At 36.3% G+C, this 72,089-nt stretch overlaps 1 protein-coding gene across 2 annotated transcripts; it reads right to left on the bottom strand.

The window, feature by feature from the left end:
* Positions 1-38,900: 38,900 nt before the first annotated feature.
* LOC131166046 (protein NRT1/ PTR FAMILY 4.6-like) lies at positions 38,901-44,164 on the bottom strand. Of its 2 annotated transcripts, XM_058124273.1 has the most exons (6): positions 44,081-44,161; positions 43,792-43,903; positions 43,272-43,489; positions 40,432-40,872; positions 39,933-40,187; positions 38,901-39,839 (listed from the first exon to the last, which is right to left on the bottom strand). In XM_058124273.1, exons 1-6 carry the CDS (start codon positions 44,087-44,089, stop codon positions 39,195-39,197), a joined length of 1,680 nt encoding a protein of 559 aa, XP_057980256.1. In that variant the 5' UTR covers positions 44,090-44,161; the 3' UTR covers positions 38,901-39,194. The 2 variants fall into 2 exon arrangements, with proteins under 2 accessions (XP_057980256.1, XP_057980255.1); XM_058124272.1 differs by having other exon boundaries at positions 38,901-40,187; positions 44,081-44,164.
* Between the last annotated feature and the right edge of the window lie 27,925 nt (positions 44,165-72,089).

Genomic DNA, 72,089 nt, shown 5'->3' with positions numbered 1-72,089 from the left:
GGGAGCACAGTCCGATGCGTCCAGATGACCCATACTTCACTTGGTATAGGTCTATCACACGCCGCTTCGTGGACAGGACCGCAGCTGTATATTTGAGCCTCGTAAGAAGATTAATGCCACAACTCATTTTATTATATATACGTTCCAATTTGAATGCGTTAATAAAATATGTTCATATCCTGCAGGCTGACATAGTCATTGAGGCAGAGCAGATCTCGTCGGATCCTGCGATCCACCGATTGATGCGTGCTGCACTGGACCTCGTCCACGAGGACGGTCGACGGATCCCAGAACGAGGAGGTCGACCTAATGTACCAGCACGAGGAGGTCGACCAGTTCCAGTACGCGGAGGACGACATGCTTCCTCTAGTCGTCCAGGGACTCCCATGTCCTCCCCACCAGTCGTACAGGCCGAGTACTTGTTTGGCCCGTCAGCGCCTTATGCGCCTTCCACTGCAGCTCATATTGCCGGACCATCGAGCAGACCGACTGATGCCCCATCCGACTCTGCTGCTACCCCATCCATGTCATTTTTATTGGACGATCTTTTCGATGGGGTCGAGGTCGATGCACCCTCTAGGCCGCCTCGTTCTCGTCCCGAGACATCGTATCATTTCTCACCGCGTGCGCTACGCATGACTGATGATGATGATGCAGCACCTCTTGGGGGAGAGGATTCACATCCAGCACGACAGGCCAGGACACCTGATGATGTTGACGAGCAGGGAGAGGGTAGACGCAGACGGCAGCCAGCACGACCCCGGAGACGACCTCGCTGCGGCACGGAGTAGTTTAGCATTACTTTAATTGCATTTTTTTTGTATGTATATCATTGATTGTTTTGATTTCATTTGTATATAATTGATTAGTTTTTTCTTTCTTTTGTATATATCATTTAATAATTCGTATCTCTAAAGAATTCAATACTGCCAAATCTAAAAAATGACACATAATTCGTATCGTCTAAATTTGCATGTCTAGTTAAGTTAATTCCTGAAATTCAGTTGTCTTTTACTACAAAATTCGTATTGCTAAAAATTGTATGTCTGCATGCATTTACGTGCGTCGTCAGATGCAAACGTGTTTCAGCACTCTAAACGCTTGCATGTGTAATAATTCCATATTATAAGCGTTGATGTCCAATCAATCAAAATAGTGAAAGCAATTGGCATCAAAAATAGAATTTCCAAGGGAATAATATTTCGTTGAACCTTACCAAAGGATGATGCTCAAGGGAGGAATGTAATTAAGGCAGGCATTGAACTATTTTTGGAATGCAATTACTGCATTTGATTACTAACATGGAGTAAGTAATTCAAATTTTGATTTCTTTCCAACATTTGGTATTATTCAAATGTTTTTATAATGGTATAAAAAATAAGTTTTTTTTTTTTTAATAAATACCCCTAAAGCATAATCAAATAATTTTATAATTATTATTTTTTATTTTTAATAGTGATTATTAATAGTTTTATTATAAATTTTTAGTGCTGTTATTGATTTTTAATGAATTGATATTAAATATTATCCTTAAAATAATAATAATTTATTAGTTTCACTGAGATTTTAAAAATTCTAAGGACCTTTCCCGAGCTTTCAAGAATTATGAGGACCTCCCTTGCGGTTTATTAAAAAAACATGTACCTCTTCTCGTGTTTTGTAAAAAAATAAGTCTTTTAACGAAGATTTATCTCTTTTTAGTAAATCTCAAGGGAGGTCTAACAAATTTGAAACCTTTAGGGCAAATAAATAGGATTTTGGAAACTTAGGGGAGCTCCTATCGTTTTGCCAAACCTCAAGGTAGGTTAGTTTCTTTTACCGTAATTGTTATTATAATTATTATGGTTAAAGGTATAAAAATTAGTATTTATCCTTTTATATTACTATTATTATTATTATTATTGTTGTTGTTGTTGTTGTTATTAATATTAGTGTAGGGCATGAGCATATGCACGTGCTAGTTCATTTTATTTCGACAACTTGAGCATAGCATATGCACGTGCTACTTCATTTTATTTCAACAACTTGAGCATGCTTTGGATACGTTCACATTTAGACATTATATTTCTAAAGAAAAAATATGTCATCAATAAGATACTATAAGAGATACATCATAACTCATGAAGAGTGTAGGGAAAATAAAAACAAATGTTCTATCCCATTTCTAAGCATTAAAATTGTATTCAAAATTCATTTCTCTTACAATTTATTGTGTGCATGAAATCCATTAAGTGTTTCCGCACATGGAGCACATTTTGTGAAAAAAATGCTATTATTTTGTATGTATTTCAAATTTTCACAAATTTTTAAATTTTGTAGCAAATTGTGTTATTTTATTGTAATTCATAATCACTACAAAAAACTTGATTTTTAGTGACGAAAGTATTAGTGACGGTTCTAAATTTGTTACTACAAGCGCATATTAGTCACGGTTTTTAAAAACCATAACTAGTAATGCACTTTTGGTGAAGATTTTCAAACTGTCACTAATACTGTCGTAACTAAAAACCAGTTTTCCTCCTCAATCCATTATGGGAAACCACTTTTTGCCCGGAAATTATCCCGCAAAAATATTGGCGACGTTTCTTGGTATATTAGTGACGGTTTATTAACCGTCACTAATAGCATCATATTAATAACGATTGCCTAAGCTGTTACTAATCATAATAGTTGACTAAGAAAAAGTCAACACTATTAGTATCGGTTCTAAGAAATCGTCACTAATACTACAATATTAGTCACAATTCTTCTAAACCGTCCCTATTAGTCTTGTACTAGTAACGGTTTATAAAACTGTCACTAATAATGCATTTGTTGACCCTAAAAAAGTCAAATCTATTAGTGACGATTTATGCAAACCGTCGCTTTTAGTCTATTACTATCGACGAATTTATTAAACTGTTACTAATAGAGTTTTTTATTTAAAAAATATACAGAATTTATTAACTATATTACTAACGTTTTAGAAAGACCGTCACTAATAGTCTCTTATTAGTGACGATTTATTGAAATTGTGACTAATAGTCTATTATTAGCGATGAATTTACTAAACTATCACTACTAGTGTTTTTTATTTTAAAAAAAAAAAAAATGTTAACTATATTAATCACAATTAATTAAGAGAATCTTGGCAAAATACTTGGCAGAATATTTACGATGCAACGAGGACAAGTTACCCCTGTTCAGAGTATTATTTTATATTTTATTTATTTTTAATTATAAAACAGGAAAAAACTCCAAGTTCATTCCTTAGGATCTCCGTACGGTCGCTTCTTAAATCTCGCAGGTCCAACCTGGGAGATTCACCACGTGTCACGATCGCTTACCAGCCACGCGTCGCTTCTGTACGTTGCCTTCTTAAAACTCGCAGGTCCAACCTGCGAGATTCACCACGTGTCACGATCGCATACCAGCCACGCGTCGTCTCCGTACGTTGCCTTCTTAAATCTCGCAGGTTGGACCTGCGAGATTTACCACGTGTCGCCTCATCATTCGCTCGCATCTGAAATCTCGCAGGTTGGACCTGCGAGATTTCTTCACCCGTCGCCACGCGTCACGTTACCCCTGCTTCGTTCTTTGCCACGCGTCGATGGCAGAGTGGCCACCAGTTTAAATCTCGCAGCATGAAGCTGCGAGATTACGTGAGCATTATTTTGGGAAAAAATTCCCTGTTCAGAGTATTATTTTATATTTTATTTACTTTTAATTATAAAACGGGAAAAAACTCGCAAGAGATGAGAGAAAAAGCTTCAATTTTTTTTTCTTTTTCGAATGACCCCCTCCAGCCGTCCCCCTTTATTAAGCCCCCTAAAGATCTAAATTAAACCCTAGTGTGCCGCCCCTCCTCTCATTTGTATGGGCTTTTAATTTACAATGGCCCATGAAATTAAATGTTTAATAGCTGAGAGGCCCGGTAAAGAAAGTGAACATTAATTCCTGAAAACAAACGGATCTAGACTCGATTTAATAAAAATGACTTAATAAAATACTTAATTTGAAAATCTCACTCTAAAAATTAAAAGACTTGATTCAAAAATTGAAAGATTCAATTTAAAAATTAAAAGACTCGGTTTAAAAATTAAAAGACTCAATTTAAAAATTGAAAGACTCAATCTGAAAATTAAAAGACTCAAATTTAAAAATCAAACTAGCCTAAACTTAAATTTTAATATGACCAGAAACCATTTTTTTTTAAACACCCGAGACTCGAAATTAAGAACTAGGACTCATTTTAAAATAAACAGACTCAACTAAAACACTCAAATTCAATGTAAAAATAATCCGAGATTCTTTTAGAATACGCCGGGACTCAATTAGATCCTCCCATTCCCGGGAACACGAGGTCAACTTTTTAGTACGCCGGGTCTTCCCAGAACAACCTGGTTAAAATTGGGGTGTCTACAACTGCTCCTCTTTATAGGCTTTGTTGTTTCAATATAATAGTAGGAAATCTCTTACGTTATTTGTAGCAACAAAATTGCAAAGATAAAAGACACATATTTTAACAAGATCAAACAACTGCCTAAAGCTTTCAGATCAACCAGATGTAGTTTGCTTCTGCCAACCAGGGATGAGAAAATTTAAACTGGGCAAAATGGAAATGTGGCACAATTCTCTAGGAAGTTAGTGGTTAGTGGATTTTTAGTTAGAAGTTAGCAGGTGTTAGTGGTTAATAGCTATTATAGAATCTCTGAAAAATAGTTACTCCATTGGGGATGATCAATTAGGTGTAAGATCCCGAGATCCTTTGGACAATGAGTATTCAGGTGTAGGTTCATGAGTCTTTGAAAAACGGTTACTCCATTGGGGATGATCAATCAGGTGTAGGGTCCCGCGATCCTTTGGCCGCTCGAGTACTCAGGTATAGGATCCTGAGTCTTTGAAAAAAATAGTTACTTTGCTGGGGATGATCAATTAGGTCTAGGGTCCCGAGATCCTTTGGATGTTCGACTACTCAGGTGTAAGATCCCGAGTCTCTATTGATTGCTCGAGGGTAGGATCTCAAGAATTTATAAGATGTAGGATTGAGAGAGTGTGCTAATTGCTCGAGTGTAGGATCTTGAGGACTTCCCAGATGTGGGATTCTGAGAGTCTACTGGTTGCTCGAGTGTAGGATCTCAAGGACTTCTCAAATGTAGGATTTTGAGAGTCTGCTAATTGCTCGAGTGTAAGATCTCGAGGACTTCTCAAATGTAGGATTTCGAGAGTTTGCTGATTGCTTGAGTGTAAGATCTCGAGGACTTCTCTGATGTAGGATTTTGAGAGTTTGTTGATTGCTTGAATGTAGGATCTCAAGGACTTCTCAGATGTAGGATTTTGAGAGTCTGCTAATTGCTCAAGTGTAGGATCTCGAGGACTCCTCAGATGTAGGAATCCAAGAGTCTATTAATTGCTCGAGTGTAGGATCTCGAGGACTCCTCAGATGTAGGATTTTGAGAGTTTGCTGATTACTTAAGTATAGGATCTCGAGGACTCCTCAGATGTAGGATTCTGAGAGTTTGCTGATTGATCGAGTGTAGGATCTCGAGGACTCCTCAGATGTAGGATTATGAGAGTCTGTTGATTGCTTAAGTGTAGGATCTCGAGGACTCCTCAGATATAAGATTCCGAGAGCCTATTGATTGCTTGAGTGTAGGATCTCAAGAGCTTCTCAAATGTAGGATTCTGAGAGTCTGATGACTATTCGATAGGAATTATGGACCAATGGTTAATGATGGCTTAGGTGTAGAATCTCGGTTAGCAAGGCTTTTGAGGAGGACTTCTGCCGGGTGTAGGATCCTGATGACTTAGGAAGTGACTACTCAGGTGTAGGATCCTAAGAGTCTAACGACTACTCGAGTGTAGGATTTTGAGAGCCTGATGAATTGTCTAATTGAAGATGAATGCTCAAGTATAGGATCCCGAGAGCCAGATGAATTTTCGAATTGACAATGAATGCTTGGGTATAGGATCCCAATAGCCAGATGAATTTTTGAATTGACAATGAATGCTCGGGTATAGGATCCTGAGAGCCAGATGAATTGTTGAATTGAAGATAAATGTTCGGGTGTAGAATCTCGAAAGCTAGATGACTGCTTAGGTGTAGGATCCCGAGAGCCTGATGAATTGTCGAATTGAATATGAATGCTTGAGTGTAGGATCCCGAGAGCCAAATGACTTAATTTGGTCCTAAAGATTGATGCCCTAGTTTCAAAGTGGATGATAAAATTTGTACTAGGGTCAATTGCCCTAGTTTCAGAGTTGATGACTTGACTAAGACCTAGGCTAGTTGCCCCAGTCTCAGAGTAGATGGATCGATTTGTACCAGGGGTCAGTTGCCCCACTCTTAGAGTAGATGGATCGGTTTGTACTTGGTTCAGTTGCCCAAATTTCGAAGAAGATAGATCAATTCGGACCTAGGTCAGTTGCCCCAGTATTCAAACATTAGTGAAACATGGATTGCTTAGACAAGGATGAAAAGAGATGTACAAAAACCTATACAACAAGACAAGTGTGAATGAATGATGTTCTACGATGTATGCATGCTGCTACTTATGATGCTAGAATACGGCGGAGATGTATGCATGCTGCATGTTGCAGATGCATGTTGTGTGACACAAGGATATGTAATGCACGTAGCATGATATGTATGTATATTGCATGACAATGTTGCATGTTGCATGATATATATGTATGCTATTACTTATGTTGCTAGATCATGGGGATATGTATGCATTTTTCTTTTTCTTTTTTTCTTCTTTTTTCTTAGTTTTTTTTTTTTTTTTAGTGTAGTGCATGAAGTATGTGATGATGCATGAAAATTCTTTCTCCACGTGCCTGTAATAAACAAACTACTTTGATCTTGGCCATATTTTTGAAATCCAATCTGACATGGATGCACCTGAATTGGTTCCCTTGAAACTTGGCATGACATCTACCCCAGTAAATTCATTTTTGACTGATCTTGTCCATCTTGCGTTTTCTTAACAAGGATCTTCTTTGGATTGCATCCTTAATGCTTTAAAATCAATTTGAAATCTAAATAAATAAATGTGCAATCAGATAACTCAATCTCATTAAAGATGTGAATGGAATGCGCAAACTTTCTTGTTTTTGCTTGACTTTCTGTGCTTGTTTAATAGGAAACAATTTTGCTAGTACTTTGACACTGATGTAACTTTGCTGCTGGCTTAGAGAATCATATCAATGGGCAAACCTTCCCCTTTTTTTTGTTTTTTTTTGTTTTTGCTTTTGTTCCTCTTTTTTATTTTTTATTTTTTTATATTAGACTTCTAACCATAACTCCTCCACTGTATCACCATTCATAGATTATTTTTTGCGTTATGTTTCATAACTTATGTTAAGATTCCTATCTTGGATTAGAACTAGTGTCTCATTAAGTAGTCTGGTCAATATTCCAATCTTAGGGTGGACTTTAAGACGTGAGACGAAATGCAGACTAAGAATTCAGGTTTCAACAAGAATAAGGAAACTAAGGCTCAAAAATCCCTTCCTCGAATGATATCTTTTGCCCTAGTTTGTGGCAAAGCATTTGCAAAGTATTAATCGAACTTGTCATTTGAACAAGCTACCTACGTACCTTATTAGGATCAGGTCATTACGTAGTTTTGACTTAACATTGAGTCTGACAAATCATATGAGACAACAATGTATACCAACCTGGCTAGAACTTTCATTTGGACCGTAATGTAGGCTAGCAGTATGGGTTAAAGAAAGAAAGATTTAAATAGGGCTCAAAATTTATCAATCTCATCACATGTATTCGCTAGTCAAAAATCACATATGAATCATGTCCCTTATTTTTCTTTCTTCATCCTTTTTTTTTTCTTTCTTTTTTTTTTCTCTTTTGCTTTTTCATCTTCTTTTTCTTCTTTTACCACAACTTTTGTTTTTCTTTTTATGAAGGATTCTTAACTTCATTTTCATTTTAATTCTATTTGGGATTGAATTTTTTTTTTTTTTGAAACTATCCCAGTGTGGGGTGTGATCCTTTAATGGGTTAATTAAGAATTGAACTTTTCAGGTTCAGAAAGGGCTTGCAAGGGATTTTTTCTTTGACTTTCTTTTGGGCAGTAGAAAAATGGTCTGCCATCATTTTGGTAGTGACCATTGCCTCAAATGATTTGTCAAATACTAGGAGACCCAAACTCAGTTTGAATTTTTGATGAACTGACTTTTAATAAAAGATTGGTTTAACATTCAGGCTTAACTTGGTCAATAAATGGTAAATCATTGTTTGGTCCATTTTTTTTTATAGGAATACTAGTCGGCTAAAGATGACCACCCCTCATTTGATCAGAATATAATCATTATACTCTTAAGACACCAATTATAACTCTGATAACAAAGACAAGAGACTTTGTTCATCGATTTCATCAAACAAATGTATGACAAAGCTTGATAAGTCATTTCTATATATTTCTCCTACGACTCTTCATCATTTTCGAATTCACATCCCAACGAGGCTCCTTGACAACGTCTTGAAGTGGGGGTCTTCTAGCTCAAAGGCTTTTCTTTCATCATCTTTTTTTTTTGTTGCCCCATTGAATAAACTCCAAAAACCAACTAAAGGCTCCAAGTCCTTTGTACTGACAAAACTATTTCCTACGTTACTTACACAAAATGCAAGCAAAAATAGGTAAAATTTGGCACAAGGTGATGATTCAAGGAAGATAGGATGAGATGATACTGAAATACATTCTTATTTCATTCAATTTCAAAATGATTTAAATGAAAAACATGGTTGCATTCCTCTTGTTATTGCCCTTAGGTGATCAAGCACATCTTTTTTTGTATCATGTGAGCTCACTTCTGAAGTTGAATACCAATCAATCCTTCAACCTGATGGCATTTGCGACATTTCAATTGTGATCGGGAAACTGGTTCCCATGATTCTAACCTTTCGCCTAGAATAGAGAGATCATTTTTCTTCTACTCAATAATGGAGCCCCAAATCTTTAACTTTGCCACCTCGGCACACCGGTTTTACAGAAAATTGGGATGTGATTACCGACTTATTGGAAATGATTACACATGCATGATTATGAATTTGAGCATGAGATGCATGATTATGTTGTGCAATGGGTGTTTATGCACGAGTGTAACTAGTGCAAACATACATATAAACAGAGATAAGAACATGCATGAAGCCTATCGTGTATGGCTATGTGTGAAATTATGCATGAATGCATGAGTGTAATGCAACCTAAACAACCATTTTGCCAGAATTCTGAGAAAAGTCTTATCAACAAATGAAAGACTCCAAAATTAAACCAATCCTTGATGGACATTTACTTTCTTTGATGACCCCCGAAAAGTTGACCTTATCTGCTGAGTAATCAGTTCTTTCCTTAATTATTCACTTCCCTAGTGATGGCCCATGTAGTTGGGTTTGTTTAAAAGGAGTTAGGACTGGTTTTTATCTAAAAATGGGTTCAGACACAGGTTTTGAAATTTGGGTTTGACTTTTTGAAAGTTAGGCTTGGGCCCAGTTTTTTGATTAGGAAAAAGGTTAAGCCCAGGTTTGTTTTAAAAAGAGTTGGGTCCAAGTTATTTGAAAATGATTGGACCGACCCATTTTGAAAATACTTAGGTTAAATGTTTTATTTTGTGAAAAAATGAGTCGGGGTCTCACTTCGGGCTTTCCCAGAATATTGGATATATACATGTATAAAATGAATGCAAAGTGCATGACACAACACAAATTATTTCAAAAATGTATGTACAAAGGACTGGATTGAATCACATGGAGAAGGATGTGGTTCCTGTCTCAACCCAAGGTAGATGTACCTATTTTATAGGGTTTGTTCATGACTCTATCCTAGTTAGGGAAGACTGTAGACAAGTATGTGTGGGTAGGCTCTAACCCTATTGACAGTAGGTTCCCAACATGAACCCTATCTTCACCTAATGGGTTTGGACAGAGTTTAAACTGGGCGGAGTGGTTCACGAGCCCCCAAGGACCTTGTCCCATGAGGGCTAACAGTACTGTGCTCCTTTCTAATCCTAAAGGGTGAAACCCGAGTCGAAGGCTAGTGAAAGTGTGTGAATTTATAAGCTTAGCCTAATCCAATTATGCCTCACATTTATTCACATGCTATTTCAAATTTATATGGAAACAAATATTTACAATTTAATCAACTATACCCAAGTATCTATTCAAACCTACATACAATCAAATCTTCAAAGCTATACAAGCAGATATAGAAACAAATTGATCTTCACATGCTTATTCAGACAAAGATGGAAATAATTATTCACAACCAATAAAAGATATTTACTTGTTTATATAAACAAATATTCATAATTAATGAAATATATTCACATGTTTTATTCAAACAAATAAGGAAACATACATTCTCATTAAATCAGGGATATTTTCAAATATGGGAACTAAATATTTACATTAAATCTAGAATATATATTTACAAATATAGTAGCAAATATTCACATCAAATCAAGGATATTCACAAATATGGAAACTAAATATTTAGATTAAATCAAGAATATTTAAAAATATAGTAACAAATATTCACGTCAAATCAAGGATATTTACAAATGTGGAAACAAAATATTCACATTCAATCCAGAATATTCACAAATACGGTAACAAATATTCACATTAAATCAAGGATATTCACATATATAAAAACTAAATATTCACATTATCTCAAGGATACTTACAAATATTCATATTAACTCAAAGGATATTTACAAATATTAATATTAACCAAGAATATTTTCAAATATGGAAACGTATATCTACACTAAGTCAAACATATTATAATTTTCACAAACCAATTATTATAATTTTCACAACCAATGGAAGATATTTACATGTTTATTTAAACAAATATTCATAATTAATGAAATATATTCACATGTTTTATTCAAACAAATAAGGAAAAAAACATTCTCATTAAATCAGGGATATTTTCAAATATGGGAACTAAATATTCACATTAAATCTAGAAAATACATTTGCAAATATAGTAGCAAATATTCACATCAAATCAAGGATATTTGCAAATATGGAAACTAAATATTTATATTAAATCCATAATATTTAAAAATATAGTAACAAATATTCACATCAAATCAAGGATATTCACAAATGTGGAAACTAAATATTCACATTCAATACAGAATATTCACAAATACGGTAACAAATATTCACATTAAATCAAGAATATTCACATATATGAAAACTAAATATTCACATTATCTCAATGATGCTTATGAATATTCACATTAACTCAAGGATATTTACAAATATTAATATTAACCAAGGATATTTATAAATATGGAAACATATACCCACACTAAGTCAAACATATTATAATTTTCACAAACCAATTATTCAAATATGGAAGTAAAATAAAGTGGAGTAATTACAAGACTTACTAAATTTAAATTTGGTATAATTCCTAATTAATTATTGGTTCGACCCTCTAATATCCCCAGCGGAGTCGCCAAGCTGTCACAATGCCCCGGAGCGAGGGTGCCCCGGGGTGGCGAAATAAAATTCATATGTTTAAATTTTCAGGAAAAATATGAATGGAGTCGCTACTAACCTTTTAGAGTGATTAGAACACATGATTTCTACCCAATTAAGGGTAGAATCGGTCTACGTTACCAAAGTAGGGATCAAGGGTTCAGTTATGTGAGGGGAAGGTGTTAGCACCCCCTACACGCCCGTTCTTACGCACGGTACCAAATTAATTAAAAATTATCCCATAAATTAAATTCAATAAGCCTTTAAAATTACTCCCTTTGTGAATTTACAAAATGTGCATGCAAACAAATAAATCATACAAATATTTACATAATATACATATTCCCTCATAACTAAGGTACGTGAAGCCCAAAAGCTTATACCCCTTTTTGAAATCATAGGGAAATACACACACAAAAATAAATAATAATAAAAACAAGTGTCCTAATACGTAATACAAAATATAAATATACCAAAGAAACAAAAATAATAAACATATTTAATATTAGTAATAATATTAAAACAAAAATAATAGTAACAACACTAAAATAATAGAATAACAACCTTGTACTAATAATATTATATTAATAATACAATGCAATGCTATAATAGTAGTATATAATATCAAAATAACACCATACTAATATATGTAATAAGACTACATAATAACATAACAATATAATAATAGTAAATAATACATAATAAAATATCAGAACAATAAACTAAGTAATAAACTACTATAGAAATAAACTAATGTAATAATGTATCATACTAAACATACCATAATTAGAATACTGTAATGTACTAAAATACTAAAAATAATATGATATATAGTACTAAATATAAACATAATAACAATACTTGAAATGTCATAATATCATATATATGCTACCATAATCTACCATAAACAATAATAATAATTATATAATAATAATCTATCACAATACTAAATAAAATACCATAATATAAAGCTACCTTTCTACATAATAATGATATCTTAATTATAAACTAAACATGATAGTAAATACAAACATAATATACTATAATAAAAATACTAATATAATAATAAATTGAATTACTAAACTAACATAATAACACAATATGTAATAATGAGCTAAACTCTAAACTACCATGATACATAATAATAAAAAGAATCATAATTTATAATACAAAAATAAAGATAAACACAATAGTAATTATGAACGTAATAATAAATATAAGCATAATAATAAATATAAACATAATACCAACACATAATAACAAATATAAACTTAAATATAAATATCACTAAACATAATAAAAAAAGATAACCACAATAATAATAAAGATGACAATAATATATATAATGACAATTAAGATACTAAACCACCATAATACGAAAACTAAACATGATAATGCTATATATAATATAAACGTAATAATAATAAATGTAAACAAAGTGTATATATATATATATATATTGCAAAAAGCAAGGTGGGTGTGCTGTGTGTTTGCTGTGTGTGTGTGCTGTGTGTTTGCAGCAGCAGTAGGAGACATGGCAGCAAAGGGTTCTTAGGTTGGACTTTGACAGCAACACGGATGAGCAGCAGCAACCATGTGAGCCATCAACAGCAAGGGGAAGCAGGAGGAGGGCCTCGTGTTGGTCTCCAGCAGCAACAATGGGGAAGGGCAGCCACACGCAGCAGCACCCAACAGGGTTGTAACGACCTACCAATTTTACCATATATAGTTTTTTTTCCTTACATAATAAACATTCATAATAACCATGATACCAACTAAGCTGTTATAATCATGATTAGCATCTTTGATACCTAAGTAGCAGAAAACGTAATCACTTACATGTCATCCAAATAGTCACAATACTAGAGTTCTACTAGACCTATTATATATACAATCATCCACCAAAGGAACAAAAAGTACCCTAGGGTTTCATCCCAAAAACAAATCTGACCCTAGCTCAACAACTCACCCTTCTGATAAGGCAGCACAGTCAGTCTCTACTGTCGCGGAACTTTATCCGCTCATCTACCTGGATTTCCTGAAATGTTTATAATGCTAGGGTGAGACACCTTTCAATAAGGGAAATAAACTAACATCAGTGTGTAGCGCGTTATGAGCATTTTCGTATTATATGTACAAATAGTATAATAAGCATATTTGGTAAAATTGTCTGCAATAGAACTGAGTAAAACATGATTTATTATATCATAATAAAGCATACTAGATTTCTATATATGAAAATCATCTTATATAACTGTACAATACTGAAATAACACCCAAGATAGGTAGTTAACTGATGTCATCTCTTACCCCCACATGATTAGGTTGTGCAGCCCGAAGGTGGGACGTAGCAATGACTGGCCGACTATGCTAGATCAAACATAAGTCTGTAAGTACGATGGGCCTACTCCACCTGGTCCCGGACTGCCACGGGAGCAACTCCACTCTACACTGAAGCCTCATCGACTACCATCTCCCACACTACTGGTCGTGTGGTAGCATTATCATAATTCTGAACATATAGCTATGGTATCGTGCTCCTGAAAACTGAACTAAACCATAACATCTGGGTTCTGATATCATATAATACGATTCGTATACTGAACATAACTGTTTCATATTTCATAATAATATTTGACATGATAATATTTCATGAATTCTGTCATAACATACATGAAATGGCATCTGTGCTAACATGAACCACAACATCTGCGCTAGTATAACATAGCATGTAATCTCGACATTTGCGCTGATAAATCATAATAAACTGAACATGGATTTCTTACACTGTTTACATAATATTCATGAAATCATAGTTTCTGCACTGTTTTATAATTATCCTGAAAACTGGAAATACATGTTTATTCTGAAATAACATAATATTCCATAAGCATAATTTTCATAGTAAATAACACTCATGCCACACGAGATGGATAACATTCTAGTGTAAAATTTATTTTAAAATCATATTTACTAATAAAACATATTTAAATCATATCTCTATTCATAACAATATTTCTCAAACATAATTCTACAATATACATATTTTCCTAAAATCAAATGCTGTAAAATAATGAATAATTTTATGAAAATACTAAATTAGTTTATCCCCTTACCTGGTTTATTGAGAAGCCCACAAAATACCCATTTCTACACCTACAATGTTACAAACTCAATACCCTGAAATTAACATTTTCCCCCAATAAAACTTTAGTATTATCTTACCTAACATATTTTCCTCTGTCCAGAAACACCAAATACCCAATAAAACTGAAATTAACTAACTTACTCAAATTTTGGGATGATGCCCAAGTAGGCTTAACCAACGATATACTCCAGTAGATATGGGGAGAATCTTCCTAGAAGTAGCATGGCGGCTTTGGATCGTCGAACTAGCGAAGAACGAAGCTAGACTCAAAGAGAGAAGGAGTGACAGATAATTTTAGAAAGAGAGAGAGAGAGAGAGAGAGAGAGAGAGAGAGAGAGAGAGAGAGAGAGAGGAAAGTTGCATGCAAAAATTTCGCTGAAAACTCGAGTTTGAGCTATTTATACACCTGACTTTGTAGACGAGACACGTCACTTCGTCGACGAGGCCAAGAAGATAGCTCGCTGACGAATACTTACACATCATCGACGAAATTCTGGCCCTAAAAACATGCCTCTCGGTAATTTCTCATCGACGAGACATGTGTCCCCATCGACGATCTTGATAAGCCACTTCGTTGACTAACGGTTCGCGTTTGTCGACGAGATCCTACTGTGACCCCTTTTAAAATTTCCTTTTTCTCCTCTTTTATTATTTAATTTCTATAATTCTCCAAGTCTCTACATTCTTCCCCCCCCCCCTTATAAAATTGTCATCCTCAAAATTTACTATTTGAGCGATTCTCCATCCTTTGAGAAAAATGGACTACTTATTTTATTGCTTACCCTCACTTATGGCGGAGGAATACTGTGGTTACATTCAAGGTTCTGGGAGATTAAAAATACACATAAAATAAAATTCTCCCACAACCAAAATACTATCTACTACCAAAAAGACTATTACATGCACTGACTAACCTGCAAAAGAAACATTACATATCCACTTGTATCTCTTCTTGATTACTGCTATTCCCTGCTGAATGAATACGGGTATTTCTATTGTATCTCTTCCTTGAGCTCCCAAGAAACTTCTTCTACTGCATGATTTCTCCACAGGACTTTTACTAATGGTGTTTTCTTGCTGCGCAATTCCTGATCCTTTCTGTCCAATATCTGCACTGGTATCTCCTCATAAGCCAGAGTATCACTGAGTTCTAACTCGGCATAACTGATAGCATGGGAGGAACGGGGACGTATTTCCTTAACATGGAAACATGAAATACATTGTGAATTCTAAATAAAGCTAGTGGTAAAACTAGTTGGTGGGCAACTGACCCTACTCTTGCAAGAGTCTTGAAAGGCCTAATAAACTTAAGGCTCAACTTACCCTTCCTTACAAATCTCATAACCCCCTTTAGTGGAACTATGTTTAGAAATACATGGTATCCTACTTCAAATTCTAATTCCCAATGGCGAGTATCAGCGTAGCTTTTCTGTCGGCTCTAAGCAGCTTTGATTCTTTCCCTAATAAGCTGGACTTTACTGTACGCCTACTGCACAATTTCTGGTCCCAAAACTCGCCTCTCACCAATCTCATCCTAGTAGAAAGGAGAACGACACCTCCTACCATAAAGTACCTCATAAGGTGCCATGTCGATGCTGGTCTGATAGTTGTTATTATATGCAAACTCTACCAAAAACATAAATTGGGTCCAACTACCCCCAAAATCTAGCACGCATGCCCGCATCATATATTCTAATATCTGAATTACCCTCTTAGTCTGGTTGTCTGTTTGAGGATGAAACGCCATGCTGAAAGATAACTGAGACCCCAGAGCCTCCTATAAGCTCCTCCAAAATCGTGATGTGAATCGTGGGTCTTGGTCTGATAGAATAGACACTGGCACTCTATGTAATAACCCCAAAAAGGGATATAGAAGATTAGTGGAGTGATTTAAAAAAATAATAATAATAAATTAAAAATTATTTTTTATTTTTATAAAAAATATATTATTATTAATATTAATTAAATGTTATTATTATTATTATTATTATTATTATTATTATTATTATTATTATTATTATTATTATTATTATTATTCTCCTAAAGCTAGAAGCTTCACGAGATTCAATCTTTCTTTTTAATTTTTCTCTTTTCTTCTTCTTCTTCTTTCTTCTTCTTTTTCTTGTAGCGCAAGTTCTCTCTCTCTCCTCTCATTCTCTCTCCCTCTTTCCTCAATTTCGTGGTGGATTTTCGCCCGATTGAAAATCGGAAGATACCGCTGGACTCCATTCTCCGCTACCGTCAATTCTACCGGAGCGGATTGGTGGTAGGAGCGGCGTAGATGTATCTCCTAGGGTAAGCCAATTTTCCCTTTTTCTTTAATTTCTTGCAAACTATAAGGCCAATCGACGAATGGACATCACCATGAGAATTTAGAGCTGATTCTATACAAGTCTAGTGGGACAGAATTCTTGTGGGGTCGTCGTGGGTAAAACCCCAAATTTGAGGTACGAGGGTTATTAAGGGGCTTATTTTTAATTAATTAGGATTAATTTAGGAATGCTAAAATTTTGAGCATTTGGAGTTGAAGTAGGATTTCTGGAATTTAGGGCCCGGGTGAGCGTCGCAAGTGTAATTTTGGGACCTGTAGGAAAAATTTAAAAAATTAAGTGGGGGTGTTAAATAATAGTTTAAATGATAATTTGGGGTATATGGATCTTAGGGAAGGTTAGTTGAGTATTGTTTTGGGGTAAATTAGTTAATTAATTTAGGAAAAATGTAAATTTCAGGAGTTGAAATTCGGGCACCAAGGGCGCAGAATCTGGGTGTTAATGAGTCTTTCAGTAAACCAGGTAAGGGGAATAAATTATAACAATCTTTTTATGAAAATTATGGGTTGAGAAATATGTGAAAATGACGAATGTTATTTTACTTGAAATTTATTATGATATAAATATTAGATGAAATTTGTGTTACATATGATTTATATTGAGAAATGTTTAAACTGAATTAGATGATTTACCCTGTGAAATATGTGATACTGAAATGTGTTTTAATATGAGAATTGAAATATGGGAAAATGATGAAAGTGAAATGTGCAAGAACTGTATTCTTTGAGAAAATGAAGAAAAGTGAAATATGGAAATGTGTTTTGAGAAATATTGAGTAATTGTGAAATAAGATATGTATATGATAGTATGAGATGAGATGAATTATGAACTGAGAAAATAGCATTTAAATGATGAAATGTGTTGAGAATACTTATATTGAAATGTGAATATGTGAAATGAAAATATTGCAATGTTAATTCTGTAATATGAAAATGAGAAATATGGAAATACGTGAAATATGAATGATAAAATGCCAATACCGCATAATTATTGCGGGTATGTGGTAGTAAACCGTGTTGGATGGTTATGATATTGAGCATAGTACCGTTGCTAGTGGTGTCAGTGCAACCACACAAACTCTTGGAGAGTATGGCGTGACAGTTGACTGTGCCATTTTGTAGGGTTGAGGGCCCCCTGAGTCAAGATCAGGGTTATAGGCCGGCCAGTTGTACTACAAACACGATATGTGATATGATATTTTATCTAACCGGGTCAGCCAACCACGGTTAGATCCAACCTTTGGGCCACATAACCTTGACCATGGGGGGAAGCATGACGTGGATAGAAAGATCCTCAAGATGGCTCTACCAAGTACGATTTCAAAAATAACCAACATAAACTGTATTCCCTTACCTTTCCCCCAAAATACCAATCTCAAACTCTACGGCTCCTAAACAGTGAACCGAATTCTCAAAATCTACAAAACACAATACATAATATACTCACGACTCCGTACTCTGCCAAACTACCGGATCAGAAAAGAAAACCGAGCCTTACCTCTATTTTAAGCCAAAACCCAAAAATCCTCGGAACAAGATTCCGATCCATAGGTTTTGTAGAGAATTCTTTTGTGATCCTCGTGGTAACGTCAAATTATCGAATCAGACGATGAACGGTGAAGAAATCTAGAGAGAGAGAGAGAGAGAGAGAGAGAGAGAGAGAGTTCTTCAAGTTCTAGAGGGAGAGGGAGAGGATTTTGAGTTAACTTAGCTTGGAAGCAACTCAAATGGATATTTATAGCCCTTTTGACTCGGCCGCCCTCGTCGACGAATGGTGACTTTGTCGATAAGGCACTGAAGACACCTCGTCGATGAGATGGTGACCTAGTCGATGAGCCTGAGATTTCAGATTTTTCCAAAACACCTCAGCTTCTCTTCGTTGACAAGCCTCTGAACTTCGTCGACGAACTTTGGCTTTGTCGATGAACTCTGCTCAATTACCAATTTACCCTTATTTTTTATATAATTAATCCATCCATCATGGTTCGGGTTCTTACAACCTCCCCTCCTTACAAAAATTTCATCCTTGAAATTTGCAATCTCTCATTCACGAACTCATACATACACGCACTTGACTCTAGAATAGAAAAAATGGCGACTACCATAACACAGCCTGTCACAATGTATACATATATACCCTCACTTATGGCGGAGGAATACTGTGGTTACATACACAATCATCGTAAGAGTTCACAAATACACACACTCCCAACGACTAATCACCTATTTCGTACAAAGTAGGGTAATACACATACACTCAGAACAACTATGGATACTTCGGACGTATCTCCGTTTCTAGTTCCCAAGAAGCTTCCTCGACCTCGTAGTTCTGCCACAATACTTTCACTAACGGTATTTCCTTGGTGCGAAGCTTCTGAACTTTACGGTCCAGAACTTGAACAGGTATCTCCTCGTACGCTAAAGTATCCCCAATTCCCAAGTCCTCGTAACTAATGACATGCAAAGAATCCAGCACGTATTTCCTCAACAAGGATACGTGAAACACATCGTGAACCCTCGAGAGTGCTGGGGGTAGTGCAATCCTATAGGCTACTGGACCCACTTGTTCAAGAATCTCGAATGGTCCAATAAATCTCGGGCTCAGCTTGCCTTTCTTCCCAAACCTCATCACCCCTTTCAACGGAGCGATTCACAAAATACCTTGCCCCCAACCTTGAACTCCAACTTACGGTGGCAAACATCTGCGTAGCTCTTTTGCCGACTCTAAACTGATTTAATCCTCTCTTGGATCCAACCCACCTTCTTAGACTCCTGCTGTACGAGTTCAGGTCCTAACACTTGATGTACACCAACCTCGTCCAAATACAGAGGAGATCGACACATCCAACCATACAAGGCCTCAAACGGTGCCATCCCGATACTAGCTTGGAAGCTATTGTTATAGGCAAACTCTACAAGTGGCACAAAATGTAACCAATTACCACCGAAGTCTAACATGCAAGCTCGTAACATATCCTCCTAGATCTGTATTGTTCTCTCCGACTATCCATTTGTCTAGGGGTGGAATGTTGTACTAAAAATAAGCTTCGTCCCTAAAGCTTCCTGCAAGCTCTTCCAGAAACGAGAGGTAAACCTTGCATCTCAGTCTGATACAATGGACACTGGTACTCTGTGCATTCGACCTATCTCTTGCACGTACAGGTCCACTAGCCTACTCAAAGGGTAGTTAACTTTCATTGGTATGAAATGAGCATGTTGACCTTATAGGTCATATCCCCATTTTGATTATGAAAAATACTCAGGTATTTAATGTCTGCTGAGTTGATGTGCATGTATTCTAATTGACAGATAATAGTGATAGCACAAAGAGGAACTAAAGCTGAAGACCCAATTTACGATTGTATTGTATTTCATTTCTATGTAAAGGGACTATAATAGTAAATAGGGATTGGTTTTTAATAAGCTCACATACATCACATGCATGATCTAATAGGTAATCTCAAACCAACCGTAAACTAAAAATGACCTTAGAAAGACTTTAGGGAATACCCTTCGGTCGACTGACACCGAATTTTTTCGGGGTCTTCAAAAAGACCTAGAAATGACCATAGGACACTCACCATTGCACTTATATGTGTTAGGCACTTGAATAGGGTGATTGTGTAATAAAACAGGACCAAATTGCACAAGTTATGTACTTTCGGTCGACCGACCTATACAGGTTATTTTGCCCCTAGTCGACCGAATCAGGTCTGGGTTAACATGTTGACCGTAGTCTGGTCGATCGAGCTTCTAAAGCTCATTTGACCCCAGTCGACTGAATACCCTTGAAGTCAATAGTTTGACTTCTTGGTCGACCGAGCGAAATTTGTATTACACCAACCTAGTCGACTGAGGGTCCTCGGGAGTTATCCCAACGGTTTGGTTGACCGACCAACTTAGTTCACTCTAGCCCTGGTCGACCAAACCACGCTGATTTTGAAAAATTGCCTTAGATATGCCATTATGGTCAACCAACCAGTTAGTTCATTTTCACCCCGGTCGATCGAATCTCGCTGATTTGAAAAAATCACCTCAGACATACTTGTCCGGTCGACCGACCTAGGTAGTTCATTTCTGACCCGGTCGATCAAACCATATGAGCTTGGGTCGATCGAAAGTATTCTATTCGACTGGTGCTCTTGGGTTGCCTTGCATTTTTACCAAGGTTAAATATTTTTAAACAGGGTTAATTAGGGTTAAAATGATTTTAAACAATATTAATAACACCCTACACGTCCTAACGACTATAATTCTTCCAATATTTATAAATAGCCCATCATTTGCAAAGATTAGAAGTGGATTAGCAATCTTGATTAGGAGAAATTCCTAGAAAATCCCAAAATCGATACTACTCATTTTCTCACCCCCTTCACTCATACTTACCTTCTACGATTGCCTAAACTCTCTGTAAGTTGATTGAGTGTTTATTTGGAAAGGTTTGCTCTCCTTGTTCTTCTTGGTTGATACGATTTTCTTGAGAGAAAAATCTAAGTGTTTTTAGGGGACTTTGTTAATAAGTCTTTCCTAAGAAGACTTATATTAAACTTCCGAGTATTGCACATTCATTGCAATATCTTGGGAAGTCTGTATTTGTTTTTGGATTGCAAAAACTCTTTCAAAACATTTTCAAATATCTATTGCACTTTATCTTGAAAAAAAATTGAAGAGACATTTGTTTATGTGATATTGATCTTTGTGGCAATATTCATTGAGCTATCTATTTTGCTGTATACAAAGATTAAATCTCTTTTTACAAACCAAACATATATACTACTTAAGCATCATACGATTGATAAAATCTGCTGATTGAAATATATATATATATATATATATATTATTTGGCTGATATCTTTGTTTGAGCAAGTTGATTGAATACCTTGTGACACAAAGATTATACTGGTTTACACTCCCACGTACGCATTACACTGATAGTAAATATATTTAAGAATTGATATATTAAACCACATCGAGCTTACATATTATATCATTTGGTGATGTATGTGATTGCGCGTAATTGGGTACATATCTGCTTTACATGAAAGCATAATCACTGTACCATTGTATTGTATTTTAAATCTGTTGTATTTTTAGGCACGGGCTTGAAGAGGGAGACTAGCCCTTTGAAATAGTCCCGGATTGGCTTAGACTCAGTTAGGAAAGCTAGGTGCGCCATCCTGGTAAGGCGTGTTGGTTGAGGTCAACCCCTTTAATTGACTTAGTTGTAAAGGTTGAGGTCAGCCTTGTTCTAATTGACCTAGTTGTAATCGGTGCTGCTCCACCCTTCAAGTGAGCCTTTAGTGGAATCCTCAGGCTTGTGAGTTAGAGGCAAGGACGTAGGCACAGTTGGCCAAACCCCGATAACAGATCGTGTGTTTGTTTATATTTCCGCACTCTATATTTACCACACGTGTATGTTATGGTGTGAATGATGCATATGACTTAAATTTTTGTACATTATATCTACTTGTGCATTTGGCATTGTATAGAAAGACCCTGGATAGCTAAATCATATTGATTTCTGATTTAACCTAGGAGAAAAGTTTAAAATTCCAATTCATCCCATCTCTTGGGAACACACCAATTCTAATAGAGCAGATTTAGTCAATCTATCTACGATCACCCAAATGGCATTCTAGCCATGAAGAGTTGGCGGCAAACTGATAATGAAGTCCAAGGAAATGTGCTCCCATTCCACATCGAAATAGGCAAAGGCTGCAATGGCCCTGCCGGCCTTTGATGTTCAGCTTTCACTTGTTGACACATCAGATACTGCTCCATGAACTAAGCAACCTGCCTCTTCATACTAGACCACCAGAAGGTCTCACGCAAGTCAAGATACATCTTCGTGCTACCAGAATGTACCGTATACAAAGAATGATGCGCTTCCTCTAGAATTGTGCTTCTGATCTTGTCGTCATTTGGAACACACAACCTGGTTCCAAACCTTAACACACCTCTATCAGAGATGTTAAAATCTGTAGCTAACCCCTGCTACACTTTCTCCATGGTCTTAATCAACTCGGCATCACTAGCCTGCGCGACTTTAATACACTCAAGAAAATTCAGTTGGATCACCAAACTAGCAATAATAGTCTGATGATCACCCGACACCAACTCTGTATTAAGGCTCTTAAGATCCCATCTTATATGATGCTAAGCTACAACCGCAGATACTGCTGCATGATCTGACTTTCGACTCAACGCATCAGCCACCACATTAACTTTCTCTAGGTGATAGCTGATGGTGCAATCATACTCCTTAATCAACTCAAGCCATCGTCTCTGCCTAATATTCAATTCCTTATGCGAGAAAAAGTACCTGAGGCTTTTATGGTCAGTGAAAATCTCATATTGCACACCATACAAGTACTCGCCAGATCTTCAGTACATATATAACACCAGCTAATTCTAGATTGTGCGTAGGGTAACTTTTCTCATAATCTTTCAATTGCCAAGAAGCATAAGCAATTACCTTACCTTGCTACATAAGCACACAACCCAAACCTTTCAGAGACGCGTCGATATAAATCACAAAACCGCCATCCCCCAAAGGAATGGTCAAAATCAGAGCAATAACCAGCTGATGCTTCAACTCTAAAAAGCACTACTTGCAACCACTGGTCCATTCAAACTTTACCCCTTTCCCATTCAAACGTGTTAGAGGCCCAGAAAATTTAGAGAAACTCTTTACGAATTGACGATAGTAACTCGCCAGTCCTAGAAAACTCTGAACCTCCTGTACACTCTTCGGTCTCTTCCAGTCAACCACAACTTCAATCTTGCTAGGATCAACCGAGATGCCACCCTTAGACACCACATGGCCTAAGAACGCAACCTGATTCAACCAGAATTCACACTTCTTCGGCTTGGCATACAACTTCCTTTCCCGTAAAATCTGTAGCACCAACCTTAGATGGTTCTCATGCTTATTAGAACTCTTTGTATGCACTAGAATGTCGTCAATGAATACCACTATGAATTGGTCTAGGTACTCATGGAAAACCTTATTTATTAAGTCCATGAACACCGCCGGCGCATTGGTAAACCCAAATGGCATAACCAAGAACTCATGGTGGCCGTATTTGGTTCAAAAATAAGTTTTTGCAACATCTTCAGATCGAACCCTCACTTGATGATACCCTAACCATTGGTCAATCTTTGAAAAGACCTGTGTTCCCTAGAGCTGGTCGAAGAGATAATCAATATGAGGCAGCGGGTAACGATCCTTCATAGTCACCTTGTTGATCTCGCAGTAATGAATGCACATATGCATCAACCCGTCCTTCTTCTTCACAAATAATACTGGAATTCCCCAGGGTGAAACACTCGGTCGGATGAAGCCCTTGTCCAGTAATCCCCTGTAACTGCTCTTTCAACTCCCGAAGTTCTTCTAGAGCCATCTAGCACGAGGCTTTAGAGTTCGGTGCCTTGCTAGGCAGCAAATCTATCGAAAACTCCACCTCATGATCCGGAGGCAAACCGGGTAAATCTTCTAGAAACACATCCGGAAACTCGTTGAAAACCTGAATATCCTCAAGTCTCAACTCATCCCGCAACGGTTCCTTTACACAAGCTAGGTACCCCTGACTCCCGTCCAAGAGTACCCTCCTCGCCTACAATGCCGATAGAACCTGTGGCGTCAAATGCACACACGATCCCACTCCTCAAGAGGTCTGAAAACTACTACCTTCCTACGACAATCGATCACAACATAGCTAGCGAATAACCAATCCATCCCTAGAATGACATCAAACCTCGACATATCGTATACTACAAGATTCGCCGGTAGCAGCCTTCCCTGAATTAACACTAGGCAGTTTGATAACATCTTCCTATAGAAAGATATACTCCCATATGGTGTAGCAATAGATAATACCTCATTCGTGACTTGGGTCTCAATCCCACACTGTTTAACAAAACTCACAGATATAAAAGAATGGGTCACACCCAAATCAAACAAAACAGAAGCTTTATTTGAAAGCAATAATAAGGTACTTGTCACTACGTTCCCTGCATGTTCAGCATCCTCTGGAGTAAGAGAGTATACTTTAGAAGAAGCTGTATTCGCTTGGATAGTTCCTTGAGATATCTGATTGCTACCTTGGTTCACACTAGACGTAGGCATGTCTCGCTTTGGTGCATGACAATTGCGAACCATGTGGGCTGGTTGGCCACAGTCGTAGCAGTTACCCCCGAATGATCGGCACTCGCCCTCGTGCCATTTGTGGTATCTGGTACAACAATCACTAGTCTGGATCGCTTGAGTACCCTGGTGCTCGGTATTCTGACAGTATCCTAAGCCCTTGATCTTCTTCTTCCATGATCCTTGACGAGTTCCCAACTGAGAACCAGAAGGTACTGTCCTCTTCTTCGATTCCTGATCCACCTCATCCTTACAGATGTCGGTCTCGATCATCGTGGCCTTATCCACCAAAATCGAGAACTCGTGGATTTGAAGCATACCCAATAACTTGTGGATATCCTTCCTCAAACCATTCTTGAATCAGCAAGTCTTCTCATACTCTCTTGAGATCAGACATGGAGCGAAATAGGATAGCTCTACATACCAAGCAGCATACCCCTGCATCGTCATATCTCCCTACGATAGAGCAGAATACTCATCCGCCTTCACATCGCGAGTGGAGGCCGGGAAGTATCTCTCGAAAAACACCTCCTTGAAATGGTTCCAAGACATCCTAGAGATGCCGGCTCTCTGCTTCTCTAGAAGACTTATTGCAGTCCACCAATGCCCCACCTCCCCAGACAACTGGAAGGTAAAGTATAGGATTCTCTGCTCATCTATATAGTGGAGGACTTCTAGAATCCTCTTGGTCTTTTTGACCCAGTCCTCTGCTATAATCGGGTTGGGTCCCCCTGCAAACGTTGGCGGGTGCATGCGTATGAACCTCTCGATGGTACACCCCGTAGCAGTAGGAGAGCATTCACGTCTCCTGACACACCGCCCGATTTCCCACATAACCTGCCTCATCAAACCCTGAGGCACAGAAGGAGACTCATCACTTGCAGTCTCTTCGGAGCCACTCTCCAAGTTATTATCCCTGGGCTCCATTCTGAAACAGAATAGGAATCAGTTAGGACTCCTAAATCACGTACAATTAACATAATAATTGACGCACAATCATGTTAACTACCATCTCACAGGTCTAAGTCTGTCCTATTACACCGACACAGAAGTCATCAATGGTTTGCCGTGCTTTTACTAAAATTGTCATTCTAGGAAAAACATAGAATACCGTCGACAATTCCTTGTCTAGCAATGGAACAATCCTCAACCAACTCTACTCATACCCAACATCCAGTACCCTGGTATGTATTCACAGCTAAGCCTAACCAAGTCTACAAGACCTAACAACGTGTTTAGCTCTAATACCAAGTTATCACACCCCGAACCAGAAAAAGGGACCCAGGGGTGATTTAGTACCTAGCCTGTCCCTATATTATACAAATAACCAATGACAAAGTTCAATGAATGAGGGTCTAACCCTGTGGGGTTTTCCAGGCACCTTATACACATCCATACACAATCACATACATAGCGGAAAAGGTCTTTCTATACACATATAGTACCATACCAGAGTTAATACAAAAACGGAGTCCAGGCTCCATACATACAAAATATACAACTAGGTGCCAAATAAATCCCAAAACGGAAACTCGTGAAACAAAAGTCCTAGCACTTACCCAAGCACTACTCATAGTACATCGGCTACTATGCTTCCTATACCAGGACACTAGTTCTGGTTACTCAAAGGACCTGTAGAATATGTACATACAGTAGGGGTGAGATACATCTTAGTAAGGCAAACACAAGTCATATTAGTGTGTGGCATTTGAGTGTTATCATGATAGAAAAATGTATATAGTTAAATGCAATTCTAGTATTTTCACAATACAGTTCCAATACAGTGCATACACGCACACACACGCATATGCACGCCCATGATCTACACGGTGTCGTCACACCCCTCGGCCCATAGTCGGTCCGCAATATTCGACGTTGGCCCGTGGCCAACCTTCGATGCATGGCGCCATCGGCAAATGGCGAACCCCAGGCTCCCATGACATCGTACTGGTGCAAACTGGTGGATACACACCCTTCGGTGATCAACCGGTAAGGCTCACGCCCTCAGATATAGAGCCAGACACTCTTGCCAACATAGCCTAGCAATTTCATACGCCTATTGATATAGAGCTGGACACTCTTTCAGTACCTAGAACAACTCGGAACCCAGTTCCCATTGCATTTCTATAAAACATAACCATGCATGCTTATATAATCAAACAAACCACACCCATTTGGTAATCCAAAAATCATATTTTCCAATCATATATAGTTTAAAATAAAGTCAAGGCTCGATCATCCCTATTATATAGTATATCGCCATATACATATGGTTTTCAACAAAACCAGGGATGCAACCCAATACCCATTTTTTCCCAAAAATGTAACATGAAAAATCCATAATTTTACCTGTCAAATCCCCCTAAATGAGTAACCAAAATGCATACAGGACCGTGAACCACAATTCTACTAAGTCTGATTTCAAAAATAACCAACATAAACTATATTCCCTTACCTTTCCCCCAAAAGACCAATATCGAACTCTACGGATCCTAAATAGTGAACCGAGTTCTCAAAATCTACAAAACACAATACACAATATACTCACGACTCCGTACTCTACCAAACTACTGGATCAGAAAAGAAAATCGAGCCTTACCTTGATTTTAAGTCGAAACCCAAAAATGCTGGGAACAAGATTCCGATCTGTAGGTTTTGTAAAGAATTCTTCCATGATCCTCGTGGTGACGTCAGATTATCGAATCAGAAGATGAATGATGAAGAAATCTAGAGAGAGAGAGAAAGAGAGAGAGAGAGAGAGAGTTCTTCAAGTTCAAGAGAGAGAGGGAGAGGATTTTTAGTTAACTTAGCTTAAAAGCAACTCAAATGGATATTTATAGCCCCTTTGACCCGGCCACCCTCGTCGACGAGGCACTGAAGACACCTCATTGATGAGATAGTGACCTCGTCAACGAGTCCAAGATTTTAGATTTTTGCAAAACCCCTCGGTTTCTCCTTGTCGACGAGCCTCTGAACTTCGTCGATGAGAAATACCTAGGCTTCGTCGACAAACTCTGGCTTCATCGACGAACTGTACTCAATTACCAATTTACCCTTTTTTAATATAATTAATCCATATATCACGGTTCGGGTTCTTACAATACATATTTTTCTAAAAATCAAATGCTGTAAAATAATGAATAATTTTATGAAAATATTGAATTAATTTATCCCCTTACCTGACTTACTGAGAAGCCCACAAAATACCAAATCCTACACCTGCAATGTTCCCAACATAACACCCTGAAATTAACATTTTCTACCAATAAAACTTTAGTATTATCTTACCTAACATATTCTCCTTAGTCCAAAAACACCAAATACCCAATAAAACTAAAATTAACTAACTTACCCATATTTTGGGATGGTGCCCAAGTAAGCCTAACCAACGATCTACTCTAGAAGATATGGAGAGAATCTTCCCAGAAGTAGCGCGATGGCTTCAGATCGTCGAACCAGCGAAGAATGAAGCTGGAATCGAAGAGAGAAGAAGTGACGGACGATTTTATAGAGAGAGAGAGAGAGAGCGAGTGAGAGAGAGAGAGAGAGAGAGAGAGAGAGAGAGAGAGAGAGAAGAGAGTTGCATGCAAAAGTCTCGCTGAAAACTCAAGTTTGAGCTACTTATACACTTGGTTTCGTCGATGAGACACCTCACTTCGTTGACGAGGCCAAGAAGAGAGTTTGTCGATGAACACTTACACATCGTCGATGAAATTTAGGTCCTGAAAACAGCTCTGTTGGTAATTTCTCGTCGACGAGACACGTGTCCCTGGCAGCTTATCCTGCTATGACCCCCTTTAAAATTTTATTTTTCTTCTCTTTTATTATTTAATTTCTATAATTCTTAGAGTCTCTACAAGGGTCCTCTCGGGTTGTAGGTAAGACAGCACCATCGGACGAGCAAAGGAAGAAAGGGCAGCAGTAGTAAGAGCTTCAAGAGGGAGAGATGAGGGCTGAAGCGTGGAGGTTGTGAGGGAGAGTGGCCAGAGTTGTCATGAGAGGTTGCGAGATGGAGAAGAGATGGAGATGGAGTGGGTGACGACTAGGAAGGTGGTAAGGCAAAAGGAGAGAGTAAGGACTGCGGCCAGCTCTTGCATAAGAAAGAGGGCGAGAGATGAGAGAAAAAGCTTCGATTTTTTTTTTTCTTTTTTGAATGGCCCCCTCTAGCCGTCCCCCTCTGTTGCTACTTGTATTTCTAAATTATAAGCCCCCCTAAAGATCTAAATTAAACCCTAGTGTGCCGCCCCTTCTCTCATTTGCATGGGTTTTTAATTTGCAATGGCCCATGGAATTAAATGTTCAATAGCTGAGAGCCCGGTAAAGAAATTGAACTTTAATTCGCAGAAACAAACGGACCCGGACTCGATTTAATAAAAACGACTCAATAAACTACTTAGTTTGGAAAACTAACTCTAAAAATTAAAAGACTTGATTTAAAAATTAAAAGACTTAATTTAAAAATTGAAAGACTCAATCTAAAAATTAAAAGACTCAATTTAAAAATTGAAAGACTCAATCTAAAAATTAAAGGACTCAAATTTAAAAATCAAACTAGCCTAGACTTAAATTTTAACATGACCGAACCCAATTTTTTTTTCAAACATTAGGGACTCGAAATTAAGAACTGCGACTCATTTTAAAATAACCAGATTCAACTAAAACACTCAAACTCAATGTAAAAACAATCCGAGATTCTTTTAAAATACACCGGGACTCAATCGGATCCTCCCATTCCCAGGAACACAAGGTCAACTTTTTAGTATGTCGGGTCTTCTTAGAATGGCCTGGTTAAAATTGGGGTGTCTACAAACTTTGTATTAGGTAAGCCTTTTACTAAATTCTTCTTCGAGTTTAGATAGAAGGTCTATGCTTGCATGTCCTAATCTTCTATGTTAAAGCCAACTATTTTCACTTAAGATAGCCAAGCAAGTTACATCTTGAGAAATTAGGCTATCAAGATTTATGCAATACACATTGTTCATTTTATGTGTTGTGAATAGAATTTCATGATTCTTAGGATTTTGTATTGTGCATTTTTCCTTCTTAAAGATTCTATCAAACCCTTTAACACTAAATTGATTGATACTTAATAGATTGTGCTTTAGACCATCAACTAGCAAAACATCATCAATGGTGAGTGAGGAATCTTTACATCTTACAAATTTTGACAATTTTGCCTTTTGCGTTGTCACCGAAAGTTACATATCGTGAACTTTGATCTATCTCCCGTTATATGTCTTGAACATCCGCTGTCCAAGTACCATTTTTCTTTAGATGGAGTGGACCTAAAGCATACCTACAAGAAGGATTCATGTTGTTACTTTTGGGACCCAAACTTTCTTAACTCTCTTTAAGTCTTGTCTAGTTTTAGTGTTTATCTTCCATTCATTTTTTACTTTGATGTATTTTTTCTTGGGTGGACAATTAAACATTATGTGTCCCTTATTTTTACACATGTAGCAATTAGTATGTTCATGTATATTTGTAGATGAAGTACTTGCCTAGTGTTTAGCTTGTTATATAAAGTATCCCATGAATAAATTTTTCTTTCTTTTGTTTGGTATTCCATTATAACCAATTCCTTCTCTATTGTTAGCTATCCTTTGTTGTCCAACCATCTTTTCAAAATTTTCTTTCCTTCTAGTAAAATTATAAATAATCTTTTCTTTATCTTGAATTGAGTTTTTAAGTTCATTTATATCTAACTCTTTCTTGCCATTATCACTCACTTGTGACTTCACTAATTCTTGAGAAATATTATATATTTTCTTCATAAGCTCATCAATATGTGAATCTTTTTCTTTTTCAGCAGATTTTGAGGTTTCAAGCTGATTTCTAAGTGATTCATTTTGTTGTTTCAAAGTTATGTTTCTTTTTGATACTTTAATAAATTTATTATGAAGGGAAAACAATTCAGCTAGAAGTTCTATGTATGAGGGCATACTCTCACATGAATCATTACATGATTCATCACTAGAATCTTCCGAGGAGGAGTGAGGAGTAATAAGAGTTTACCTCTTCATTGTGTGCTATGAAGCACATGCTTTCCATCTCTTACATGCTGGATTTGCTCTCCAATTCACTTGAACTTGTGTTGTCCCATGTTGCTTTCATTGCTAGCTTCTTCTTCTTCTTTTCCTTCTTGAGCTGAGGGCAGTCTGGCTTGATGTTTCCAACCTTTTTACAATGATAACAAGTGGGAGGTTCATTCTTACTTTTGTTTTCCTTTTTGCTAGTTTCACCTTTTTCAGCTTTTAAACCTCTAAATTTTCTAGTGAATTTCTTATCTCTTTTTGAAGAATTTTTGAAGTCTTTTAGTTATAAATGCTAATTCTTCATCATCTAATTCATTGGATTCATTATCTTCTTTACTTGAATTTTCTTTAAAGGCTTTTAGAGCCATGGATTTCTTATTTTTATTTTCAGTGTTTCTTTATTTCATGGCCATTTCATTGGTTAGAAGTGATCCTATGAGTTCATCTAGTGAGGTTGTTTTGAGGTTTCTTCCTTCCGTTATGACTGTGGCTTTTGGTTCCCAAATGGGAAGAAGTCCTCTAAGGATTTTGCGAATCATCTCATAAGTGGAATATGTTTTCCCTAAAACATTTAGTGAGTTTATGATGCGTGTGAACCTAGTGTACATGCTTGTGATGGTTTCATCAGAATTCATCCTAAAGGCTTCGTATTCACTAGTCAACATATCAATCCTATTGTCTCTAACATCTACGGTGCCTTCATAGGTTACTTCTAGTTTATCCCAAATTTCCTTTGCTGTTTTACTGCCATAACTCTATTGAATTCATTAATATCAAGTGCACTATATAGGACATTTATTGCACTAAAGTTAACTTGTAGCATTTTATGATCAGAATCATTCATCTCTTTTTCATCTTTAGGGACTTCTTTTTCATCCACAAGTTTGGTAGGGATTAGGTTACCATGTGTAACAACATTCCAAGCCTTCCAATCTATTGTTCGAAGATTGATTCTCATGCATTGTTTCCAAAAAGTGTAGTAAGTCCACAAAATATGGGTGGTTCATTAGAGGATTGACCCTTTCTAAAGGGAGCTACTCCTATTTGTGTCATCTAGGTCTTTATATAACTACTTTTTAAGATATGTTATAACACGTCTTTGATACCAATTGAAAGTTAAGATGTAGTCCCAAAAGGAGGGGTGAATTGGGTTATTAAAATTTTCTTTTAATACTTTACTGAATTCTTAATCCTATTAACTACCTCTTTACAAAAATTAGTTAGTTTAAATCAATCTACAATCCAAAAAAAAATAAATAAATAATAAATAAACAAACAAATCAACCACAATCCAATCAAAATAACAGCTGTAGCACTTTTTAGCCTTTAGTAAGAATTCAAGATAGAACTCCTTTTATAACACTGTGAATATATGCCGATTTCAAGCCCTATATTAAATGAAGTTTGTTTGCTCCTTCTTAACTAAGATTTCCGCAAACAATTAAACAACATACTCCCTTTCTAGGTTTCTGCAAACGTTTAATCAAAAATACTTTCTTAAAGTTAAGAGTTTTCTTGATTTGAATTTTTAGCTTTTAGCAACCTACACTCATACACCCATACAATATATATATATATATATATATATATGTATGTATGTATGTATGTATGTATGTATGTATGTATGTATGTATGTATGTATGTATTGAAGATAAAGAGAAGGGTGAGAGTGAGATTGGGATTTTTACGAGGTTTGGCTTATCCTTAGCCTACGTCCTCGCCTTAGGCCAATACCACCTAAGGATTCCACTATACCGTTTCATCTTGGGTGGAACAAACCGTAACACAAAAATCCCTCCTCCAGGGTAGAGCCCCCTCTCCAAGTGATACCGACCGAGATTTTTACGAGGTTTGGCTTATCCCCAGCTTACATCCTCACCTTAGGCCAATACCACCTAAGGATTCCACTATACCATCCCTTTCTAGGCGGAACAAACCGTTACACGAAAATCCCTTTGTTGGCCTTATAAGGCTTTACATCTTATTTTGATGCTAACAAACAAGTAGAACTTAACATGCTTTGTTTAAGTGATGTATTTTCAGGACTCAATGATGAATGCAAGGTTAAAGAATTCATGAAAACTTATATTTCAAAGAAGGATGATTATATGAAGCTTAAAGCATGGATTCAAAAATGAATTTAAAGATAAAGCTTGAAGATCATGAGAACATGAGGATTAAAGAGAACTTGATGAAAGCTCAAAGAAAGATGAAGCAAGCATAAAGACCTTCAGGAATTCAAGAATTGAAAATTTGAAAGAGTTTATAGGAAATTTCATGTAAGTACTTCAAATAATTTCAATATGGATACATGAAGCTCTTAGGTAAATTTATTGGACCATACTTGGAAAATATTTTTATAAGGTCAAATATTGTTTCAAAAAGGTTATAATTTTTGGAATAAAAAGCACTAAAAAGAGGATTTTCCAAATGATGTCAATTATTCTACATCCGAATTAAGGTACCTTTTTCTCCATACAAAACTCATTATTTTAAAAAGTGTTCAACATAAAAGTTGTAGGATTTTATTTTAGATTTCATTTGACACCAAGATCATCAAATTTGGAGTTACACCGAAAAGGTTAAGACTAAAATACTGAAGAATACTCGAAGTTGATAGCAATGTTGTGTTCTGCTAGTAGACTGCCTGAACCATGACAGGCGCATGGGTGGTCAAGCCAGACCACTGGATGTTTCTTGGAAGGTGACTGCCACCCTACTGCCCCTTTAAAAATAACATGGCAAGCGACTACCAGATCGTGGCAGGCGACTACCACGAATAGAATTTAAAAAAGACCTCAACGAAAACATTTTTTAAATGGTTTGCTTGGGGCTCAAACTTTGTGAAAACTTGGGGGATACTCCAAGTCACTTGGGAATCAAGTTGCATACCTTTTCAAGTCTATAAATAAGTCTCAAAGATCATTGAATCAACACACCAAGAATTTAAATTCAGCAAAAATTCAAAATATCTCTCAATTGCTCTCAAATTCTCAAGGCTCTCTCTTGCTCTCAACTTGCACAAAGCTTATTGAGTTCTTGCTGATTTTACTCACCAATCTTGTGCTACAAATTCTCAATCTTTCAATCATTGAAAGAATTAATCGGTGATATACTTCATTGAGCTTCAAGTTAAATTCCATATTGTTATTTATTTTGAAGTATATTAGTTTCTAAATTGTTGTACTAATCAGCTCTTTTTTTGAGCAAGTTCTTGTACACATCTATTTGATTTATTTCTTATAAATTGACGGTTCCAAGGATTGTTTGGATGGTTGGCTAAGCAAGAGGATATTGCTTAGAGAGGTAGGCTCTAACCTAGTTAAGTAGTGACCGGACGAGGGGATATCATTTGGAGAAGGCGGGCTCTAGCCTTAACCAAGGAGTGTTGTAAAGGTTTGTTCTGCCCATTAAAGGAACATGTTTAGTGAATCTTTTGGTGGTTTTCCAAAGGCGAGGACATAGGTAGGGTAAAAGCCAAACCTCGTAAAAATCCCCGTCTCACTCTCTCTTTCCCTTACTCTTTATTTTCAGCATATTTAAATTGTGTGGATGGTTTAAATGATAATCATGTATACTACGTAATATAGAAATCAAGTAAACTTGATGTCTAATTTTGATTTGGGTTGCGGAAACCGAAAGGGAGTACATTGGTTACACCATATATTACAGAAACTATACGGGAGTACGTTACTTGGTTAACAGCCCAAGGATAAATTAACTGAGAGTTTAGTTGAGTTCTGAATATTGAGAAGAGTGTAGATATTGTGTTGATTGGATGTTATATTGCACATCATATTGAAGAAGCAAAACCATCCATGCAGGGCTTTATATCAGCAAGTACAAATTTCATATATACAGGACTTATATTAACAAACAAACTATTTTAAGTGCTTACATTGCCAAAGTAGTTAATTTTGGTTTGGTTGTTTACTTTTAATTTGGGATTGATTGATTGGCTTAACTATTTGGTTGAATGATTGATTACTTGTTTGGCTAAACAATAGTATTTTTGATTGGATAAAAGAATCTAAGTTCTTTTGTGATTAAAGAGTTAAAAAAAACAAGTCAAGAATTGTTTAAAAGAAATAAAAGATGTTTAAGAATTCTCAAAAGGAATTAAAAGAAAGTTTTAAAATCCAATTCACCCCCCCTCTTTGGATTACACCTTGCTTTTCACCCTCCTTCAGGGTAAAGCCCCCTTTCCATGCGATACCCCACGCTTGGTCAATGATCCAACAACCTGGAATCGTCACGATCTACAAAAACAAGAAAGAATTTGTGTATAAAGAAATACGCTTAGATAGGGCAGATTAGTACAATTTCAAACTATTATCTTCAATCAAAAATATCAACAAGAAAATAAGATTGAAGCTTAAGATATGATATCACCAAGTTTCTTCTTTTATATGAGATTCAGTGGTTCATAATTTAGAGAAGAATCATCGGTTGCTTCAAAATTATCACAACAATTCGATTTAGCAAGGTTGAGCAGGAAAGAGCTTTGAGAGTATGTGAGAGTTTTAGCTTGAGAATAGATTTTCAATTGCTTGGTAATGTTTGATTTCACAAATTATGTATTTATAGGCTTAGAAAAGTAATTTCATGCTGCCCAAGGTTACTTGGAGTGTCCCCCAAGGTTTTAGATAATTTGGGGTGCAAGAAACTTAAATTTGAATTTAAAAATTTTAAAATTTCTAGCTGTTAATAGTGTTCAGACGTCTGAGGAGTGGAGCTCAGTCATCTGAGGTACTTTAAAACTAAAAAAAAACTTAACTAGGTACAGGGTCAAACATCTGAGGTTCACTATTTAGTTGTCTAGGCCTCTACTGCCTCTTTAGGATTTTGGCAAAAAAATCTTCAGAAGACTGAACTAATTCTTCAGTTGTCTGAGCAAATTCTTTAGACGTCTGAGGTTTTATCTTCAGTCATTTGGGTAGACAAAAACCAGTTTTTCATATTTGTTTTCAAAAACCTCTTTGCTCTTTTGCTTTTGGTGATTCATAAAACTTTTTCCCAGGGTTTTTAAAATAGAGTCTCTAAGTCCATAACCCCTAAAGAGCTTCAAAAATATTTTCATATGACATTTTGAAATGAAGTACTCACATCACATATCCTAAAGCCTTAGTACGTTAAGCTTTGAAGTCTTCCAAGGTATTTTTCTTTGAGTTCCTTTTGACTTGAGCTTAAGTCAGCTTTAGATAACTTCATGCTTTCATCATATTGGTGTTACTTGAGCTTTTGTTGGATCACTTTAAATCTGAATATGACTTGTTTAGACCTTTAGTGATCTTGAGATTTATACTTTCTTCTGAACCTTGTGTTTAAATATTCCTACAACATCACCACTTTACCAACATATGCTAATCCATCCTTCATTTGTTATCATCAAAACAAGATTTAAAATCCTTGTTAGGTCAATAGGGCATATAAGGTCCAAATTAAATGGGATTAGTCCTAACACGTCCGTGACATTGAGCTTGATGTGCCAGAGCTGATGGTGTCAAAAAATTCATCCCTGATTGAAAATTATGCACTTAGAGGCGAACTTAGTAAATTTAGTTCATTTTAAGCACACAAGTGTCCAATTCGGGCATACGAGGTCCAAACTGAGTGGGGTTAGTCACGACACATTCGTCACATTGACCTGGACGTGCCGGAGTTGATAGTGTTCCAAAACTCTTGCTCAATAGATTTTTGTCCACTTAGAAGCAAAGTTAGAATACAAACAAACTTAACAAACTTAGTGGATTTTAGCACTTATGTGTCCAAGTTGGGCACACGAGGTCCAAACTGAGTAAGGTGAATTCCGACTAATCAAATTAGTTATTTACAATTGTATCATTTTTTTTTAACTATATTCAAATATCCGATAATTTTTCTAGCAAATCATTTTTTAATTATAGTATACATACATGTTCAAAAATTGTATACTAATTTTTTGTATAATTATTACTTTGTAAGATTTGCGACTATCATAGCACTACGACGATGCCAGGCACGTCTGATGCATGCAACTTTTGACTTTTCTTGTATTCTTTATTATCTGAATAGAATTAATTTTTGTATTTAATTTGAATTTGTATTTGTATGTATTTGAATTTTGATCAATTTGTATTTTAATTATAAATAATTTATGAATGTTTTTTGTAATTTTGGTTCAATTTTATGTATGCTAAAAAGTAATTACAAGTTTTTATAGGCAGTAATGAATGAAATAAAAAAAATTAATTATTTAAAATTATTAGTGATAGTTTGAAACCATCACTAATAACACCACGACAAAGTATTAGTGACGGTTGAAAACTGTCACTAATAGTCCATTATTAGTGATGATTTGGGAACCATCACTAAAGCCAAGTATTAGTGAAGGTTTGAAAATCGTCACTAGCAATTGGTCTCGTGAGCATTAGTGACAGTTAAATAACCGTCACTAACAATGGACTAGTAGTGACAATTTGAAAACCTAAATTAATACTTAGGATTTAGTGACGATTTTGAGTCGAGAAAATGTATAATTTATAGTTACGGTCTTAGACTTTTAGTGATAGTTTTATTCCGTCACTAATACTCATTATTGGTATCGGTTTCCAGAATTCGTCACTAATAAGTATTAGTCACCGTAGATCTAGTGACTAATTTGTAACCATCACTAATAACCTTATTTTTTGTAGTGTAAATAGTCCATGAAATATAGAAGCCCCTAAATTTTGATCCTAAATGTCTTACCTCTAGAATTCATAAATGCACATTTGACCTCTACAAAGAAAATTCAAAAATAGACAAGGAAAAAAAATAAAAATATTAATTAATATCTCTTGTGCCTATACTAAGCATAGGCTTAATAGGAGTGCATAAAAAACTAAATGGATTGTCTATCCTCCCTTAAGTTGTATTACTAGCCATTCTAAAGGAGTAGATTATTCATAAATTTCTAATCTTCATTTATTTGGTGTTTCATCCATTTTAGGTTCTATCAATTTTGTAACAACTAACATGCATTGACGTGGAATGACTATGAGTAGATCACCCCTACTGTTAAAACCCTTTAATGAAGTCATGCAAAGAACAATGTAAAGAGAGGGAGGAAATGTAAAGAAATTAAACATGCATATGAGATGGATGAAGAGGATAAGGAGAAATATCTAAAGCCACGGGGGAGAAAATATTCCGTAGAGATCAAAGAGAGAGATGTTTTCCACAGCCATGGGGAAGAGGTAGAGAGTCCCTCGCGAGGGCTTTATGTTTGAAGGGAGAGGAAAAGACTCCTAAAGCTTGAAATGTAGCTATGTGCATAGGAATTGATTCTCGTTTGCTTGCCGAGGGGAAGTTATTCACAATAGTCTAATTTGGGCTTCTTTAATTTGAGATGATAGAAGTAGTTGTCTCTTACAAAAATTCAATTTCCAAACACAATGAATAGAGCAAATTTTATTTCCAACCACAATATCTTTTCCTAATTAATTATGTAGCTATTGTCCAAATGTTTGTTTCCTTAACCAAGCAAGGGAAAATTGAACAAAAAGTGAGTTGGGCCAATAAAGGTACCCAAAACCATGAAATTTGAGGCTCTAATGGAACTATTGTTAGAATTTTTCATTTTTATTTTCACAAAAATGCCTCAAGTACTTATGTGTTGAATTTGGTTATGTACCATTACAAAATTATTTTAACTTTTGTATTAGGTTGTATATCTCTAAAATACCATTTTCTTTATTTAAAGATTAAATAATAAATTAAAAGTTGTATAACAAATAAATTACTTTTTATTGTTTATTAAGAAGTATCGATGACACTTAGGCTGCACAATAGAAAGTAGGCTATCTCCCCCTTAACCATTTGCACCCCTCTTGTGATTCGAAGGTAAAACCTCTTATATAAAAGTCTCAGGCCTCAGGTCCCACCGGAATGTCCCTTGAAAGCAGCTCGGGCATAATATAACGCCACGCTTGAGATAATTTTTGTTGAAATTTGCACTTTTTTCAACTACATGGGGCCTCTAACCTACACTACTAAAGGTAAACTGAAATATGGGTTTTCTTCTAATTATCAGGCCTCATAGGTCTGTACTTGTATCGGCTAGCCCATAGGAGATAATGCAAGAAGTTCAATCCGCTTAATACACACATCAACCAGTAAAATCTCTCCAGATGACAATGATTCAAGTTGCTTCCAAACAGCCAAGGTTGGTGCTGAGAATTGCCCGTCACGCGGTTAACTGTTGACACAAGCACGGAGCTGAGGTAGTACCCCATGGCCAGAGAAGCCCAGGCGAGAGCAGTGGCCAAGGACCTCATGCTCAATGGGGCCTCTGTGAAAAAGAACTCCATCATTCCAGCCAGGGTGAAAAGATCAGCCGACCCGAGAAACAAGTACTGAAATGCAATCCACAAGAATGTGAGGGGTAATGGCTGTGCAGAATTTAATAGCCCATATTGTGCAGCAACCCCTTTTCTCTTGATCTCCACTAAGGCTGCAACTGCCATGGCTATAATGGACAGAACCAGGCCTGTCCCAATCCTCTGCAAATGAGTGATCCCCATTTCGGTCTTGTTCACTTTTCTGGCGAATGGGATAATGATATGGTTATAGAATGGTGCAAGGATAATGATGAAGACGACGGGGAAAATTGGAAGAGAAGCCGGAGGTATCCTCAAAGAGCCAAGCTGAGTGTTCATGGTGGCTGCCTGTTGGACAGAAAACGTGGAGAGCTGAGCCAGGCAACAATTGAGCATTATGGTGGAAGCGAAGATGGGTAAGATCTTCAGCACTATCTTCACCTCTTCTACTTGCGTTATTGTACATTCCAACGCCGGGTGGAGTGGCTTGTTTGTGACTGCCCTGTGAAGGAAATTGAGGCATTTGCTTCTGCTTGTATTTGGCACATTTCCCTTTTGATCTTGGGCAATACCACTTCCTCCTTCATTATTACTACTATCTGTCGTTATACTAGGTGGGCTTGTCGCTAAGCTTATGATGGTGCTGTTCCTATGACTCCTAGAAGTAAAACTGTTGCAAGCTGTTGCGATCAAAACCTAGAAGGCAAAAGAAAAATAAAATAAAAACAAAGATAGAAAGGAAAAAAATCGGGCGCCAGCTATATGAAGCGAGCAACTTTCTAGCTACCAAATTAATTATCTAAATTGGAAAATGTTTGATATGATGTACACATGATGGTAGGTCTTGTGTTAATTAGTACTGTGGAACCCATCCATTTGTCTATCCGAAGATATTTAATTAGCAGTACTGCATATGTACATACTACGTAGAATTAATTACCTTGAAAATGGTGGTTATAGGGCTTCCAGAGGGAATTTTGATCCTGTAAGTAGTAGAGCCCAGCAAGAAGATAGGGATGGAGATGAGTATTGCGAGAGCAGAGATGCCAAAGCCCCATTGCCAGCCTTTGTTGTCTTCAATCCACACCACGAAAGTCACAGCAATAAGAGCACCGCAGGAGAGGCAGAAGACGTAGTAGTTGAAGAATGCTGATCTCTGCTTTCTTCCTTGTGGGGTAGTCTCATCAAACTGCTCTGCGCCGTGCGGGGGGAGGGAACCTTTAATCCCTCCAACGCCCAATGCTACCAGATAAAGGCCCATAAACAATATCGCTGCTTTCCCACCATTAGCTTCCTGGCATGCACCGTTTGCATCGGTTAATACACACCATGCTGGCTTTAGCGAAGGTGCACGAGCTTGAACCGTCAGTATGGAAAGACCCTGCTTGTTGCAACGTTGGAAGTCATATATAATTACTTAATACAAGTGCATGCAAAGATCTTTAGAATGCAAGCAAGCAGAAAAATCAATAAATATTAGTTGCATTCTCTAATTATAAGTTGACCTAGGCTCTATGTCAAACATACTTGATAGGGAATTTGATCTGTTGGAAATTAAGTCGCTTTAATGGATGCTTTTCAAAAGTTTAAACATTACCTCCCATGCATAGATTTCCCCTCTCGTTTATATTTTCCTTATATACATACGTTGTTCCTCTTTCTAGCTAGTGATTTAATTTTTTTTTTTACTAGCACTACTCAGCTCTTGTGAAACAAACACTAATACATTGGGACCGTGGATTTGTTTTTAGACATTAAAACGAACTGTGTTATACTTTTTATACCTAAATTTAAACTTTGAATTTCAAGCTCTCCAACATAACAGTTCTTCATTGATTAATATTTATTTTGAGCTGTCCTAATCTAAAAACAAGGGACATTTTTAGTGTCCATTCTTACAAATAAAGTTAAAGAATTCAAGATATGAAATAAAGCTAGACATGTCAAGTGAGGATTGGTACAACATCCTGAATTATTACCTACTTAGGGATCCCAATTTTGTACCTTCACCAACTCCATTCGAGTTCATTAAATGTGTTTATTGAGAAATCATGTTTTAAAGTTATGTGTGGGTGCTCACTAATTTATTATAATAATAATAATAATTATAATAAGTAAAAAGAAAAGAACAAATTTAGATAATTCGATAATTTGCTTATGTCCAAATGAAAAATTATCTTAAGATTTCAATTCAGACTACAATATATATTAGCCTCATATGTAAAATCTCAAGATACATTTATATGCTTGGTTATATAATTACATTATATTCTGACTCAAACATGTTATATTATATAACTTGAGAAAGCTCGACATATCCCACTTTAGGCTTAGTTTAAGTAGATAAGAAGATTTTGTACAAGATCTCCAAGTTATTTCACTCATAACTCTTATGCAGATAATTAATATAGAAAATGGGGCACCGTCATATACATGTGAGCATGCAGACTGCCTCTAACCATGAGAATGACACAGACATCTATCTATTCTATACACAAGTCCACAAGTACTTCACAAAAGGTTGATAGCACCAGCTGCACGTGGTAGGTCAAAGTGCACATGCATGAACTTTAATTAAGTGCACAACACCATGTAGCCACTATCCAAATTAAGTGCATCTGAATTCTTGTCCAACATTTAATTTCTTCACCGTCACAAATGCATGGGCCATTTTCTTCATAGAATATCTATATATTATGTTATGAATATTGTGGCCCACGATTGTTGATGTGGGCATTGTCACGCACGGTGCACCGCCCACACCCTTCGGCAAGAAGGCACTGTAGACCTAACTCTCTACTGGCGAGTCCTAACTGTGATTAGGGACCTCACGACAGTGCGTGTTGTCCATTTTGTGGCATTGATCATATAGAAATTGTGAGTTAAGATACTCAAAATTTTTGAAATCCAAGTTTGAGGTTGGTTGTTGGTGTTGGTTTTTTTTTTTTTGGAAAGATTTTTTTTTACTCTCCCTTTTATTTTATCTTGTAACTACGGTTTTCCTTCTCCAAAAGTAAGGGTATATATTAATAAATAAATGGAGGTGCCGCCCTCTTTTAGTAAAAAAAAAAAGAAAAAGAAAAAGTTTGAGGATCCATTTGATTGGTAAGAAATAAAACAATTTCTTAAATGTGTCAAATATTTTTTTATTATTTATTCATATATTATAAAATAGTTACAAAGAAGACAACAACTTTTTAAAAAATTTTCAAAAATTGTATAAAATAACATTTAAAATTATGAAATTTGGGGTTTGATGAACTAGAATTTGTGTGAGAGAACCTCAAAATGTAGTTTACAGATATATTATTCAAACAAGTAAATAGTACCAAACTTTTTTATTATTATTTATTTTTTTCATACAAGTGTTTATAAATTTTTTTAAAAAAATTAGCTAACTAAATTTCTTGTAATTTTGTAGAAAAATAAAATAAAAAAAATTAGAATTACTATTTTCCACAATTAAAGAGGACCTTAAATTTTTTATTTTTTTTATGCATATAATATTTGTACTTTCCCTTAATATACAGCATTTCTTTTTTCCCTCTTTCTCCTTCCAACTAACGACCACACTGGTGCTGGCCACATTGTCATGTTCATAAAAATCTTCTAGCTAGGATTTCATGTTGTCCTTGTAGGAATGAAATCAGTGTGCGCATGGAAGTAGCATATCCAAGCGTAGATCATGCATGAATATCTATATATATTAAATAAAAATGCTTAAACATTGATCTTTGTGAAAAAAAAAAAAAAAAAGGATTTAGTATATTATGTACGTACCGCGAGCTCGACTGCTGCGCTGATCAAGTAGATGAGATAAGTAGAGAAGAAGGCGTCGGATAGGAAGCCACCAAGAAGAGCAAGGAGGAAGGCGGTGCCCATGAAATTTGTGACAATGTTGGCGGAGGTGGATGGAGAAAAATGCATGAATTTTGACAGATAAAGCACCAGGTTGCTCGCGTTTGCCAGGTATGCTAGGTTCTCCATCACCTCCACGCCTATAAGCGTACGTAATTCCAAGAAACAGGAGCAACAAATTAACGCGTGCACAAAATATGCGTTCTGCACATCCTCTCTGTCGCAGCTTTTAATTATATAAAGATTAAACGTAATGGTGATATTACTGCACAGCATGCAGGGAATACTCCTTCGTCGAATTACGCATAAAATTTCACAGAACTTAAGTATATACTTTTTAAAACGCACTATGTATGATTAAAAGGATCAGGAATAGTTTAATTAAGAGGTGTGGCTTTGGTGATCAATATAGGTGCACATATATATATAAACACATACTGACCAAGGACAAAGGATGCAGCAAGCATGCCGCCATGAAGACCTTTGACGGCAGCTCTATTCCTCCAGTTCACGTACCCCTCCCAGTAATTCTTTATCTGCTGTTCTTCATCACCCTTCAACAAACAAATTAAACCCCACACAAATTTTAATGGAGCAAATCCAGCCGTCAATTAATCCATAACGTAATGATTAAAATGAAGGTAGAAATGCTAAGGAAGAAATTATAACTAATATATGTATGAACACAAACAGAGACAGGAGAGCTGGCTGCAGGAATCCGGAGTCCGTACCATATGCATATGCTTTATAAACGTAACTTATTATACTAAATTTTTTTTAAAAAAAAAATGTAGAGGATACGAAAAGTAGGAGTGAAGAGGGCATGGTGGATGGAGTCATATTTAAAGACTGACAATGCCAGGTTCCGACGGCAAAGGAAGGCTCTAGAGCACTCCCTCAAAAATGACTTCTCATTGTTGCAGTCAAGAATTGTGTGGTGGGTATGAAATGCAAAATGGCGATGAAATAAATCCCCAAATTGAACAGTGACCCTTTTGACATGACATGACACCATATCCGGCTCAAATCTAGCTCTTTCTCGATCAACACTCCACGCCTACCAGCACTCCCTCTTTCAGTGGAAAAGCCTCTCTCTCTCTCTCTCTCTCTCTCTCTCTCTCCTTTATCTGCTAATATATATATATATATATATATATATATATTCAAAAATATTAAATAAAAAAATTTAAAAACACAAATAGGAACGTAATTGAAGAAATTTACAAAACGTCAAGTGTCAATTCTTGTAAGTCTAAATAAAAAAATAAAATAAAATTTGAGAACCAAAATTTAAAAAGTCAATTCTTCAGCATCCCACTCTCCCGTCACACTTTAAAGTGGGAATCATAAATTTATTTTAATTTAAATAATAATAAAATATATATTATTTTTTAAATTTTAATATTTAAATAAAAATTTATAAATAAAAAATATATTTTTAAGTACCATTTAATATAGTTTTTTTTACTTTTTATTTATTTTTCAAATGAATTAAAAGTTAAGTTAATTTTTTAATTTCAAAATATTATATAAAAATGAATACAATAATAAAAATGTTTGAAATTATTTACTTTTAGGAATATTAAGACAAAAAATGACATCTTACTTCCTAATTATATAAAAAATTATTTAACATATAATTAAGAATTAAATAAAATTGAATTAGTCTATGTAATTATATATATATATATATATATATATATTTGTTATAATTTTTTTTCTTTCATTCCATTATTTCATTATACTCTCATTCTTTTTTATTTTAATATACCAAACATTAGTAAATTTATATAGGAAAATTGTAAAATTTTATATTTCTTGCCCATATTTGAGAGTATAAAATATGGATTTTAAAATTATTTTTGTTGTAGGTTTGTACAAATATATAATATTTTTTATAAAATACAAAAAAATAAAAAATAATGTAATATTTTTATAATTATTCAATAAACAAAAGTGTAGTAAAAATTGTTGGAACCTGCGGAGTATTGTGGGGGATCATGGGGCGTAAATATGGTACTGCTAATTGATAAAAGTACTGGGAGAGGTCTCCTACGACCTTAATAGTTTGAGTGGAAGTTGAATTTTATGGTAAGGAAATTGCTTACGGAGAGGAGGGAAAATCAAAAGGGCTAGGGTTTCAGGAAGCAGAGAGACTCGTAGAAAGGGAGACAAGGAGAAAAGAAAGACAGAGCGCGCCAATTTTATGAATGAAATGTGTAGAAGTAAAAGGAAGGGCCGCCAGTTTTGTGCCTTGATTTTTGTGCAAGTTTTTTGTTTTGCTTATTGTTTTTAAATGCAAACCGACTTTTTAAGTAAGAAATATTAAATTTTAAAATTTTCCTATATAAAAAATATATAAAATAATATTTTTTTTTTCATTTTGAAATGTCCTATTTTACGTTCACTGGAATATAATTTTATTATAAATTTATTGATGTTTGGTATATTAAAAAAAAAAGGAGTATAATGAAATAATGAAATGGAAGAAAAGTGTAATGAAATAAAAAGTGAAAAATATTTTTCAACTCAATGAGTCAATGACTTGTTTGCCATCACAGTTGATCATAGCCCCACTACGAAAAATCAAGTCGCGACCGATCTGTATCGAACTCAAATAGGAAACTATGTTGCATTAGATTCTCTATGAGTAAAATAGATGTACGAGAGGCAATCGAAAGATACTGTGTGAGTTTTGCCATGAAGAATGTCACAATCGCAATCAGTATCCAAGCAGGATTAGAGGTCATGACGGAGCTAACCCATCACATTAATTGAACTTACTGTGTAAATTAAAATTAATTTTTGAATCAAATAATAGAATGGAAGAAAAGTATAATGAAATAAAAAAATATAAACAAAAAAAAAATATATATATATGTATATATAATTACATTGACTAATTTAAATTTATTTCATTATTAATTATATGTTAAATAATTTTTTATGTAATTAGGCAGTAAGATGTCCTTTTTTGTCTTAATATTCCCAAAAGTAAATTATTTCAAAAATTTTTGTTATTGTATTCATTTTTATATAATATTTTGAAATTAAAAAAATTAGCTTACTTTTTTTTAATTCATTTGAAAAATAAATAAAAAGTAAAAAATAAAATAAATATAAAAAGTAAAAAAAATTTTTTGTATGAAATGACACTTAAAATATATTTTTTATTTATACATATTTATTTAAATATTAAAATTTTAAAAATAATATATATTTTATTATTATTTAAATTAAAAAAAAATCTATGATTCCCACTTGAAAGTGGGATTTGATTTTTGTTGGGGGAGGGGGGGGGTGGTGGGGGGGATATGATTTGGGGGTTGGGGTGAGGCAGCGACAGAACTGGGGTGAGGCTTATTGCAGTCAAGAACTGATATTTGAAAAGTCAGTTATCAATTTATTTATTTATTTTTTGGCCGACAAGAGTTGACGATTGATTTTTTTATTATTATTATTTTCAAGTCGAAATTGATTTTTGAAAAGTGGGTTGGGTACATTTGTGTAATTTATCTCAATTTCTTTCATATTTATGTTTTTTGATTTTTTTAAATTTTTTGGTAAAAAACTATATATATATATATATATATATATATATATATTGATGGGCAAGTGAAGTGCATTTAGATGAGATGGGAACAATAAGATGGGGACAATAAAACAAGGGATTACCTAATCCCTCAACAATGTATATAATAGAATAGATAATCCTGAACAAGAAAAGAATTTGCATACTTAAAATTTTTTAGGCTTTGACTGCAACTGCATGCATTGCCAGGCTAACAAGAGATCATGACCATTAAATTCTTCTGTTATATATCAAGGCCATTGGATCATCTTTCAATATTTATGTTCCATCCATATGATTTTGTCGTCTCCCCACGTCCTTTCAGTGCCCATTATTCAGTATCCATATACTTTCCTTTTATCTATCCTTTAATTGATGAAAAATTAATATATAATTATTTAATATAATTTTTAATTTATTATAAATACACAACACTCAAAGTGTGGTAGTTTTCAAGCCTTCAATCAGAGTCTAAACAGTGTACCCTATTTTTTTATTAGGCACCGTTGCGGCAACCCCACCCGTCTCCCCCTTACAACCACTCCTAGCGCGGCATTCCTTCCCCTCCAGCGACGCTACCCTCTGTCCCACTGTGTGATCAAAATCAAAGTCTGGGCCACTGCCCTAGTGGTTGCCCGAATCTCTGTTTCTAGTACCAATCCCAGCGGCCCGAATCCCAGTTTCTCATTATCTCAATCGTACACCCCACATGGAGCCCTATTCGCGAACATGAGCCACCGCCCTTCCCCCTTCCGTAAGCCACTTCCCTACCATTGCGACGTCATCCATCCCAGTAGCCTGAACCTCCATTTCTTATTATCTCAGTTGTACGCCCCATGCGGAGCCCCATTCATGAATGTGAGTCCCTCATGTTCCAAGTCTTTTTATCTGAGAAAAATCAAGCAGAACCCCTTTTTTTTTAAGGTCTGATTCAGACCTCTCCGCCGTATTCTCACACATTCGTGATGGCGGAGTAACATCGCCGTTTCTGTTTGTTTCCATCTCCGGTAGTGACGAACCTGAATCGTCGCACATCCATTCTCTGAACCCTTCATCTGCTCTCTCTCTCTCTCTCTCTCTCTCTCTCTCTCTCTCTCATAAATTCCAAGTTTAAGAGCATTTAAACCAACCACTAGTTGCTTTCCTTCTCAGCTAGATGGATGCTGCAAATTACCCCACCCATGGCTGCCGAAACCTCCTCCACTCTTCTTCCTTTCAATACCCACATCCAAATGGTTACAATCAAACTCTTCTCATCCAACTATCTCCGGTGGGAAAGCCAATTGCTTCCTCTGTTAGAGAGCCAAGAACTTATTGGCTATGTTGAGACCCCACCCTATTTTGACCTTGTGGATTCTTAGACACCAAACATCAAACATGTGACATGGAAAAATGCGGACAAATATCTCCAGCCTACTCTTGTCCTCTCTCATTGAGGAGGCAATGGCTGAAGTTGTGGGTCTCTCCATTTCACGTGAGGTATCGGTTACCTTGGAAAACACCTTCAGCCATCGCACCAAGGCCTGTGAAATTCGTCTCAAAGATGATTTGCAATTGATGAAACGCGGCACCAGGTTTGTTTCGGAGTATGCTCGAGCCTTCAAGGCCCTCTGTGCTCAATTTCATGTAATCGAACGACCTTTTGTTGACACAGCAGGGTACACTAGTTCCTTTGATGTCTTGGCTCGAACTTCTCGAGTTTTTCCATGGCACAAATGGCTCTTACTGTGTTACCCTATTTTGCCAACTTGGTGCCCAAAGCCAAGAGCTTTGAGCTCTTTCAGAATTCATGGAACCTACTGCCCCGCCCATTGTGGCATTCATTGCTACCTATTGCCACCTTGCGAAGCCGAGCCCAAGGTCCAATTTCTCCCACACTTAGCAACGCCGAACTGGTGACTATAGACGAGGACAGGGGCACTTCTCCTTTGGATGACATTGCTCACATTGCCAAATATGCTGCATGGAGGATCACTCACTACATAAAAAAAAAAAAAGGTTAGTAGTTATGGTTTCAAACCGTCACTAATAACTTAAAACCGTCACTAATACTTATTAGTGACAGTTTAGTCATTATTATTAACGGTTTCAAATTAGTCACTAAAACAGCAATGACAACTACTTATTAGTGACAAATTTTAAAATCATCACTAATAATGGAGTATTAGTGACGATTTTATTCCGTCACTAAAAGTCTAAGATCGTCATTATAAATTCTACATTTTCTCGGCTGAAAATCGTTACAAAAGACCAATTATCAGTGATGGTTTGAAACAGTCACTAATGCTTACTGGTGGTACAATTAGTGACGGTTTGAAAATTATCACTAATACTTTGTAGGGGGTATTATTAGTGACAATTTCAAAAACTGTCACTACTTTGTTGTGGTACTATTAGTGACGGTTTGAAAACTGTCATTAATACTTTAAAATAAATATATTTTTTTTGAATATATGCACTAATTCCTGTAAAAACCTTTAATTACATTTTAGCATACATAATATTGAACCAGAATTACTGAAAAATTCATAAATTATTCAAAATTAAAATACAAATAATTCAAAATTCATAAATTCTTCAAAATTCAAATAAAAGTACAAATTCAAATTCAAATGCAAAACTTTATTCTGTTCAGATAACAAAAATTATAGAAAAAGTAAAAAATTGCACCCGACTATATTGCTTGGCATCGTCTTAATGTTGTGATAGCCGGAAACCCTACAAAGTAATAATTATACAAAAAATTAGTATACGATTTATGAACATATATGTACGTACTATAAGTAAAAATGACTTGATAGCAAAATGATCCAACATAGTTAAAAAAAAAAATTATGCAATTTTAAATAGCTAAGTTTGGTCATTTGAAATTGAACCCACTTGGTTTGGATCTTGTATGCCCGACTTGGACACCTTAGTGCTAAAATCCACTTAGTTTGTTATATTTTTTTGTGTTATAACTATACTTTTAAGTGGGAAGAAAGCTCCTTTGTTAGCTCTGGCACCTCCAGCTTAATGTGACAGACATGTTGGGACTGACCCCATTCAATTTGGACCTCGTATGCTCGAAATAGACATCACAGTGCTTAAATCAACTAAGTTTACTAAGTTCGCCTCTACGCGCATACTTTTTAATTAGAGGAGTTTTTGGGAACTATCAGTTCTGGCACGTCAAGCTCAATGTCACGAAGATGTTGAAATGACCCCACTTGGTTTGGATCTCGTATGCCTGACTTGGATCCCTGAGTGTTAAAATCCACTAAGTTTTCTAATTTTGTTTGTATTCTAACTTTACTTTTAAGTGCGCAAAAAGCTCTCGGGAAGGGTTTTTTGGGCACTGTCATCTCCGACATGTTCAACTCAATATGATGGATGTTTCGGGATTGACCCCACACAGTCTGGACCTCGAATACCGAAATTGGACACCTGAGTGCTTAAATTCAACTAACTTTACTAAGTTCGACTCTAAGCATATAATGTTCAATTAGGGAGGAGTTTTTCAGCACTGTTAGCTCCAGCACATCCAGCTCAATGTGATAGATGTGTCAGGACTGATCCAACTCGGTTTGGACCATGTAGGATCGACTCAAACATCTAAGTGCTAAAATCCACTAATTTTGTTAAGTTTGTTTGTATTCTAACTTTGCCTTTAAGTGAGAAAAAAACTCACAGGGAGAAGTTTTAAGGCACCGTTAACTCTGGCACGTCCAGCTCAATGTGACAGACCTGTGGGGATTGACTCCACTTAGTTTGGACCTCGTATGCTTGAATTGGACACCTAAATGCTTAAAATCAACAAACTTTACTAAGTTTGCCTCTAAACACATAATTTTCAGTTGGGGAGGAGTTTTTGTGTACCGTCAGCTTCGGCATGTCCAGTTCAACGTGACAAATGTGTTGGGACTAACGCCACTTGGTTTAGACTTCATATGCATGACTTGGACACATGAGTGTTAAAATCCACTAAGTTTGGGAAGTTTGTTCATATTCTAACTTTGCTTCTAAGTGGGCAAAAAGCACTTGAGAAAGATTTTTTGGGTACCGTTAGTTCCGACATGTCCAACTCAATGTGAAGGATGTTTCAGGACCTACCCAACTTAGTTTGGACCCCGTATGTCCAAATTGGACACCTAAGTGCTTAGAATGAACTAAGTTTACTAAATTCACCTCTACGCGCATAATTTTCAATCGGGAAGGAGTTTTTGGACACTGGTATGTTGACCTTATAGGTCATATCTTGTTTTGATAATTACAAATATCTGTGTATCTTATATTTGGCCTAAGTTTGTGTGTAGGATCTCTTCACGCATGAAATGGAAAAGGATCATATCACTTGGTGGGGTATGGAGAGGCTCAAGGAAAAAAGAAGACAAATTGTTTACATTTGTATTTTATATTTTTAATCATTCGGGTTTGTAATAATAATCAAAGGTCTGTAATAATTAATGCATGACATGCATGGTAGGAACTATAAGCTCAAAGACCTTAGATCGACCCTAGGTCCCTATACACATCACTTGCACAAATCCCCTTTATCTTATAAATCATAACTATGCAAATAGGGGTAAACTAAACTCAAAATTAGGACCTAAATAAATAATTGAAGGTCACTTGATCGACCAAAAATAGCTACTAGCCCTAGTGGTTGAGGGCTTTCATTCCAGCTTTGTTTTGATGATAACAACCTATTAGTTGTTCTTTAAGGTTATTAACACTTTTCCTCTAGTCCGGTTCAGATACACAGGATAGTTCCAAAGCAAGTATAAGGGTTAAACATGTATCAAACCAGCAAAGAGCAAATGACTATCAACAAAGTCCAACATATGACATATTCAGAACTTAACCACTCAACCAAAGCATTTATGGATCCTACATTGCAAGCACAAGCTTTGGGTTGTGTGTGTGTGTGTGTGTGTGTGTGTGTGTGTGTAAGGAAGGTTGATATTGTAATTCCTTTGTGTATGGTGTTGTTCAAAAGTAATCAGCAAGAGATGGGCAAACTGCATATGCATTTAGTTCATGATAGGCTAGAACATTGACACTGGGCTCACACATGCATATCAAGTCAATTAAACTGCATAAGATGTCTAAATAACTTTCAAACATGTTTTATTAACCCAAGACATGTTAAAATAGGTTAAACATTATTTCTGAACAAGATGAAACCTTTAATTTAGCATAAACCAAGGTCTGAACATTTTTGAACCAATATAAGTAAAGGGTTTGTCGATGAATATAGGGGATTCTTCAAGGAACGTAATAAGGTACCTCCTCGACGTACACAGGGTACTCGCCGATGAAAACATACTGAGACCACCTAAAAGTTTAGAGCAAGTTTATCGACGAATACAGGGGATTTGGTGATGAAGACAATGTAGTGGTTCATTGACGTACACAGGGTACTCATTGACGAAAAGATACCGAGACCACCTAAAAGTTTAAACTAGGTTCATCGACAAAGACAATGTAGTGGTTCGCCGACATACACAGTGTAACAACCTACTTAATTTGCTATATAATTAATTACATAAACATCCTGATACCACTAAATAGCCATAGAATCAACCCGAACCCATGGGTAGCGGGGATACATATGTCATACACAGCGGAAACCTAACCAGCAGTAAAAATAAAATTACATTCTTCAAACCATAAAGTGCATAATACCAGAGTAATCTACAGTCCACCATAATACTATATGTATACATATATACAATCCCCAAAAACATCAAAAGATACGTATAGGATTTGATATAAAAACCCTCTAACCCTAGTACAAAAGACTCACCCTCCTAGCGGGGTGATAAATACTGCCTCAACGGCAATCCTGATCCGCTGTTCTATCTAGGTTTCCTGAAATGATTTAAGTTGGGGTGAGACACCTTTCAGTAAAGGAAATAAAATAAATACAGTTGTGTGACAATATGAATATTTAATGCTATAATAGATATACAGTACATGTCACATACTTGAAAACGTTGTTAATAACATAACTGAGTAAACATATAAGTTCATAATTCTACTAAATCATACAGTTCATAAATCTTCTGATATAACTAGTAATTCTGAAATTTACCAATGATGAATAACTAGATGATGTCATGTATTACCTCCCATGACGGTTTATGCAGCCCAAAGGCAGGACCTGACAATGGCTGGCTGACCACTACCGAGTCAAAAAATGTCTGTAAGTACGATGGACCCACACCCTAGTCTGGACTGTCAGGTGGACGTCTACAACTCTACACTAAAAGCCACATCGACTATCCATCTCCCACCCCCTCTACTAGCAGGTGCAGTTAGCATAAGTCTGAACTAAATTGAACTTTCATATATAGCTACGGTACCATACTCCTGTAACTGATCTGAACTATCATCCGGGTTTTGCTAACATATAAGACATGATAATGTACTATTTAACGTAAATAGATTGATAACATATTCTGATTTTTGTAATAACATAAATAAATGCGGCCTTGCGCAGATTACATTTATAATTATGGCCTTGTGCCGACTCATTCATAATTACGGCCTTGTTCCGAAAACATACATAATCCACGGCCTTGAGCCGGCTATCAATCACGGCCTTGCGCCAAACATATCATACATACTGATATGAATGAAAGTACTATTTATCATGTATTCTGAAATCATAACGTATTGTATTATATCGAAATAACTGCAAGTATGCTTTTCCTGTAAACTTAATTAACATAATACAATTTGAGTAAAATAATATTCATACCACACAATGCTGAATAAAACCATAACTTCCATTCTAAAATCATATTTCCTGTATAACAGTAGTATTTTCCCAAAGATGCATTTTCTACCAACATACTCATACATATAATACATGCTTTTTGAAAATTAATTTGCTAATAAGTAATAATAATTTTCATGAAAAATAACTACTTTAATTTATTCCCTTACTTGACTCTTGAAAAGCCCCTAAAATAAACCAGTTTTGCACCCACAGGGTTCCTCATTCAATACCATGAAATCAACATTTCTCAGAACAAAACTTCAGTATTTTCTTGACTACTACAATTCTTACAACTATAGGAAAGTCAAATATTGAATAGAAAGACTTACGCTAAATTTGGGATGAAATCCAAGGCAGCCCCACCAACGATCCACTCCAGTAGATTTGAAGAGAACTTTTCCAGGAGTGTCGTGGTGGCTTCAGATCGTTGAACCGGCAAGAATCCAGATTGGAAACCTAGAGAGAAGAGGGAAAGGATGAACTAGAGAGAGAGAGAGAGAGAGAGAGGAATTTGTGCATGAATTTCAGCCAAAAATGAAGTTTAGGATTATTTATACACTGACCTTCTTCGACGAGCCACGTCACTTCGTCAACAAGGTCAAGAAGGAAATCCGTCGACGAATGTTTACTTTTCATCGACGAAATTCAGAACTACGATATATCCTCTCAGTATCTTCTCGTCGATGAGACATGTCCCCATCGACGAGCCCCTCATGTGCGCTCGTCGACGAATCCCCTGTGTTTGTCGACGAGACCCTATTTAATTTTCTTCTTTAATTCCTTCCTTCCTCTCCTCCTCCTATTATTAAATTACGATAATTATTCAGGTCTCTACATTCTCCCCTCCTTATAAAATTTCGTCCCCGGAATTTACTATCCATACGATTCATCATCCGTTAAAGGCAAAATGGTTTACTTATTTTATTACTTACCCTCACTTATGGTGGAGGAATACCGTAGATACATTCCAAGTCTTGGGAGATTACATATATAAAATAAGATTCTCTCAAAACTAAAAGACTACTTACTAATTAAACTATTACATATACCTGCAAAAGAAATATCACATAATCACTTACATTTCCCCTAGTTATAACTGAACTTCCTGGAACAATTGTGGGTATTTCTGCCTTATCTATTTCTTGAGCTCCCAAGAAGCTTCTTCTATTGCATGATTTTTTCACAAAACTTTTACCATAGGAATTTTCTTATTATGCAATTCCTACTTCATTCTGTCCAAAATCTATACTGGTACCTCCTCATAAACTAGCGAATCACTGAGCTCTAATTCACCATAACTGATTATATGAGAAGGATCTGAAACGTATTTCCTCAACATGGAAGCATGGAATACATCGTGTATCCTGGACAATACAAGTGGTAAAGCTAACATATAGGCAACTGGCCCCACTTTCTCTAAAATCTGAAACGGGGCAATAAACCTAGGGCTAAGTTTACCCTTCCTTTCGAAAACGTGACATGAAACGCAGGTCTCGATCTGACACTATACACACTAGCACTCCATGAGAACGGACTATCTCCTGAATATAAATCTTTTCTAGTCAGTTAAGGGAGTAGCTGATCTTGATAGGAAGGAAATGGGTGGTCTTAGTCAAACGGTCTATAATCACCCAAATCGCATTCTGGCTATGCAATGCCGACGACAGCTTTGAAACAAAATCCATGGATATATGATCCCATTTCCACTCTAGATAAGAAGTGGCTACAACTGGCCTGCCAGCCTCTGGTGCTCATCTTTTACCTATTGGCATGTCAAATACTGTACTACATACTCGACAATCTCTTTCTTTATACTACTCCACCAATACGACTCTCGCAGATCCCTATACATTTTCGTACCACCGGGATTAACTGTGTATAAAGATCTGTGAGCCTCCTCTAAGATGGTATTCCTGATGTTAGCATCGGAAGGAACACATAATCTGGAACAGAACTACAAAGCTCCATCATTTGTAATACATAATTCCTCCCCCTGACCATTCTACACTCTGACTAATACCTCTGCTAATTCTAGCTCTTCCTTTTGAGCAGCTTTAATCCTTTCCTGCAGTGTAGGCTGTACCACTAAATTGGCAATACGTGCCTGGGGATCACTCTCGATCAACTCTATGCTGAGTCTTTCCAGATCTAGCATAATCGAATACTGATTCTCCATAGCTGCCAACGTTGGTCCCACAAACTTCTTGCTCAATGCATCAACTACCACATTTGCTTTCCCTAGGTGATAACTGATGGTACAGTCAAAATCTTTAATAAGCTTCAACCACCTTCTCTACCTCATATTCAATTCCTTCTGAGTGAAGAAGTACTTTAGACTCTTATGGTTGGAGAAGATTTCATATCACTCGCTGTATAGGTAATGCCTCCAAATATTCAATGCATGTACTATAGAAGCCATTTCAAGATCATGGGTAGGGTAGTTCTTTTCATATTTTTTCAATTGCCTAGAAGCATATGCTACCACCCTGCCATGCTGCATCAATACACAACAAAATCCCTTCAAGGACGCATCACTGTAGATAACATAACCCTCACCACCTAAAGGGATGATTAGCATTGGTACCGTGACAAGCCTCTGCTTCAATTCTTAAAAACTTTGCTCACAACTATCGTCCCATTCAAATTTAGCGTTCTTCCTAGTCAGTCGCGTTAGAGGCACTGATAACGCTAAGAATACCTTAACAAAATGACGGTAATAATCAGCTAATCCCAAGAAACTCCTAATCTCCTGGACATTCCTCAGTCTAGCCCAATTCACTACTATATCAATCTTACAAGGATCCACAGAAATTCTATCCCCTGAGATGATGTGCCCTAAAACACAACCTTCTCGAGCCAGATCTCACATTTGCTAAACTTAGTGTATAACTTCTTTGCCCTGAACGTCTATAAAACCTACCTCAAATGCATCTCATGATCCTCATTACTCATCGAATATACCAGTACATCATAAATAAAAATAACAACAAACTGGTCTAAATATGGGTGAAAAACTCTATTCATCAAATCCATGAATATCGTATGAGCATTCGTCAGACCAAAAGGCATAACAAGAAATTCATAATGCCCATATCTGGTCCCGAAGGTCGTCTTCGAGACGTCTTCTGCTTTTACTTTCACCTGATGATAACCTGATCTAAGGTGAATCTTAGAATACACCCGTGTACCCTAGAGCTTATCAAAGAAATCATCTATACGGGGTAAATGATACTTGTTCTTAATTGTTACCTTATTGATTTCTCTATAATCTATACACATCCTCATAATCCCGTCTTTCTTCTTCACAAATAATACTGGAGCTCCCCACAGAGATACACTAGGTCGTATAAAACCCTTATCAAGCAAATCTTATAACTGACCTTTTAATTCTGCTAATTCTGCTAGAGCCATTTGGTAAGGTGCTTTAGAAATCGGTGATGTACCTAAAAGCATATCAATAGGAAAATCTACATCACAATCAGGTGACAAACCTAGTAATTCATTTGGAAACACATCTGTAAATTCTTTTACTACTGGTGTATTAGTGAGCTTCAATTTATTCCCTACCATTTCCTTCACAAAGGCCATGAATGCTTGACAACCACTTAGGAGAAGTCTCCTTGCCTGAATGGCTGAAACCAACTGAGGTAGAGATTGCACTCGCAACCCTATAAATCTGAATCTTGGTATTCCTGAAGGTTTGAATATCATTTCCCTCGAACGACAATTTATACTGGCAAAGTTAGTTGCTAACCAATCTATACCGAATATGAAATCAAACCCATGCATGTCCAGCACTATCAAATTAGCAGATAAAATTCTTCCCTGAATATCAACTGGACAATCACGAAGCACCCTACTATACCTTACTACTGACCTAGTCATTGTAGTCACCAATAGTTCGATGTCTAATAATTGTGTGTTTGCCCCACATATATTAATACACCCCCTAGACACAAACGAGTATGTGGCACCTGAATCAAATAATGCAATCACTTTAAACGAAAACATAATAACCATACCTGTCACCATATCGTCAGCTGTCTTAACATCACCCGAAATCAATGCAAAAGCCCTAGCTGAAGCCATATTCCTCTACTGGCCTCCACGTGGGGCCTGATAACCTCCCCAAGTAGGTCTAGGAGTGGGACCAGCACCAACGAGCATGACAATCTCTCATCACATGCCTTGGCTCCCTACATTGGTAACAAATACCTTGACCAGCACGACACTCACCCGGGTGTTTCTTCCCACAAGTCGGGCAAGCTAGAAGTTGCTGCATACCTTGAAAACCATGATTTCCTGTCTTTTGCCTCTGGTCTTTGTAGTAGCCACTTCTCTTCCATGAACCATGATCGATCCCCTGTTGGGAACAAGAAGGTATGGATCTCTTCTTTTGTCTCTGGTCCTCAACCTCCAATCGCTCTCCAACCTCTGCTATAGTTGCTTGATCTACTAGCTCAGCGAAATCTTGCAATTTCAATATCGATACCTACTTATATATTTCTCTCCTCAGACCTCTTTCAAACTGTCTTACCTTCTTCATCTCATTTGGAATAATGTACGGGGCTAAGCGAGATAGTTCAATAAACCTCATCGAGTACTGCTACACTGTCTGCTGTCCCTGCTTCTGTCCCTGCTTCAAATTCAGGAACTCCTATATCTTTGCTTCCCTGGACGAGGCTGGAAAGTACCTATTGAAGAATATATCCTTAAATCGTTCCCATGAAATCTTTATAGGCACTATCTTTTGCTACTCTAAGAGTTTCACTATCATCTATTATCTCTCAGCCTCTCCAGTCAATTTGTACGTAGCGAACAACACCCTCTGCTCCTCAGTACACTGTAGCACTGCAAACACTTTCTCGATCTCTTGCACCCAGTTTTCAGTGACAGCGGGATCAGTTCCTCCTGAGAAAGCCAGAGAGGATTCATCTTAATGAACTTCTCAATCGAGCTGCCATGGCCTGTAGAAGAACCACCCAACTCTCTAGAATTCCTGGCAATTTTTGCCATTACTTATTGTGCCATACTGTGCAATACTGCATCTAAATCACTGCCTGTAGCGCCTGAGGGCCCATCTCCCTTATTCCCACTAGCATAGGCGTTATTACCTCCAGAGTCCATCCTAAAAAGTCAATAAATTTAATTTAGGACCCTATCTCCATAACATATCATCTAACTAGTATATTATATCTTAAACTAATTCATCACCCCTGATCTCAATTCAAGGTTCAATCTTGCAACCTAGATACCCAACTTGACGATAGTTTACCATGGCTTTACTGAAATCCTCACCCCAGGAAAATCACATAAACCATCACAGAAGTTCTACATCGAGATCACAAAACTAGACCTCAAATTCTTTTATCCTATACTTTGGTATTATTACTACTGCACTCTAGTGTCTACAGAACCTAGTATCCTAGGCTCTGATACCAAACTACAATGACCGGCTTAATTTGCTATATAATTAATTACATAAACATCTTGATACCACTAAATAGCCATAGAATCAACCCAAATCCGTGGGTAGCGGGGATACACATGTCATACACAGCAGAAACCCAAGAAGCAGTAAAAATAAAATTACATTCTTCAAACCATAAAGTGCATAATACTAGAGTTATCTACAATCCACCATAATATTACATGTATACACATATACAATCCCAAAAAACATCAAAAGATACATATAGGATCTGATATCAAAACCCTCTGACCCTAGTACAAAAGACTCACCCTCCTAATAAGGTGATAAATACTGCCTCAGTGGCGACCCCGGTCCGTCGATTTATCTAGGTTTCCTGAAATGATTTAAGCTAGGGTGAGACACCTCTTAGTAAGGGAAATAAACTAAATACAACTGTGTGGTAACATGAATATTTAATGCTATAACAGATATACAATACATGTCACATACTTGAAAACGCTATTAATAGCATAACTGAGTAAATATATAAGTTCATAATTCTACTAAATCATACAGTTCATAAATCGTCTGATATAACTAGTAATTCTAAAATTTACCTAGGATGAATAGCTAATTGATGTCATGTATTATCCTCCATAACGGGTTGTGCAGCCCGAAGGCGGGACCCGGCAATGATTGGTTGACCATTGCTGAGTCAAAAATGTTTGTAAGTATGATGGGCCTAGCACACCCTAGTCCGGACTGTCAGGTGGACGTATACAACTCTACACTAAAAGCCACATCGACTATCCATCTCTCACCCCCTCTACCAGTAGGGGCTATTAGCACAAGTCTGAACTGAACTGATCTTTCTTATATAACTATGATACCGTGCTCCTGTAACTGATCTGAACTATCGTCTGGGTTCTGGTAACATATAATACATGATAATATACTATTTAACGCAAATAGATTGATAGCATGTTTTGATTTCTGTAACAACATAAATAAATGCGGCCTTGCGCCAATTACATCCATATCCGCGACTTTGCGCCGAATCATTCATAATTACAGCCTTGCGCCGAAAACATACATAATCCACGGCCTTGCACCGACTATCAATCATGGCCTTACGTTGAACATATCATACATATTGATCTAAATAAAGGTATTATTTATCATGTATTCTGAAATCATAACATACTGTATTATACCAAAATAACTGCAAGTATGCTTTTCCTGTAAACTTGATTAAAATAATACAATTTGAGTAAAATAATATTCATACCACACAATGCTGAATAAAACCACAACTTCCATTCTAAAATCATATTTCCTGTATAACAGATGTATTTTCCCAAATATGCATTTTCTACCAACATACTCATACATATAATATATGCTTTCTGAAAATTAATTTGCTAATAAGTAATAATGATTTTGATGGAAAATAAATGCTTTAGTTTATTCCCTTACTTGACTCCTGAAAATTTCCTAAAATAAACGAGTTCTGCACCCCTAGGGTTCCCCGTTCAACACCCTGAAATCAACATATCCCAGAACAAAACTTTAGTATTTTCTTGACTACTATAATTCTTACAACTAGAGGAAAGTCAAATGCTGAATATAAAGACTTACCCTAAATTTGAGATGAAATCCAAGGTAGCCCCACCTACGATCCACTCTAGTAGATTTGAAGAGAACTTTCCTAGGAGTGTCGTGGTGGCTTTAGATCGTTGAACCGGCAAGAATCCGGCCCAAAAACCTAGAAAGTAGAGGGAAAGGACGAGAGAGAGAGAGAGAGAGAAAGAGAGAGAGAGAGAGAGAGGAATTTGTGAGTGAATTTCGGCCAAAAATGAAGTTTAGGCTTATTTATACACTAGCCTTCATCGACGAAGACGAGCCACATCACTTCGTCGACAAGATCAAAAAGGAAATTCGTTGACGAATGTTTACTCCTCTTCGATGAAATTCAGAACTGCGATATATCCTCTTGGTACCTTCTTGTCAATGAGACATGTCCCCGTCGATGATCCCCTCATGTGTGCTTGTCGACGAATCACTTGTGTTCATCGACGAGACCCTATTTAATTTTGTTCTTTAATTCCTTCCTTCCTCTCTTCCTCCTATTATTAAATTACAATAATTATTCAGGTCTCTACACATAGGGTACTTGTCGACGAAAAAAAAATGAGACCCATCTAAATTCAGAATTGATGATTCATTGACGAACACAGGGCATTGTTGACGAAGGTACACATGGGACTCGCCGAAGAAGGCGTGACCTCGTCGACGAATGTCGGGTTGTAGACTACATTAAATGCACTTAAATGGCTAGTTTTCAATTTGTCCTATGTCAATTAATGCCTAACGGCTCTCCAGCGCACAACTTGTCCCTTTGGCCTTTAAAATGGGTCTTATGCATTTATTTCAAAGCAGTTAAGCAAATTGGTTGTTGAATACATTCATTGTGCATTCATTCTAGGGTTTCACCTTGTGCTCTCTAACTCTCTTGCTCTTTACTCTTGATTTACCTACCATTCACAAGGAGAATAGTGTATGGTTTTAAATTGTATTATTAGCTCAAAAGGGGCACACTTAAGTTGTATTGATTACTTGTTGTGATGGGTTCCTTGTGAACCTTTATAAGGTGACTCTAGGTGAGCATTATTTTTTAGGCTCTTGGTGAGGAGCTGGATTGTAAAAGCTTCTCCACCAATGAAAGAGGGTTACATAGTGGATTTGGGGAATCCTTGAGTTTTTCTCAAGGCGTGGATGTAGGCTTGGTGCCGAACCACGTTAATATCATCGTGTTAAGCTTCTTTTACCGTTGCTCTTACATATTGCGTGGTTGTTATTGTTTGCCTTGATTATAAATTGTGATATAATACTCTTGCATCTTGCCAAGTTATTTTGTGATTGTAGAAAAAAGTTCTATATCCACGAAAAACGCTTATTCACCCCCCTCTAGACGCATATCTCAGCCAATAAGTTGTATCAGAGCGAGGCGCTAGACCTTCGGAGTAACATCTAGAGCGAAAAGATCCAATGGCATACATGTTTGCCCAAGGACAATCCATTGACTGTCCACCTAAGTTCTGCGGTGTCAACTATCCGGCCTGAAAGGACCACATGTCTATCTTCATCCAAGATTTTGACTATAGAATGTGGAATGTAATCATGGAAGGACATTACATATTCAAGAATGACGATGGTGAGATTATACCGATTGGGAAGCTTCCACAAGATGATTCAATGGTGGCATAACTAAAATTTAAAACAAAAAAAAAAAATTCTTTATTGTGCTATGAGCGACAAAGAATATAATCAGATCTGCGGATGCAACACAGCCAAGGAAATGTAGGAGAAGCCCCAGCTAACATATGAAGGTACGTCATAGGTGAAAAAAAATCAAAAATTATATGTTAGTTAAAGAATATGAAATGTTTAAAATGAAAGAGGGTGAGTCAATTATTGCTATGTTTACTCACTTTACACATATAATGAATGGATTGAAAGCCCTTGGTAGGGAATATTCTATGGAAGATAATGTCCAGAAAGTCCTTCGCTCTCTACTAGAATCCTGTCACGCAAAGTCAACATCAATTGAGGAGGAAAAGGACCTATCAAATGTCACTCTTGATGTGCTTATTAGGTTTCTCATAACCTATGAGATCAAAAATAAAAACGTTGTTGCAGAAGTTAAGGCACCGAAAAAGGCAACCGGAATTGCCCTAAAAGCTAGAAAACAAAAGGAGCTTATGGAAGAAGAAGAAAATGATGATGATAATGAAGTCACTCTCCTCATAAGAAGACTTAGAAATTTCTTGATGAAAAAATGAGGCACCAAACAAAAGGAGAAAGGAGAATCAAACATAAGGAGCTATAACTGTAAAAATATTGGGCACCGTATGGCTGGCTACCCACTTTTCAAAAACAAAGGCAACAACCAACAAGGAGACAAAAAGAAGTTTAAAGCTATAAATGCAATCAGATGGGATGAGCAGGATGAGACCTTAACCGATGAAGAAAACGAAGAAGAAGTTGCAAACTTCTACTTTATGGCGAATGAACACAGTGAGGTAAATTTTGATGACGAATACTTTCCATCATATGAAGAAATAGAAGAAAACTATAGGAAACTTTATATTAAGTTGATTGCTGCTAAAAAGAGAAACAAACTTTTAGAAGAAATTCATGTAAGATATAAGCAAAAGGAAATTTGCTCATGTGATACTTTAGAAGAGAAAAATGCATCTCTGACTTTTGAAAACGAAAAACTTATCAAGAAGTGTAAAAATGACAAGGAGTCTTTCAAAAAGAGGTTGGAAATTTGAAAAACCGAATTGTGAAAATTCTTCAAGAAAACTCAAATTTGAAAAAGAAAGTTGAAGATCAAGATAACATAATTTACAAATTTCCAAATGGAAAAGAAAATTTTGATAAATTACTTGGAATCAAAAGATTTGGAATTTTCAAAGAAGGATTAGGGTATGACTTGTCATCATCTGAATCAATTGGTTTTGCAAACCTTTGTGCTAAAAGAAGCCCTTTGTCAAAGAAAATCCCTACACCCAAACCAAACCCCTTACATGCTAATAAAGTTTGCTTATATTGCGAAAGAAAGGGTTATGTACGCTTTACTTGCCCCTTTAGAGGAAACAGAGGAAGAGGGAAGAAATGTGAATGGGTGATTAAGAGCACTAACCCCGTAGGACCTAAGAAAATATGGGTATCAAAACAAATCACTTAGTGTTGTGTGCAGGTATGCTTGAAGACAAACTCTACAAGAAAAAAATGGTTCCTTGAGAGTGGCTGCTCAAGACACATGATGGGAGATGCAAGCAAATTCATCTCACTCACCTACAAAAAGGAAGGATTGGTAACATTCAGAGACAATGCTAAAGGAAGAATCATTGGCAAAGGTAAAATAGGTAATTCATCTTTGGCTATTGAAAATGTTTCCCTTGTAGATACACTTAAACATAACCTATTAAGTATTAGTCAATTGTATGATAAGGGATTAAATATTATATTTCAATCCATCCAATGCTTGATAAATTATTTGAATGGAAATACCATACTAGTAGGCAAGCGTGAATTTAACATCTACACAATTGAGTTTGATGACATTAAAACTTGTGACGTTAGATGTTTGGCTACAAAAAATGAAAATTATTGGTTATGGCATAGAAGGCTAGGTCATGCTAGCATGGATTTATTGCATAGGTTATCATCTAAGGAACTAGTGAATGGCTTATCAAAAGACAACTATGTAAAAGAAAAAGTATGTGATGCATATCAATATGGAAAACAAGTTAAATCATCTTTCAAAACCAAGAAAATGATATCCACAACAAGACCATTAGAACTGATTCATCTTGATTTGTTCAGACCAAATGAAATTGCAAGTATTGGTGGAAAATTGTATGCTTTTGTGATTGTTGATGATTTCTCTAGGTTTTCATGGGTGATCTTTCTTGTAAAAAAAAGTGATACTTGCAATTCCTTCATTCATTTTTGTGTAAATATTCAAAATGAAAAAGGAATGCCAATCGTTCACATTAGGAGTGATAGGGGAAAAGAATTTAGAAACAAAGAATTAGAAGACTTTTGTAATGAAAATGGTTATTCACACAACTTCTCTACACCAAAAACTCCACAACAAAATGGAGTAGTTGAGAGAAAAAACCAAACACTCTAAGAAATGGTTAGGACAATGCTTAATGAACATAATCTTCCAAAATACTTTTGGGCCGAAGCCATCGGTACAACTTATTATGTTAGTAATCATGTCATCATCAGATCCAAAATAGGGAAAGCTCCATACGAGTTATGGAAGGGTAGGAAACCAAACATCTCAAACTTTAAGGTCTTTAGATGCAAATGATGAAGGAATCTTTCTAGGGTATGCAATGAACAACAAATCTTATAGAGTGTTTAATAAAAGAACCCAAACTGTTCAAGAATCAACACGTTGTTTTTTATGAAACTAACCCATGTACACCCAAAGCAACTGTTGACATGGAAGAAGATGATCAAGCCACCTTTATTAGAATTACAAAGGAACTTAAGCAACTTAATATAAATAATGAACAAGATAAAGGTTCCCAAGACATAAAAAATGATCATCAAGAATCATCACCTCAAGAAGAGTCTAGGAAACCAGAAGAAGAAAATGACGAACTCCTTAGAGCTTGGAAATTTATTAAGAATCACCCAACTGATCTCATCATAGGTGATCCATCCCAAGGAGTTAACACTAGATCTGACTTGAGAAGTGGATGTAATCATATAGCCATTGTGTCCCATTTAGAGCCTAAGAACTTTGAAGAGGCTGAAAAAGATGAACACTAGATAAATGCCATGCAAGAGGAACTAGACCAATTCGAAAGAAATAAAGTATGGGATTTAGTTCCTAAATCCAAAAAAATACAATAATAGACACAAAATGGGTGTTTAGGAACAAGAAAGATGAAGATGGCAACACTGTAAGAAACAAAGCTAGATTGGTCGCACAAGGGTATAACCAACAAGAGGGTATTGACTGTGATGAAACTTATGCCCCTATAGTAAGACTAGAAGCCATTAGGATGTTACTAGCTTTTGCTTGCTACAAAGACTTCAAACTATTTCAAATGGACGTAAAAAGTGCCTTTCTAAATGGATATATAAATGAAGAATTCTATGTTAAGCAACCTCCAGATTTGAGATTCATACACATCCTAAATACATATACAAACTCTAAAAAACCCTATATGGACTCAAACAAGCACCAATAGCTTGGTATGAACGTTTAAGAAAATTTATCTTAGAAGATAGCTTCACAAGAGGAAAGTTTGACACTACCTTGTTCTTGAAACATAAGGAAAATGATATGCTGGTAATAGAAATTTACGTAGATGACATCATTTTTGGTGCTGCAAATGAGAATATGTGTAAATAATTTACCCAAACTGTAATGCCCTGACCCTTAGTATGGTCCCAGAGTGCTACTATACATACATATCCTATACAAATCCTTGGGAGACCACAACTACCCATCCTAAACAGGGACATACAAGTATTTCATAATGATTTGTACTCACATATATTGCATAAAACATAAACATTCATATAGATTCTAATAAACATACCAGAGTATCTAACTATTCATTATCTATATTCATCCGTACATAAAACATAAATTGTATTACATTCCCAAAAATAAAACCCATCCTGGCTAAATAACCCAGAACTCATACAAAACTTACGTCAGCTAATCAGACGCTACTTTCCAAAGTCTTTCTAAGAGACTAGGACCGATTTCCTATAACCCCTGAAACAAAGGTTGTAAGATTAGGGTGAGACACTTTTCAATAAGAAGGAAGATATTACATTAGTGTGTGACTGTATAGCTATATCCTTGTTTGAAAACAGTCACATAGATTGCACATTCTCAATACTACAATATATACCCGATAATAGATAACTCAGCATCATTACAAGTGAGATTTCATGAGGTTAGGGTAGGGTACAGGCCCATACACTATACAATCCCTCCGCCCAGTACTTAGACCTATGACTTTGCTTAGCAAAGCTTTTAAATCGGGTATATGCATATTTAGAACACCGTCTAGCTCGAAATTGTCATAACTATGCCACTAACTCCCTATGGCAAAGGTTGTGTGATAAGAAAACACTGATCGAGCCCTGTACGTACAGGCATTGTCAGGCATCATAACATACTATAGTCTAACTTGGCCATCACCACCCTGATCCCTTTTGGCCAGTGGCCCTTTTTACCAAGCCCACTACTAGGTACCCACACTAAACAATAATTACGTGTGGTTGCACTGTACCTCTATTTTGGGAATGGTACCGAGCCTACATAATATAGGATTTTTAAGGCTTCATATACTATTGAGATAAGCTGCGGTCCCAATATCATATATATAATTTACATTAAAAATTAATACCTATGCAATTCTAGTATTTTCACAATCTTATTCATGCATACTTTCATCCATACTGTGGTAAAAATCGGCTCCTAATCTCTCGGTTTTACCCTTTTCTTATGCTTGGCATGGTATATAACCGGCACCTGTGTTCTGCTAATTCTGATAACTACTAGGAACCTTAGCCCCCATAGTTCATATACATGCATCTCAAATTAGTATAAACTCAATTCATATCATACGTCACACTTATTTGGTCAAATATACATTTCTTATAGACTAGTTCGTAAAATATCATTTCTGCTGCTATTAAGAGTTTCAAGCATCTCCTACTTTAGTATTAGTGCAAATAAAGTAGTTTAAGAAATTTGGAGATCATATGCCAAAGCCCCAGTTTTTGTTGCCAAAATCGTAAAATCGTGAAAAACCGTAAGAATTGGCATTTATACCTAGTAAAACTTTGCAAGAAGCAGTCCATAAGTACATATAAACATAAGCTACATATCCTGTGGTTTCTTTTTCTAAAAATACCGATGTAAACAAATCCCCTTACCTTTTTCTCGAAAATTGAAACATGAGCTTATTGATCCAAAACTACGACACAGGATTCTCAAAACTTGGAAACCGAAGACCAATAATTCAATATTATTCAATCTAGTACAGATCTACCAAAACGAATTCAAATCCTTACCTTGATTTTAGGAACAATCCCAAAAGTCTTCAAAACGATGAGATGATCTGCTATAACTGTAGAATTTCCTCCCCTGATCCACGCAGAAATTTTCGATCGTGGAAACAGACGATGAACGGCGAAGGATCGTAGAGAAAGAGGGAAAAATCGCTGGTTCTAGAGAGAGAGAGAGAGAGAGAGAGAGATTTTGGGTTTTCTTACGCTTTAAACAACCAAAGATGATATTATAGAGCCTTTGACCATGTCAAATTTTTCGATGAAGTAGCGCTTTCGTCGACGAACCACTTGGACTGTTTGTGGACGAAACTCTTCCTTCGTCAATGAACCCCATCTGGATAATTCTTTGGTTCGCTCAGTATTTTTTCATTGATGACACTTTGAATTTTGACGACGAAGGACCGAAAGGACTTTGTCAACAAATATATTGGCTTCGTTGACGAACCTTGCTAAAATCCCCTTTTTATCCTTTTCTTATTTATTTTCCTTATTTACGAGTTCGGGACTTTACAATCTCCCCTCCTTATAAGAATTTTGTTCTCGAAATTGATACTATGCATATTCTACACTTACGGCTCAGTCCTACCAAAGAGTCAGCAGCCACCCACATAGCAACTCTGGCCCAAGTTTATTACATACCCTCACATATGACGAAGGAATACCATGGTTACAACATAATACTTCGAGAGATTATAATATACATACAAACTCCCCCAAAGTCATACATACTTTACTAAACACACATACATTTACTTACATATCCTTCTGCTTACCTATATAACTCTAACTATCTTTCAATAAGTGAGGGTACTTCTGGCGTATCTCGGACTCTTAACTCCCATGAAGTTTTCTCCATTGTATAGTTGCACCATAATACTTTCACTAGCGGTATTTCCTTAGTCCGTAACTGTTGAACTTTCCGATCTAAGACCTGTACTAGTTCCTCCTCATATGACAAAGCATCACTAATCTCTAGAGGTTCGTAACTCAACACGTGTGATGGATCTGACACATACTTCCTCAGCACTGACACGTGGAACACGTCATGGAGTCTTGATAGTGCTGGGGGTAAAGCCACTTGATAAGCAACTGAACCTATCCTTTTTAGGATCTCGAAAGGCCTAATATATCGAGGACTTAGCTTCCCCTTCTTCCAAAACCTCATCACCCCTTTCATCGGAGCGATCCTCAGGAATACCATACTTCCTACCTCGAACTCTAGCTCTCATCGGCGAGTATCGACATAACTCTTTTGCCAACTCAAAGCTGCCTTAATTCTCTCCCTGATCAACTCAACCCTTGCAGAGGCCTATTGAATCAGTTTCGAACCCAGTATCTGCCACTCACCTACCTGATCCCAGTACAACGGAGATCGACACCGACGACCATACAATGCCTCGTAAGGTGCCATCTCTATGGTAGTCTGGTAACTATTGTTATACACAAACTCAACAAGTAGTAGATATCGTATCCAACTATCACCAAAGTCTAGTACACAAGCCCGCAACATATCCTCTAACATCTGAATAGTCCTCTCAAACTGCCCATCCATCTGTAGGTGGAAAGACGTACTGAATGTCAGTTGTGATCCCAAGACATCGTGTAGACTCTTTCAGAAACAAGACATAAAACGTGGATCTCGATCTAAAATAATAGAAACAGGGACACCATGGATTCGTACAATCTGCTGCACATACAACTCAGCCAGCCGATTCAGAGAATAGCTGACTCTGATTGGAATGAAATGTGCAGTCTTTGTCAACCGATCAACTACAACCCATATTGCATTCTACCCATGCACCACCACAGGTAATCCCATCACAAAATCCATTGAGATGTGCTCTCATTTTCACTTAGGGATGTCAAGTGGCTGAAGTGGTCCTATTAACCTTTGGTGCTCTACCTTGACTTGCTAACACCTTAGGCATTACTCTACGAATCAGACGATCTCTCTTTTCATGTTGGACGAATAAAATGATTCCCTCAGATTTAGATATGTTGACTTAATGAGTCCAATCCGATTTTGATAATGAAAAATCACTTGGTATTTGATTTGTGCATTGAGATTGTGAACAAGAACAATATTTAGCATGCACAGAAAGATAACAAGTCATGGAAGCCATGAAGATTAAAGCATACACAACTTGGCACAATCCATGGAATTAAAAGAGTTGAAGAATGAAGATGCAAGCAACAAGTTCAAGATCGTCATGGGAATGAGTATTTTGAACTGAGTGTACTCACATCTTTCATATGATTTAATTTGAGGCTCAAATTATACCCTAGACTGACCTTAGGACTCATGCATCTCATGAACATCATTTGGGGACATTCAAGGACTTAGAGATATTTTTAAAACCCCGAAAATTTTTTTTATAAAAGAGTCAAGAATGAAAGCAAAATAGATTTTTCAAATTAAAAAGAAAAATCCAAGAATTGGTTAGTTCAGAAGACTGAACTCCACGTTCAGTCATCTGAAGATTGAACTTCAGAAGACCGAAGATTAAGTTCAGTCATCTGAAGAATTTATGGTGAAACACAAAACCTGGCAGAAGCACCTCAGAAGAATGAATTCAGACTTCAGTCGTCTGAACCCAACCTTTCGGAAGACTGAACCCCAACTTCAGTCGTCTGACCCTGTGTCCAGGTTAATTTTTTGAAACTCTAAGGAACTTCAGTCATCTGGGCCTTAACCCTCAATCGTCTGAACCTGCGGGAAAGTTTAAAAATTTTATTTTTAATGAGAGAACACACGAACTAATTTTTGATCCAATTGTTAAGATTCATTCTAAGGGCAAGATACCTATATAATGAATATCTAAACCCTAGTGCCCTAATAAAGATTAAAAGAGAACAAGAAGAACGATAAGAAGCAACCATAAGAAGAAGAAAATCGAACCTTTGACATACGATTAAGCATATTAGCACAACTTGGGAGATCACACTACTGAGGTTGTGATTGGGATTTCAAATCTTATACTACACATTTGAGCTAAAGCCACTTTGATCCTCAAGTGATTATTGTGCAAGCATTTTGATATTGAGGTTTGGTAAATCAAACTACTTGTTAATATTTAGTCTCATAAAGTTCTTCATATAAACTGATTTATGTGTTGATATTTAGTGTTCAAAGAACTTTTCATCTCAAAATCTATTATTGAATATAAGCTGAGTGAATGATCTTGAGTGTGTTTGCTTATAGATTATTTAGATAAGATCACTACTTAAGAAAGGTTTTCATCATTGGTTAAACGGTTTTGATTCAAGTGTGTATTCAGTTAAAAGGCTCTATATTTTAGATATCTTAAAATCACTTAAGTAAATGTCCTTAGTGTTCATAACTATATGTTTTATTGAGGGATATTTTCTGGAAAACATTATATTCAGTTTTTGATCTTTGGAAATCGATATAATATTCCAGACAAAGTTTTTGATAAGTTCACATTTGTTATTCGTACATTTTCACAAAGTGAATTAGAACCCTAATTTTCTCAAAAGCTTTTACTTATATCATTACTCGAGAGATTTGATAAAAGGAAATTCGGTTGAAGCATTTCATTCATATAACGATTGTATCATTACATACATACTGAGCTTCAAGTTTCATCATATGTATATGTGATAGGTTTCAATTGTACGCACTAGCTTTGTTAGAAGCGAATCTTGAGTTGTTTTTGCAGATTTGAAATTATATTGTAATCACTGTTAGGGTTGTGAACCAAGTGAAGAGGAAGTTGTGCCTCTTGTAAGCAGCGGATATAAGGGAAGCTCCGTCCTGGTTAAAGGAGCAGGGTTATAATGGAATCCTTGAGTGGGTTGCTCAAGGCAAGGATATAGGCCGGGTTGGCTGAACCTCGTAAAATCGTGTTTGCCTTCTCTCTTCCCTTATCCTTTTATTTTCCACATTGCATTTCTTTACTCATATTTCATGTGTGTATGTTTGAATAACCTCACACGCACTTAATTGGGTAAAAAGAATTCACTGATAAAATAAATTCAAATCAGCCTCAAATTCCTGCATTTAATTTGTTAAACATAGATTAAGTGGTAAATAACTTTAAAGTTTTTAAAAATACCCAATTCACCACCCTCTTGGGATTACACCTAAATTAACACGGTACATCTTCATACTGCCAGTATGTATGTTGTAGAGCGAACGGTGTGCCTCCTCCAGAATGACTTGTTTAATTCTGGCATCATCTGATACATATACCCTGTTATGGAATCTCAAAATCCCATCATCGACAATACTGAAATTCGGCTTTAACCCACTCTGACCTCCTTTCATAACCTCAACAAGCTCTGGATCTTCTTTCTGAGCTGTTCAGATCTTCTCTTGTAAGGTTGGTTGTACCACTAAGCTAG

This window comes from Malania oleifera, chromosome 10, assembly GCF_029873635.1.
Source record: "Malania oleifera isolate guangnan ecotype guangnan chromosome 10, ASM2987363v1, whole genome shotgun sequence".
Taxonomy (NCBI): Eukaryota; Viridiplantae; Streptophyta; class Magnoliopsida; order Santalales; family Ximeniaceae; genus Malania; species Malania oleifera.
The sequence above is the reverse complement of the archived record's forward strand: the minus strand, read 5'-3'. Positions and strand labels throughout refer to the sequence as shown.

Bases quoted from the DNA above. Each gene is read 5' to 3' on its own strand.
- LOC131166046 (XM_058124272.1), bottom strand. The intron at 43,490-43,791 runs GTCAGTATGTGT...GTACGCTTATAG, and splicing joins TGCTGCATCCTTTGTCCTTG to GCGTGGAGGTGATGGAGAAC. The intron at 40,188-40,431 runs GTAATTAATTCT...TTTGCCTTCTAG, and splicing joins CTATAACCACCATTTTCAAG to GTTTTGATCGCAACAGCTTG.